This window comes from Pleurodeles waltl, chromosome 12 (assembly GCF_031143425.1).
Source record: "Pleurodeles waltl isolate 20211129_DDA chromosome 12, aPleWal1.hap1.20221129, whole genome shotgun sequence".
Taxonomy (NCBI): domain Eukaryota; kingdom Metazoa; phylum Chordata; class Amphibia; order Caudata; family Salamandridae; genus Pleurodeles; species Pleurodeles waltl.
In genome coordinates, this window is record NC_090451.1 from 401060845 (window position 1) to 401132933 (window position 72089).

The following is a 72089-nucleotide window of genomic DNA, read 5'->3' on the forward strand; positions in this document are numbered from 1 at the left end:
TCCTACAAACACATTAGATCTGAAGATTACTTAGGCACCTGTGGTGTGTGTGTTCCCTACATATTGCCCCTAGTGAATTCTGCAGATAGAACCCACATCTGTGCCATCATGTCGATAAGTGTATCCTATGTGTGGCTCACAGCGCTGACAATGGTGCTGTGACATAGTGGTTGTCAACAGGCATACTATGTACATGCCTAGCTGCCCTCTAACCCATAATGGAAGATAGCTATGAATGTGTGGTAAGCCATAACTATTCCCATTACACACAATTTGATACCATCACACGTTGGCCCACGGAACTACATGCAGCCGATCCTCATTGCATAACATTCCAACATACATGATGTCTCTGTCCATCCTCCTATGATATCAGATCATTGGTCAGGACCAAATACTCCTGTCATTGCATTCCACACCTCTGACTGACTCACAGCATTCTCTGGATTGGCCCACAGGCATACAATGTGACACTTACTGGATGCTTTGGGGTCTTTGTAATGCGCCACCTCTCCACTGGTGTAGGGAGCTGGTCCAATGGAAAACATTGCTTAGTTTAAAAAGCAAGTTGCAGTACATAGGCAACATTGTACGGTGTAAACCTGTTAGGCTGAATGAGATAGTCGTCCTAGTGGTAGATCACAGTAATTTACCATCTTCTTTGATCACTCTATCACACATACTCTCAGACAAGGTAGGCCTATGCACATCCAAACCATCACTGTCCTTGACATTCCTGTGATTCTTCTCACTGTACCATATATACATGACATTGTCATGCAGCTGTCTGATAGCACAACACCTCCATTACCATATGAAACTACTTGATGTTTTTTCCATCTGAGGGACATGCAATGGTTGTTGCAGTGCCTGGCCCATTGCAATACCCATGGCATTTCAGCCTGCATCCGATGTTGTAAACATCTACATCATTGTCACTGCTAACTGACAAACTACTACCCTGGGGTTGTGTGGATTCCAGGGTCTTGAGGAAAGGCATCTTACATCCTTCAGTAAAGTAAGTAATCTTCAAGGCACACATATTATTGAAATAGCTATGGGAGTGTACACATGTGATGTTGAGGTACCTACCTGCACATTGACTGGATTAAATCATGGATGTAGTGCCAATAGAGTGGAGCCTGCCATTGCTGCCATAGTATACCTTCATCAGTCTATTGTGGAATAAGTACATGGGCACAATAATACGCCTCAACATGGACACACTTGCTCAGTGGTCAGAGGATGCATCTGATGGTGCAGTTTAGTGAGTGGTATGCCAGTGATGGAGCTGATGCAGGGCAGCCCCCATCTGTCAGTGACAAGCGGCAGGCATGTGGATCTGACTCAGCACATGTGTCTGGTATATGACATTGCATAGGCTGTCTGAGATACACAACAAACTGGAACAAGGTACTGTCAGTAGTCTAGACCATTGCATGGTCAGGTACCCTTACATGGCCATGGCTATTTACACATAGGTCTACAGTGGTGCATTACCAATTGCATCTGTACTGTCCTCAAGGCCCTCAGCGGACCCCTTAGTCACTGACATGTTTATGCATAGTCGGAAATATGTCACACCATGTTGCATGTGTCGTCCAACATCATCTATTAGGGTGAAGATCAATGATGCACTCAGCAGGACATGCAACAGATCATTAAAACTACTACCATTGCTGCCATAGTATACCTTTATCAGTCTATTGAAGAATAATTACATTGGCACATGAATACGCCTCAACATGGATACACTTGCTTAGTGATTAGAGGATGCATCTGATGGTGCAGGTTAGTGAGTGGTATGTCAGTGATGGAGCTGATGCAGGGCTGCCCCATACTGTCAGTGACAAGTGGAAGGCCTGTACAACTGACTCAGGAAATGTGCCTGGTTTATGACATCGTATAGGTTGTCTGTAATACACAATTAACTGGAACATGAAACTGCCAGACGTTTAGACCATTGCATGTTCAGGCACCCTTATATGGCCATGGCTATTTACACAAAGGGCCCGATAGGACTACTGTAGTACATTACCAATTGCGTCTGTACTGTCCTCGTGGCACTCAGTGGACCCCTTTCTCACTTCCATGTGTATGCGTCATCAGAAATATGTCACACCATGTTGCATGTGTTGTCCAACATCATCAATTAATGTGAAGGTCAATGATGCACTCAGAAGGAAATGCAACTGATCATCAAAACGACTGCTAAGTAAATGGGGGTCTTTCTCATACACGTGTATGCCCACATTACACAGCTTTTCACAGCAGCCATTTTGAGTGCTGGAAAATGATCACTAGAAAATGTTCTACTGACTCAGCGGATGTAAAATTGGGATCACTACAATGTTTTGGGGCACGCTTTCATGCATGTTGCATGGCGCAGGCCTAATTTGTAGTTGCTCATTACAATATACATTCATCACAACACTTGGAGATGCTTGTGCATGGTAAATTTTACATCTGTCCTGCATTTGCTTCCTTGTTGTACAATTGGAATGCTTCCCTAATGTGGGGCATTGATTCTTCATACAGCTGGCATATGACATGTTCACATGCATTGCATGCAATACTCACACTTAACAGTAACTCACAAATTTAGGTTGTATGGCAATGGATGACTTACCATCTGTTGCTCCAATCTCTACTCCCAGATGGTCGAGCAGATCCTGCTCCCTCAACACCAGATCTGCCCAGCGGTGCTTGATTTGGTGGTCGTTCCTTCCAGTTTTGAGAATGCAGGTCAGATGATGGAGCACCTTGCCTCCGTGGGGCAGTCTTGGATCACCTGGTCACCCAGTTGCAGAATCATCGGGAGGTAGCGTGCCACTAGCCAGATGAACCCCCCTAGCTCATTATCAGACATCTGGCTCCTCTTCTGTTTCTCAGACATTACCTGGGGTGAATGCAGTTCACACAAAAAGAAAAATGAATTGAAACTTAACCCCTACTCCTACCCCAACTACCCAAACTACCCCAACTACTTAACTATCCCAGACAAATTCCCAACAATACAGAGACAATTACAGTACACTCAACAGACAAAAGACAAGAATTGACACAATAATAATACAACTTTTACACAGGACACAGTACAATGTACACAACACATACTGCAAACACTTAACAAATTCACCAGCAACAAAAACACAGCCTCACACAGTCACAGGGAAACAGACTGCAAAGTGAAAGTGAAAGTACACTCACTGTAGAATGTTTGCAGGCAGGGTGTCCTGGGCGTGTGTGTCACATTATTCAGTCAAGCATAATTTTTTTTGACGCATTAGGATTTTGCACCATATTTTCACACCATTAGCGTGCAAAAATGCCTGTGGACGTGTGATAGACGCACAGGGGATTTGCATCTATTAGCCTAGGGGAATTGTATGGCAAATGTGTAAGCGTGAACCTTTTTCATGCATGACGGTATGCCATGTTTTTTTACATTGTGACCCTTGAGTGCATCCTGAGTGACTTGAGATGTTACATGGGGTGTACAACTTTGGTGGATATGTATAATGGCAACTTGAGGGTGAATGTCCAGTACTGTCATTACGGTGACAATGGAATGTTGGACCTATGGGTTCGTTTGTGAGTGTGCTGCATGTGATTACTGAATACCTAATGCACATGTGCATGTGTGGCTACACTGTGTCCACAGACATGTTGGCACGTGTGCTATGTGTGTATACAAATGTATACGTAAGCTAAATTTGGTGTGGACTACATTGTTATGTCAGAAATATAGGTGTACACATACCTAAGACACCTAACATGTTTGGTGGCCCATGTTCCACACATGGTAATGAATGTGACAACCATGTAAACTTCCACACACACTTGGACTGCATTAACATCACAACCACCAGTCAATTTGCCTGTGAATGTGTGTTCACTCTGTGCTGTGTAGTTGGATTTCCCTTCATGTTGCTCTGCTACATGTGTGCCATTTGTTTCCCCAAGCACCATAAGTGCAGGAGATGTCATGTACACATGTGTAATATAATATTGATATCTGCAGTTTGTGTGCATGGACATATGTTTTATGATTTCTGTCACATGTGACGACAGTGGTGTGTTCATGGAATGTGAAATCTCACATTACATTCTTTCTGCATGGACACATTTGACAAATGCATTTGTTGTCACATCAGTGCCACCCATGTTTCTGTATGTTGGAACACATGTGTAGCACATTTCTGTCAGCCACTGATCTATTGACACCTTTGGCCTACTTTTGTGCTTAGTTGCCTTCTGGTCTCAATCCATACACTTGTCCCTTGCTGAGGCAATACAGTGGTCCATGTGTGCTGACATATGTGGCATATGTTTGAATGCCATCAACTAGGCATCCATATTTGTCCCCAAGAGGTTAGTAATGATTGTTTTAAACAATGGCATACCACTGTGTCACAATGTTGCAGTCTGGCATAGCTGGCAGCCTAATCATAATCACAACAGTGTGAGTTCCTATAGCAACATAAAAGCATGGTTGCATGTGAGGAGGTTAGTCAATGGAACACCAGTCTGATCACACCCCTGCGCACATGCATCAGGTCCCTGACAATGTGATTTGTACATGTATCTAGAGCATTGGTGTCTGCGTACATTGAGCACGGACCTAGTCTCTTCATGTTTGCCATTCTCCTTCACTTTGCACACCCCCAGCAGACACAGGCACATTTGTAGTCACACAGTCCTGGATCTCCCATTTACCACTGCAGTTCTTGATGTCAGCTTTCCCCTCTCGTGTACATCACTCTAATCTTGGTAGGAGTACATGTGACATGTTTTGATGTCCATGACATGTCCTTTGACCATCTTTTTGGTCTAATATCTCAGTTGTGCCTTCCACATTTAAAACATGCCAAGCTATAGATGGTGGTATCTGTCGCAGCCTCGTGTCATGCTGGCATGCAATGGACAAATACCATGGTATGCAAATGGACAACATAACGGGGTGATGTACTGACCTGGCCACCTCTCTATACAAATATGTAATATTGACATCTACACATTGATGTGTTATACAGTCAGTGTTGGTCTATGAGTGTCCCTTCTCCATGTATTCCTGCACTACTGGTGAGCATGTTTTGTCACCTACATTGCTCCCATTCTTTAGTCTGTTAGCACTTTGTGCATATCTCATACTGCAACATTGCCTATTAATACATGGACATGATGCTACATGTGACTTGTGTTCACAGAAGATGTAGACATTTTCTTTTCCTGCCAACTTGATAGGTACAGTTATATTGTGTGTATTTGTGAGTTTTCATGTGTTCCACACACACATGACATCACTCCTGCCTCGCCACTTCTGTTGTCGCCATTTGACATCCCATGTTATATGTATAAGTATGTGTGGGTGTCTGGAAGCAGTCCATCCAGTACGTCCATTGTACATGTGTTAGCAGTTCTTCCAGCATGACACAGACTAGGTAACTCTTACCATGACTGACTGATATTGAGGTGTCACATCATCTCAGTGCTGGTGAGTTCATTAGCCAATTAGAACATATATGGGTAGGTCTACTCCCACTCTGTTTGGAGTTGTGTCTCAGACATTTCAACAATGCTGGACAGAGTAGTACATTCCACACCTGATTGTGATGTTGGACGCCACAACGTGTATGGGAATAATTTAACATTTTGCGATCTTACACTTGTCCTGTCATGTGAGTGACAATGGATGGTGTGTATTCCTTTGTGCTGTGTGATGTAGTTGTACACAGCATACTAATTACACATGCTGTCACATAAAGTATTGTTGATCCTGGCAAAAACCATAGCTACCTAGGACATACACCCTTACATCAGTATGCACAGGTTTGCCTAGATTTGGGCTAGCCATGTGTCAGGACAGGAGATTTCCGATAAAAGTTAGCACCTTATGTATATTGTGGTAATTTGCTACTCTGACTACATTCAACCTGGTTGAATATGTGGTAGTGCATTGTCTCAAAATATCCATGGATGGTCACACTGGATCATGTGTTTGGATTTTGATTCTGCACCCATAGCTGCTTATGTAGTCAAGGTAAGCCATTGAAAACTCCACAACCAACGGGTGTGTGCCAGTACGTGAGGTACAGTCCACCATATGCCCAGGTCATGCACATTGGCAGTCCTGGGACACATTTCCATGGTTACACTGTGCAGACTCAGCATGGGACATTAGTTACAATCCCTAGCTTTCAACTGAGGGACCACAGTTCACAATGATGTACCACCCTTGTCACACATGTACCATGCAGTCAATGCTACTGTCAGCATGAGTTGTGACAGTGTACTGTTCCTACATGACTTGTTATCCATTTGGTGACAGCTCCAAACTTATGTGTACCCCCCCTTGCATTAATCCTGTCATTGTGGTGGATTGTCTAGGTATTGGCACCTTTCCCACTTGACAGGACAATATGGCCCTCATTACAACCCTGGCGGTTGGTGTTAAAGCAGCGGTAATACCGCCAACAGGCCGGCGGTAGAAAAAATGGGATTTGGACCAGGGCGATTACCGCCATCCAAATCTGCCACATTAACACACCGACCGCCAGGGTGGTAATGGCCGCTGGGCTGGAGACTTGGGTCTCCAGCCTGGGGGCCGCCACAATCACACCCTCGGGATTATGACCCGGCCTACCGCCATTGTTTTCATGCCAATAATACCACCACAAAAACCATGGTGGTAGGCACTATCAGTGCCAGGGAATTCCTTCCCTGGCACTAATAGGGGTCTCCCGCCCCCCTTCCCCTACCCAGAGTCCTCTCCCACCCTACCCCTCCCTCTCCTGCCCCCCGCACATATGCACACCCACACGCGCACCCATATACACACATGCACACACATTCATACCCATCACCACCCATGCATGCACACATACATACCCACACACCGCAACACACACCATCATACCTTGTCACACACATGCATTCAGAACACACAAAAGTGGTGTTTTTTTTTGCTGTGACTGTGTGAATTTCCTTTCTAGTTTGTGGCACAAGACTGCATAACCCCCCACCCCTCTTTTCTATGTAAAAAGGCTACATATATCTTACAGAGTGTGTTTAGGAGACTGCTTAATCTGTTTCTGAGATTTAAATTGTGTTTAGAAACTGTCTGCTTCCCCTGTATTTTGCCTTCAAAAAGCCACATTTCAGGGTGTGCGACAAGCAGTATTTCAGTGTTTGTTTTAAACAATCTGTCCCTTAACTGGAAAGTAGACTCTGCTTGCTTGGAAGTGTGGATTCAGCCTGTCTGTGTCCAAGGAGATTCTGAATAGAGCAGCAGCTGCCTCCTCCTTTCCCACAGGGACTGGACTTCAGTTAACTTGCCCCTTATATAAATTCCTATTGGTTGTTGCATATGTTGTTGTGATAGGTTGTTGGGGGGCTGGTCCTTCTATTGGTTTAGGGACTAGGGCTGGGGTTGTGATTGGTAGATAGGGCTGGGATTCTGATTGGTTGCTGGTTCTAGGGCTGGGGTTGTGATTGGTGGATAGGGCTGAGATTCTGATTGGTTGGTGGTTCTAGGGCTGGGGTTGTGATTGGTGGATAGGGCAGAGATTCTGATTGGTTGGTGGTTCTTGGTTCTGGGATTGTGATTGGTAGATAGGGCTGAGATTCTGATTGGTTGCTGGTTCTAGGGCTGGGGTTGTGATTGGTGGATAGGGCTGCGATTCTGATTGGTTGCTGGTTCTAGGACTGGGGTTGTGATTGGTTGTCAGGATTAGGGGTATGAATGGTGATTAGGGCTGGTACTCCAATTGGTTGTTAAAATCAGGGTTACAAATCTGATTGGTAAGGGTTAGGACTAGGTTTCTATTGGCCAGTAGGGCTATTTAAGCCGAGGACTCAGGGCGTCTTAGCCCGGGCGGAGAGGCTAAGGGCGGAGAGGACAAGGACAGTTGCCTGTTTGGGCCTGTTTAGGACTGGTAGGGACTAGGGCCTAGGGCCAGAAATGCTGCCCAATTCTCTACTGATCAGAAAGGACTTCATTCCCTACACATCCATCAACATGCAAACACATTATCTGCAAAGACATCCAACTCATGCATCACAAACTGACCGCAGACAGATTGCAATGTCCCATCATCCAACACAATACCCATTATACACCACATATACACATATCCTCCACAACTAAAACAGTCAATCACCTGCCTTCTCACAGCAAACATTACTCTTTCCACTTCCACTAACACAACCTGCCATCACCCACACAACACAAAACCACACTATACAATACTTTCAGGCTTCCAGATACACACTTCCTGTTAATACAAACCAACAGCACTATCCTCTATTTGCTCCACACAGACCACCTTTCATCATAACAATGCCCAAACCCAGCTTTCCAACACACCATCTACAAACACCCTTCCCCTCTCTTTACCAATTACACACAACCATACAATCCCCACACTCCACTCCACCACATATATTACCTTTTCCAGTCATCACAACTAACACAAACTCCCCTGACACACATCCATCCCCTCTTACACACCTCATACATTCATCTCCAAAACACATCAACACCCCCTGTGATACTCTAATTCCACTCACCAGCACTAACTCACATACACATCCCTCCCCGAAAACAACTACATCAATATCCCATCCCACTATTCCACAAAAACAATACAGACTACACACATCAGCATATCAAATCAACACAAACTTTCATTATACTTATCATCACACCCACTCCCACCCTCACACACGTTCCGCTATATCTTTACCCCTACATTCTCACTCTTCACAAACACCTACCACAAGCACCCCAACCCAGCACTTTCTTTCACTCGCCTCTCCTCCATTGCACAATTTAGAGCCTTACATCATGATCCACATGTTCCTCCACCACCCATACTCCATCCACACTAAACAGACGCAAACAAAATAAACAACATGCCACTCTTAACAACCTCGCATCCCCTTGTTTATTAAATAATAAGGCTACCCTATAAAAAACAGTGCACTCTTCATGTCTCTCTCAGGCACCAAGTCCACCACCCACACTCACAGACCCAAGAAAATGCCTCCTTAACCTACTGGAAGAGGAACACTATATTGAAAAACAAGACTATTGTGAGCCTCACACAGTTATCACAACTAACAACGCACTTGCTTCAAGCTCAAATTATACTGCTTACCCTTCTCCTAAACAAAACAACACTGCCACTAACACACTTTTTCTATGCTACCAGCTCATAAATGCTCGATCACTCGCCACATCTACGACCTGCTCACTGACACACAACCTAACTTACTATTCATAACAGAAACATGGTTGGGAGATGACATGGCCCCAGTGTTGCACGAAGCCCTTCCTCCGGGCTATCAAACTATCCCACAAAACTGTATAGGTAAGAGAGGAGGTGGACTAGCTATTATATTCAAACATGCAATAAATCTCAGTAAAACAGACATTTCCATACAAGGTTGTGAAGCCCTCCTCACCAGATGCCACCCTACTCCAACTTCCTCCTGTAACTTTCTCCTCCTTTACAGACCTTCACCTAACAACTCAACATTCTCTTATGCTTTTCTAGATACAGTCTCAAACCTTATTACACTATACTCCAAACTATGCATTGTTGGGGACCTAAACATTTGGTTTGACAAACCCAATATGGCCCATCCAAAAGCTATCACCACTGGCCTAGTTGCATTGAACCTACATCAGATTGTACACAATCCCACACACATCGCTGGACACATCCTAGATGTCATTTTTTCTAAGCCTGGACTAGTTACCTTTCATAGCATCACGCCAATCACATGGTCAGACCACCATCTGATAACTTTCCGACATAAAACTCTAAAAATCAACACACCCCACAACTACTTAAATACATGCACCTATCGACCTTGGAGCAAACTCAATTTTGATGACTTAGAAACACAACTAACAGCCAACAAAGATCTCAATACAATTAATTCTGTTCCAAAACTTTATGAGTGGCTACAGGAAGCTTTTGATAACCCAATACCACTCAGAAAAACGAAACACAACAAAATAGAACCAACACTTTGGAGAAACACAGAACTTAAAAAGATAAAGCAACAAATCAGAAAGTTGCAGCGGACCTGGCTCAAAACAAACAACAGTCAAGACAAACTTCAGCTACACAAACTTAACAGAATATACAAATCAGCAATCAAAAAAGCTAAAAAAAGGTACTACTCAGACAGAATTCAAAATGCTAAAAACACAAACAAGGAATTGTATAAAATTCTCAATGAATTTTGAAAACCTACATGCATGGAAGGGAGTCATCCCACTGCTCAAGATTTCACAAACAAACTTGCAACTCATTACACAACCAACGCAGACACATTGGACTCCTATTTAAAATAGAAGAAAACCATCAGCACCAACCCCTTCCCTAAAATATCCTCTAAGAATAAACCAACGCAGCCTCTACAGTCCTTCAAACAAATATCACAAGGTGAATTTATGGATTTGGTCAACGCAAGCAGGCCTTCCGGTTGCCCTTCTGACCCTTGTCCACCACAAATCTTAAAGAACATTCTTTTATCTACTTCTGCTGCCACACCTGTAAGAAGAATCATCAACAACTTTTTAACCACAGGAACTTTTCCTGTAGACCTGAAAAAGGCATACATATGACCGTTATTAAAGAAAACAAACCTAGACCCGCAGGACTCCAACAACTACAGACCAATCACAAATGGACCTTTCCTGGGCAAACTGATAGAAAGAGCAGCATTCGCCCAGATGTCACAATTCATTGAAGACAATTCTATACTTTCAGACTTCCAAACTGGATTCCACCCAAGAAGAGGCACTGAATCGTCACTCATAGCAATCTGGGACGATCTTAAAAACACAGTCGACCGCAATGGAGTTGCTGCACTACTTCTCTTGGACCTCTCGGCTGCCTTTGATATGGTTGACCATGACACCCTAATTCAAAGACTCCACAAAGCCGGCATAGAAGGGACTGCTCTAGACTGGATTACATCCTATCTTCAAAAAAGATCTAATTTCTCGTCCAAACCCTACCTCACAAAAGCAGGGGCCCCCCAACGATCAATCATCTCACCTTTGCTTTTTAACATCTACATGATATCATTACCAGAACTGATCAATGATTTTCATCTCACATGCCACAACTATGCAGATGACACACAAATACTACTTAAATTAGAATGCACCAAAAACATTGAAAACTCAGAAATCTTCAGTTGCCTCAGAGCCATTGATCAGTGGATGACCTGGAGCCATCTCAAACTAAATGCCTCCAAAACAGAAATACTCACATGTGGTGGCTGGAAAAGTTATGACCCACTGTTCGCATGGCCTGACGATCTTGGACCACCTCCTCAATTATCCAAGCAAGTTAAAAACCTTGGAATCACCATGGATTCCAAGTTAACTATGAATGCCCAAGTGGACAAGTTAGCACGAACAAGCTTCATCACCTTGAAGACTCTATGACGCATCTTCCCCCACCTCGGATTTCCACACAAGGTGCAAGCTACTATCTCACTTGTAATATCCAAACTGGATTATGCCAATGGCCTCTACCATGGATCATCTCTATCTATTATGAAAAAACTACGATGTAATCAGAACTCCGCAGCCAGGCTACTATTAAATCTAAAGCCACAAGCCCACATCTCCCCTGCCTCGAGAGCACTACACTGGTTGCCTGTTGCCAGAAGATGCAGTTTCAAGCTGCTTTGTATCACCCACAAAGCTATACATGGAACAGGACCGCTTTTTATCAGAAACAAAATAACCAAACACATTCAACAAAGAAACCTCCACTCAAGATAGGCCTTAGAACACCACCATACAAGAAAAAGATTATAGGTGGTACACCCGTCTCCGTTCAAGCAGCCAAACTATGGAATTCATTACCTCAACTATAAGATCCACAGAAAACGTTCTTGTCTTCAGAAAACTACTAAAGAGTTGGCTCTTTCCTTCATAACCACCATATTCAAACAACTATGGACTCCATATGCCTATGTTGATAAATATTTTTTCTGATTATGTGTATATTCTAGTTATATATAGTTTTTTAGAAAATCTGTATCGCTACTATGTCATAACAATATCAAACAAAGCGAAGCGTGGCTGTGTGTAAATGGTGTGCACTACCAAGGGCTTTTGTTTAATAGAATACAGAAGTCATGACGACAAAGTCTCTTTGTAGAGAAAATGAGTGCTCAAGTGGTTACACACCCAGCCACAGGGTGTGGAAAGCTGTTGCCCATGTGGGTCCAGACCAGTCCATGTATAAGATAAGAAAACCACGGCACATCACATGAACATAATATGTAACAGTATATTATTTAATGATGTTGCAGGAAGGACACAATATCCCGATTCAATGCAAAGAATTCATGAGATTGCTTGTAGATAGATTCCAAAATGATGAGAAAACAGCCAACATGTGTTTCGTCATTCTTGACTTTCTCAAGGCTGTGGGAAATGTAATATAACATTCATGAATCTGGTTGATGTTAATGGGATACATTTTGGTGTAAGACGTGAAAAGAAAAAAAGAGAGATGTGAGAGTCTGTTAGAAATATAGAGAAGGAAAGAGAGAAACCCCGTGTGATGAGTATTTAACGATTAGAAAAATAAAGCAAAAATGATGTGTCACCTTAATAATAGAGTGAGTAGAGAATTATATAGCGGTGAAAAAGGAGAGAAACTCCTATGACACCGTCGAGAAGATAATGAGCCAAATATCACAATCAAAAGTTAAATTGGCTAAAAATAGAACCATAAAACCATAAACCCGCGTGTGGTTAAAAAGATATGACAGTGTATGTCCTAGCAGAAATTGTATGGACATACCTCATTTACGTTTGGAAAGGCCAATGTTGCATGAAAGAAATTCCATATTTCAGGCTGGTTCAACAAATACGATCAGAGACTCAATTAGATGATAGGGATTGCAGGACCATGATAAGTCTAAAGAAGAAAGGAGGGAAGCATCTATTTAGATGTCCGTTTGGAGAGAGAATTTAAAAAATCTTCAGTTGAATGTTGAAGAACGAGAAGTGGTCGAGATTTTAGGGTTAGTTGTAAATAGTGGTGTTAATAATCAAAGGCTGCCGAAATTGTAAGACTGAACTAATTTATGGAGAAATCGTAGATAAAAGTAGAGTACTGTTAAAGATGGGAGCGAAAAACATCAGTACTAGTGAAAATGGAATTTGAGTCAAAAAATATATAAACGCCGTAGTATTAACCGACACGGCTGAGCTATGGTTTGGTCGTAGTGTGTGTAAATTATTGTTTTAGCGATTATCATAGCCATATGAGTGGAGCATACATCTGAAGTTGCGTAAACTGAAAGCCAAATGGTGGCACGCGTTGTCCATTCGCAGAGACACGAGCCACATAGTGGAAAAAGTGAGCAGCGTGAAGCCCTTACATGCTTTACGATTAACAATGTTACGCGTGAAGAAACAACTAGCTAAACTAACACGCTGGAAGCCACTGGAACGCTCGTATTATGTGAGCACAGATAGACACCAACAAAACTTGGTGTAACAGGGGAAAGACACGAGCCAAATAGTAGAAAGGGTGAACAGCGTGGCGCCCTTCCGTGCTTTCCCGATTTAAAAATGTTACGCTTGCAGAAAAACTAACTAGAATAACCTGCTGGAAGCCACTTGAACGCTCGTATTATGTGAGCACACATAGACACCAACAACACTTGGTGTATCAGGGGAAAAGGAATTTTGGCAAAGCGCTCTTACCTGTCGCCGGTCCATACGTAGTTAAGTTCAAGTGCTGTGTCTACGGTGAACGTGGGCAACGCGTTGTTTAAGAAAGGGTCGAATGATGGAAATAAAAAGCGGACTAATGAAGCTGCAACAAAAAATGGTGACCGCCATCTTGGAATTGTGCTAGGACAGACAGTACCAATAATGGTGTAACAGGGACAGTAAAGTTGTGTAAGATATGAAAAGTGGATAGATGAGGAAGTGAGGGACCACGCTTCTATTTGTGTTGTTTAGGTGCCAGTGTTAGTACACATATACCAATAATTGTGCAGGTGCTTGTGGATTGTAATATTCCATTGCAAAGATACATATCTGTATTGCGATATTGCCAGTATTTTTAAAACATGTCTGAGTAGATCCACGGGTACATTATACATTTATGCATGGTATAGTTAATTGTGTGCAGGTTATGCAGAAACATTTAGAAAAAACAACAATTGACAGAGATGTATATTGAAGTGGAATGGGTAGTGAGCTAGTTCTGTTAATAATGGCATGTTGAGTTGATGATAGATAAAATCCACAGGTAAAAAGCATAAATGTGACAATCCATGGAAATTGTTGATGTATCGTTACAATGGTACATATCTGTGTTACAATGTAGCCAATATTTTGAAAAAACTTATCTGAGCAGATACATGGAACAATGTCACGTTAATAGATGGTATCATGACAATTATGACAAATTAAATTAATAATCCATAGAATGCACAAGTAGATTGCATACATGTGACAGTGCATAGGGAGTACATTCATATATTATACACAAATTACAGAAAAACATGTAAATCCTTGTCCGAGTTTAACCCTTCTTCCACTGTGCGGAGTCTAATTATCCACCTACTTTCCAGTTGTCTCAGCTAGAGAGTTTTATTACCACCCCTGTTAACTTTCCCAAGAGTGGCAATGCCATGTGTTCTTATTTTTAGTCTTTCTTGAGATGGATGTTCTAAGTTGTAGTGGACTGCAAAGGGGTAATCGTTGTTGTTGTTTTTAATAGCCCGTATGTGTTCCTGCAGTCTTTCTTTCAATGGTCTGATGGTGCTGCCTACATAGATTTTATTGCATAGGCATATGATGCAGTAGACAACAAATTTAGTGTTACAGTTTATAAACTGTTTTATCGTATGTGTCATTTTGGTATTGTAACAGAACTTTTTTGTTTTGTCTAAAGTGTATTCACATACACTACATTGGCCACATTTGTAAAAACCCGGTGGCGGGGACGGCAACCAGCTCTCATTGGTTTGCTTAGGTAAGAAGCTGTGACATAGCCTGTCTCTTAAAGTACGTCCTCTACGATGAATTATGCACGGTTTATCCTTGAGATTTTTCTTCAGAGTTTCATCGGAGAGTAGGATCTGCCAATTATTTCTAAAAATCTTGAAGACCTCTGTGCTGGCACAGGTGTATGTTGTGACGAAGGCCGGAGTTTGTTTCTTGTCGACTTGTTTGTGCGTTTTTTTAGAAAAAAGAGAGGGTCTATTAGTTTTAAGAATTCTGTCTCGAGTGTTGTTTAACAATTCTTGGGAATACCCTCTATTTAGGAAACAGCGTTCCAGGAGGTTCAACTGCTTATAGAATTCAGAGTCATCAAGGCAATTACGTCTGATTCTCACCGATTCTCCAAACGGAATTGCTTTAATCTGAGAATAAGGGTGTGCACTGGTAGCGGGTAGAACTGCATTGGAAGCTGTAGCCTTTCTAAAAAGTTTGGTTAGAATTTGATTGTCTTGGATGTATAGTGTCAAATCTAAGAAGTCAACACTCACTGTACTGGAGGAACTGGTAAAATGCAAATTGTATCGATTAGTGTTCAGATATTGAATGAACAATTCCAAAGACATGTGGTCACCTGACCAAAAAAGAAGTACGTCGTCGATATAACGACCCCAGTATAAGATATACTGTGTAAATTCTGGCGGGCCCTTATTCCACAAATGAAAATACTCATAGTGTCCCATATAGAGGTTGGCAAAGGAAGGTGAGAACTTTGCACCCATGGCCACCCCTTGTATCTGTCTATACCAGGTGCCCTCGTGAAGGAAAAAGTTATTGTCCATGACTAAGTTGATTAAGTCCATCAACATGTTGGAATGTTCATATAGAGTTGCTTGTCTTTTATCCAGGAAGTGTCGAATGGCGGTCAAGCCCTCTGTTTTGGGTATACAAGTATATAGTGAGGAGACATCTAGGGTCACTAAAAAATGACCTGCTGTCCAATCAAAGTCTGTAATGAGACTGAGGAGATGAGTAGTGTCTTTTATGTAGGAGGGTAGGTTACACACAAATGGTTGTAAAAATAAATCAATAAATTCAGAAAGTTTTTCTGTAGGTGAATTGATGCCAGAAATAATAGGTCTACCTGGTGGAAAGGATGCTGGCTTATGAACTTTGGGTAGGATGTAGATACATGGGAAAACAGGCGTAGGATTGTATAGATATTTGTACTCAAGATCAGTTAGGAGACCTCTGTGTTTCCAAAAATTTAATTTGATCTCTATGTCGCTGATGACTTTATCTATAGGGTTGTTGAGGGCTTTGCAATAGGCTGTCTGATCCTCAAGTTGTCTATCTATTTCCTTAGTGTAGTCAGTTCGATTCATTATGACAATATTACCACCCTTATCTGCCTCTTTAATTATTATGTCATCCATGCAATTAAAGGAAAGTAGAGCTTTGCGTTCTACTAGGCCAAGGTTATGGGGCCAAGCTTTTTTGCCCACTATATACTGATTTTCCAATTCGTATAGATCTCTAGTCACTAGTCTATGGAAAACATCAATTGAATTGTCTGAGGAGAGGACAGGTGTAAATCTGATGGTATTCTATTCGTGCTAATGTCTGAGTTTGACATGTCAAATTTACGTGAAAAAGTGAAAATCCTGCCAGACATTAGCACGAATAGAATACCATCAGTAGCCCATAATGTCCCAAAAAACATTGCTACTAGCGACACAGATCTCTCTAGCGTTTCTAGCATCACAAGCAGTGAGGCTAACAGTTCTTTAGATGAACAAAGAGGCATCACACACAATAAATCCTCTTTTTTATTAGAAATGGAAAGATTCCGCAGAGGGCAAAAATACAACAGATCAACACAAGCTACATATACAAAAGGACCAGAAGAGGCAAGAGAAAGAAGGGCAGATTCGGCCAACAACAAGTCAGGCATGACAACGAGATCAGTCACACGGAACACAAAGAACTGAACAAACACACAATACATGAGGACGAGCTTTGTATCATCAACTTATCGGATAGAGTACTTGACGACCCTCAGGGTAGGGTCCTCCAAAAGGGGTTAGGATTTGTACCCACTACGTTTCCCAACTTCACGGAAATGCATATCGACCTTTTTAAATTTGTACGAAAATGCAAACTTTTGAAATTTTTTGACCAAAAACCTCCTCCTAACTTCAATTGCAGGGATGACCCTGGGACGTGTAATTTTTCCGTGGGTGATATAAGGGACGTACAAACCTTACTCTCTCTAGAGGAAAATGCCAATAGCAGCCAAACCCCTACTTGTTCTGACATCTTAACGCACTTAGGCATTTCCGGTACTATTGCATGTAATAGCGGTCTGAAACCAGGGTCTAGATTTACACCTGTCCTCTCCTCAGACAATTCAATTGATGTTTTCCATAGACTAGTGACTAGAGATCTATACGAATTGGAAAATCAGTATATAGTGGGCAAAAAAGCTTGGCCCCATAACCTTAGCCTAGTAGAACGCAAAGCTCTACTTTCCTTTAATTGCATGGATGACATAATAATTAAAGAGGCAGATAAGGGTGGTAATATTGTCATAATGAATCGAACTGACTACACTAAGGAAATAGATAGACAACTTGAGGATCAGACAGCCTATTGCAAAGTCCTCAACAACCCTATAGATAAAGTCATCAGCGACATAGAGATCAAATTAAATTTTTGGAAACACAGAGGTCTCCTAACTGATCTTGAGTACAAATATCTATACAATCCTACGCCTGTTTTCCCATGTATCTACATCCTACCCAAAGTTCATAAGCCAGCATCCTTTCCACCAGGTAGACCTATTATTTCTGGCATCAATTCACCTACGGAAAAACTTTCTGAATTTATTGATTTATTTTTACAACCATTTGTGTGTAACCTACCCTCCTACGTAAAAGACACTACTCATCTCCTCAGTCTCATTACAGACTTTGATTGGACAGCAGGTCATTTTTTAGTGACCCTAGATGTCTCCTCACTATATACTTGTATACCCAAAACAGAGGGCTTGACCGCCATTCGACACTTCCTGGATAAAAGACAAGCAACTCTATATGAACATTCCAACATGTTGATGGACTTAATCAACTTAGTCATGGACAATAACTTTTTCCTTCACGAGGGCACCTGGTATAGACAGATACAAGGGGTGGCCATGGGTGCAAAGTTCTCACCTTCCTTTGCCAACCTCTATATGGGACACTATGAGTATTTTCATTTGTGGAATAAGGGCCCGCCAGAATTTACACAGTATATCTTATACTGGGGTCGTTATATCGACGACGTACTTCTTTTTTGGTCAGGTGACCACATGTCTTTGGAATTGTTCATTCAATATCTGAACACTAATCGATACAATTTGCATTTTACCAGTTCCTCCAGTACAGTGAGTGTTGACTTCTTAGATTTGACACTATACATCCAAGACAATCAAATTCTAACCAAACTTTTTAGAAAGGCCACAGCTTCCAATGCAGTTCTACACGCTACCAGTGCACACCCTTATTCTCAGATTAAAGCAATTCCGTTTGGAGAATCGGTGAGAATCAGACGTAATTGCCTTGATGACTCTGAATTCTATAAGCAGTTGAACCTCCTGGAACGCCGTTTCCTAAATAGAGGGTATTCCCAAGAATTGTTAAACAACACTCGAGAGAGAATTCTTAAAACTAATAGACCCTCTCTTTTTTCTAAAATAACGCACAAACAAGTCGACAAGAAAAAAACTACGGCCTTCGTCACAACATACACCTGTGCCAGCACAGAGGTCTTCAAGATTTTTAGAAATAATTGGCAGATCCTACTCTCCGATGAAACTCTGAAGAAAAATCTCAAGAATAAACCGTGCATAATTCATCGTAGAGGACGTACTTTAAGAGACAGGCTATGTCACAACTTCTTCCCTAAGCAAACCAATGAGAGCTGGTTGCCGTCCCCGCCACCGGGTTTTTACAAATGTGGCCAATGTAGTGTATGTGAATACACTTTAGACAAAACAAAAAAGTTCTGTTACAATACCAAAATGACACATACGATAAAACAGTTTATAAACTGTAACACTAAATTTGTTGTCTACTGCATCATATGCCTATGCAATAAAATCTATGTAGGCAGCACCATCAGACCATTGAAAGAAAGACTGCAGGAACACATACGGGCTATTAAAAAAAAAAAAAACTATTACCCCTTTGCAGTCCACTACAACTTAGAACATCCATCTCAAGAAAGACTAAAAATAAGAACACATGGCATTGCCACTCTTGGGAAGGTTAACAGGGGTGGTAATAAAACTCTCCAGCTGAGACAACTGGAAAGTAGGTGGATAATTAGACTCCGCACAGTGGAAGAAGGGTTAAACTCGGACAAGGATTTACATGTTTTTCTGTAATTTGTGTATAATATATGAATGTACTCCCTATGCACTGTCACATGTATGCAATCTACTTGTGCATTCTATGGATTATTAATTTAATTTGTCATAATTGTCATGATACCATCTATTAACGTGACATTGTTCCATGTATCTGCTCAGATATGTTTTTTCAAAATATTGGCTACATTGTAACACAGATATGTACCATTGTAACGATACATCAACAATTTCCATGGATTGTCACATTTATGCTTTTTACCTGTGGATTTTATCTATCATCAACTCAACATGCCATTATTAACAGAACTAGCTCACTACCCATTCCACTTCAATATACATCTCCGTCAATTGTTGTTTTTTCTAAATGTTTCTGCATAACCTGCACACAATTAACTATACCATGCATAAATGTATAATGTACCCGTGGATCTACTCAGACATGTTTTAAAAATACTGGCAATATCGCAATACAGATATGTATCTTTGCAATGGAATATTACAATCCACAAACACCTGCACAATTATTGGTATCTGTGTACTAACACTGGCACCTAAACAACACAAATAGAAGCGTGGTCCCTCACTTCCTCATCTATCCACTTTTCATATCTTACACAACTTTACTGTCCCTGTTACACCATTATTGGTACTGTCTGTCCTAGCACAATTCCATGATGGCGGTCACCATTTTTTGTTGCAGCTTCATTAGTCCGCTTTTTATTTCCATCATTCGACCCTTTCTTAAACAACGCGTTGCCCACGTTCACCGTAGACACAGCACTTGAACTTAACTACGTACGGACCGGCAACAGGTAAGAGCGCTCTGCCAAAATTCCTTTTCCCCTGATACACCAAGTGTTGTTGGTGTCTATGTGTGCTCACATAATACGAGCGTTCAAGTGGCTTCCAGCAGGTTATTCTAGTTAGTTTTTCTGCACGCGTAACATTTTTAAATCGGGAAAGCACGGAAGGGCGCCACGCTGTTCACCCTTTCTACTATTTGGCTCGTGTCTTTCCCCTGTTACACCAAGTTTTGTTGGTGTCTATCTGTGCTCACATAATACGAGCGTTCCAGTGGCTTCCAGCGTGTTAGTTTAGCTAGTTGTTTCTTCAAACGTAACATTGTTAATCGTAAAGCATGTAAGGGCTTCACGCTGCTCACTTTTTCCACTATGTGGCTCGTGTCTCTGCGAATGGACAACGCGTGCCACCATTTGGCTTTCAGTTTACGCAACTTCAGATGTATGCTCCACTCATATGGCTATGATAATCGCTAAAACAATAATTTACACACACTACGACCAAACCATAGCTCAGCCGTGTCGGTTAATACTACGGCGTTTATATATTTTTTGACTCAAATTCCATTTTCACTAGTACTGATGTTTTTCGCTTCCATCTTTAACAGTACTCTACTTTTATCTACGATTTCTCCATAAATTAGTTCAGTCTTACAATTTCGGCAGCCTTTGATTATTAACACCACTATTTACAACTAACCCTAAAATCTCGACCACTTCTCGTTCTTCAACATTCAACTGAAGATTTTTTTAATTCTCTCTCCAAACGGACATCTAAATAGATGCTTCCCTCCTTTCTTCTTTAGACTTATCATGGTCCCGCAATTCCTATCATCTAATTGAGTCTCTGATCGTATTTGCTGAACCAGCCTGAAATATGGAATTTCTTTCATGCAACATTGACCTTTCCAAACGTAAATGAGGTATGGCCATACAATTTCTGCTAGGACATACACTGTCATATCTTTTTAACCACACGCGGGTTTATGGTTTTATGGTTCTATTTTTAGCCAATTTAACTTTTGATTGTGATATTTGGCTCATTATCTTCTCGACGGTGTCATAGGAGTTTCTCACCTTTTTCACCGCTATATAATTCTCTACTCACTCTATTATTAAGGTGACACATCATTTTTGCTTTATTTTTCTAATCGTTAAATAGTCATCACACGGGGTTTCTCTCTTTCCTTCTCTATATTTCTAACAGACTCTCACATCTCTCTTTTTTTCTTTTCACGTCTTACACCAAAATGTATCCCATTAACATCAACCAGATTCATGAATGTTATATTACATTTCCCACAGCCTTGAGAAAGTCAAGAATGACGAAACACGTGTCGGCTGTTTTCTCATCATTTTGGAATCTATCTACAAGCAATCTCATGAATTCTTTGCATTGAATTGGGATATTGTGTCCTTCCTGCAACATCATTAAATAATATACTGTTTCATATTATGTTCATGTGATGTGCCGTGGTTTTCTTATCTTATACTATGTCATAACAATAAAGGACACACACACTCTTTAAACCTGTTTAAGTATATTTACTCATGGTTTAAATATGTAAATGTTTGTACATATATGTGCATATGTGTGTGTATTCATGTGTGTATATATATATATATATATATGTGTGTGTGTGTATGTTATCCTATGCTTAACATGTTCATAGGTCATTGCATAACTCCTAGATAAGTTGTTATACTAGATACGTATGTCTCCCTGCTCTCATCTTATATCACACTTATCTATCACTTATCTATGTGTGTGTGTGTGTGTATATATATATATATATATATATATATATATATATCTATATATGTTATTGTATGCTTAACATGTTCATAGGTCATTGCATAACTCCTAGATAAGTTGTTATACTGGATACTTATGAATCCCTGCTCTCATTTTATATCAAACTTATCTACCCATCACCATATGTCATGCTCTATCAATCTATCCTCCATTCCCACTCTGACCCATCCCAAATCCATTCTACTACTTTCATCTCAATAATTCTGCCTATGCTCTTCCCTCCGCTTTAACATCTAACTTACCAAACCTCACCTTACTACCATGATCTCCTAAACAACCCTAGTAAATTCTCCCTCATTTTTCTCACCCTGCTACTATGATCTCCCTAACCCCTTCCACACACTCTTCCCTCTTTAATACTCCTTTACTCATCCCAAGCCTAAATCCTATTACCATAAACTCCCAATTAACACTTCTGGATTCTTTCCTCCTCCACCCCTCCGTTACTCCAGTCAATCTAACGAACAAAATTTCAAATCCGCGGCTCAAATTAACTCATAATAATACTAAAACTGTACTCATATTTCCCTTTACTAATCCATCACTAATTCTTGTTGGGTTCCGGAGTAGCGTGCTACTCGCCGAAAAGTGCTTTGACGCCTCATCAGGGGTAGTAAGCGCTATATAAGTACTATAACAATACAATACAATACAATACACAACACTCACAATCAGTCATTCAGGCATGCATTCAACGTGACTCGCACCCGCATTCCAAAACATGCACACAACACCACCCACATACACACAACACCCACCACCCCCTCCGCCTGGTCAGAGAACCCGACTTACCTGCTTGCAGGGGGTCCTCCGGCTGGAGATGCTCCGCGGCGCTGGTGTCAGAAGCAGCGTCCGCCACAAAACACCGCCAGGCCGTATCATTGGTCATGATATGGTCGACAGTGTTTTGCTGGCATGGCGGTGCTGCTGTCAGCAGTGCTGCCTTACTGCTGTCTGCCGTCATGACCGTCGGCGGTGTTACTGCCGGCGATCATGATACCAGTAGACGGCTGGTAGCCATGGCGGCGGTATGTTGGCGGCCGTTGCCGTGGCGGCAGGCGGTCAATACCACCAATGTTGAAATGAGGGCCTATATGTAGTGGTGCATCTAACTAGCCCTTCGGGATTCCACTCCCTGCAATTTGCGTGTCACTGACATTTGATATGGTGGCAGTAGATCCACTCATGTCACAAACGTTGTTGCAACCATACTGGACACCTTTGTGTTACCTTCCTGCTCACTGTGTTTAGCGTCACATTCTAATGAAGTATGTAGTCAAGAATGAGTAGACCAAGGAGATCCATGTGCTAAGTGATTTATTAGTGCTATTTACAAGGTGATGTGTAAAGTATTGTTCTCATGTGTAGATGTTCTCCACAGAACTGCAGTGCAGTGTTAATTTGTTCCCCCTCCACATGATCTGCTCCATGATCGTAATCATCCTCGCTGATAACATCATACTGTTCATCCCAGTAGATATTTGTCTGGATACAAATGTTGTGCAGGATTGCACATGCCAAGATGATCTTAGACACAAGTGGTGGAGCATATCAAAAGCTTCCTCCTGTAAGGGACAGACACTTGAACCTGGATTTCGGCAGGCCAAATGTCCTCTCAACCACATTCGGGTCTTCCTGTGTCCCTTGTTGTAGACACGCTGTTCCACCGTTGTGGGATTAGCAAAAGGGGTGATTACCCACGGCTGGATGCCATACCTGTGGTCAGCTGCAAAGGATAGAGAGGAGATGTGTTGTTAGGTGTTAATAGTGGTTTGGTCCCTCCCACTGCATGTGTACATGTTCATTGGAGTTGTGACATAAACTTGCTTGTGGTATACTGTATGTTCCTGGTCTTGTGAAATGGTTTCTTTGAACTGTGTTGATGAACATGACAAACTTGGGTAGTGGCTCAATGGCCTCAGAAGTTATCATGTTGTTCCCAGTAGTGATGGTCATGATTTAGGCCCTTGCGTTGTGTAGTCCATATTTGGAGCAGTGTACTAGTCTTACATGGCACAAACCACTTCCGAGCAGCATATGTGTAAGATGTTGACACAGCATTGTTGCCCTAAAAAGCAAGATTGTGCTGACTTTTTTGATATGTTGCACGATGCATGCAGTGTGACACTTAGGGCCATTATTTTGAGCATTTAGTGCCACCAGAGTGGCACTTTTATAGAAGCGTTGGTGGCACTATGCCCTGCATTTCAAGGTGGCGTTATACCATTTTGTGTTGCTTGATGCCACCTTGCGGCTACGGCCCCTTCACACACAACCCTTTGTGAGCCTGCAACACCTATAGCATTTTCTAGCTGACTCTGATTTGGGAGTATTTGTTAACCCGAGGCAGCACCACAACCTCGCCCCATCCCACCCTAGGGGTGGCGTTAGCAAGGCACAACAAGAAGGAATACTTTGATTCCTCCTTGTGTTTTACCTAACTCAATATGTGCAGCATGCTTAGTAGGAGCAAAATGCCAGACATGTAAGTTAATGTGCTGGAAGGTGTCCCTTCCAACACATGTACAATCACAGTCCTCAACGCAGATGTCCTTGCACAATGGTGAAAGGATGCCTGGGTTGGTGAGGGTAGGTAATTTTTGCATAGGCACTGGCTGACAACACAGGGGTGTGCTGTATACTATTAATTTATGCGCATCCCTGCATTGTGTTAATGAGGGTCAGCTGCGCGGCCTATTTTGGCACAGTGTTGCACTCTCTCATTTCCCTTAAATTAATGTGCCCTAGAGGCCCTTTGTGGCAGATGATGGTTGTGCCAGCCATGAAGTTTACGTGAGTGTGTGTCCCAGATTGTGAGGATGAAGTTATTTGTTGCAGAAGTTTTGCATGCCTTCTATTACATGATTTCTGACAGACACTTTCAACACATGCTCAGTGCTGGTTTTGGGAGGAGGCACAGCTATCTTTCACATGTTTCTCTTAATACTGTGCAAATAGAGTCAGTTATCTCCACTATTCACCTAACACATCCGACTATGTCATCTATGAATGTGTGTGATTTTTTCACAGAAGCAAGACCATGGTGGAGCCTTTCTGGTAGTTGGAACAGACATGGGCCCTCATTACAATCGTGACAGTTGTTGTTAAAGCGGCAGTAATACCCCCAACAGGCCGGCAGGAAAAAAATGGGATCACAACCACGGTGGAAACCACCAACACATACAGCCACTTTAACACTCCGACGGCCACGGCTGTAGCATCAAACACCATGGTGGTAACCGCCAACAGACAGGCGGGAGACAATGTACCGTTCACCCCATCACAACCCGCCAATCCGCCAGCTTTTCCGGGGCAGTACCAATGCCCTCAAATGCAAAGCGGAAACAGTGTTTGGAAGGGAAACCACTCACCTCTCGACACTCAATGAAGAACCAGGACGCCATAAAGCCCGAGTTACAGGTCCTGCCCATGCTGGTCTACCTCCTTATCTACCAGAAATACCAAAGACGTCGGTGACGACCACAGTGAATACTGTACCTAGTACACCAGTTGAGGGGGGAGGGAAAAGAGAGTGACACTCACACACAACATGCAACACCCCCACCCCATCCCCACAACCAGACACACAAACACATGCAGCAACATTACATTTACACCCCGCAACCCCCTGGAAGAACGCAAGGACAAAAAGAACAGAGTCAAATCAGTGATATATTAGAAATAGGCAGATATACAAAACAATTATAAAAACTGTATTTACAAAAATATACAATATGTACAGAAGGCCGTACATTGTCCTTTCCAAATGTCTGTGGGCCACTGGGCCAAAAATCATGGGCCAAGCCCACACTTGACTCCTGCCTTAATACGGAGAGAACACTGCTGGGGCATAAGGTCGAAAACACACAGGCACCTCAGGGGGAGGAGGAAGGGGGGCACCTCAGCCGGAAGATGGTACTATGCCACTGCTACTGTAGGGGGCTCCATGCCCACAGTGATGTCCTGTGGAGTGCAAAGCCACAGTCTCTCTAGTGGGTGCTTTAACCACTGCTTGACCCTGGGGAGTGCAAAGCCACAGTCTCTCAAGTGGGTGGTTTGCCCACTGCTTCGTCCTGGGGAGTGCAAAGCCACAGTCTCTCAAGTGGATGCCTTCTTCCACTGGTTCTGGAGGGGGCCTTGTGCCCAGTGTGCTTCATCCTGTCAAGGAGGGGCTGAGTGGATGCATATTTCCACTGGTTCTGGAGGGGGCTTTGTGCCCAGTGTGCTTCATCCTGCCAAGGAGGGGCTAAATGGATGCATATCTCCACTGGTTCTGGAGGGGGCTTTGTGCCCAGTGTGCTTCATCCTGCCAAGGAGGGGCTGAGTGGATGCATATCTCCACTGGTTCTGGAGGGGGTTTTGTGCCCAGTGGTGCAGCAATTGGGGTGTGGCAGTTCACATGCCCTCACATGGGTGTCTGAGGCACGAGATATGTAGGCAGCAGGTTGCATAATAAGTCATCGAGGCAGGGCTAGACTCCATTCTGCGCCTCCTAAGGCTGCAAACTGATGGTATGGCCGGTGCTAGTGGGGGTGCTGCCAGTGGTGGTTGTAGGCTCCAGCCCATCTCCTGCAGCCTCTGACGGCTGCCCACTGTGGCTGCTGGTGCTTGTCGTGGTCCTACTGTCAGCAGTGCAAGTGGCAGTGCTTGCGGAGGTGCTTGCGGCAGGGATGCTGGCGGTGCTTGCCGTGGTGCAGGTGCAGCCAGAGGTGGAGGTAGGCTCCAGCCCTTCTCCTGCAGCCTCGGACGGCTTCCCACTGGGGATGCTGCTGCTGACAGCGGTGCAGGTGGTGGTGCTTGTGGCGGTGCTTGCAGCGGTGCCAGCGGCTGGGCTGCTGGTGGTGCTGCCCGTGGTGCAGGTGGCAGGGCTGGTGGTTCTGCTGGTGGGCACCAGGCCTTCAACTGCAGCCTCTGACAGCTGAAGTGCCTTGCCTTGGGTTTTCTGCCCCTTCCTCACCTTGGCAGATGCTGTTGTGACCTTGGCTCTGGCAGCTGGAGTTTTGGAGGAGGCCTTGCTGGGTGGGTCGTGCTCCTTGCCCTTGCTGCATGCTGGCCCCTTCTTCATCTTGGCAGGTGGTGGAATGGTTTGGTCCTTTGCAGGGGTTGGTGGCACGCTGGCTGGCCTAACGGGTGGCCCCTTTGAGCCTCTGGGAGTTACAGGTACCACAGCGGACGCCGACTTGGTGGCTGAAGTACTGGCCTGGGTTCTGGACACCCTGGCCAGCGGGGAAGGATGGGGGAGAGGGGTAGGGAACAGGTCAATGTTTGCCAGAAAAATATTTTTAGACAAACTGGGGTGGGAAGAGGGAGAGGGTTTGGGAGTGGAGGAAGAGGGAGTGGTTGTAGGAGGTGTCTGTCTGCTGAGTTTGGGTGAAGGTGAATGTGCTGGATGCTGTTGTGAGGTCGATGGCTGTTGGGTGGGTGGGTGCCTGCGTTTGTGTACTTTGGGAGGAGGGTCACAGACACACTGGGAGAGGACAAAGGGGACGTGTGCATGGATGTGGAGGAGGTGACTGCCAGTGAGGGGTGTGTAGTGATGGGCGTACTGGTGATGGAGGTAGTGGATGAGGATGTACTGAATGCAGGTGTGAGTGGAGATGCTACTGGGAGGGAGGTGGACGAGCAGGAGGAGGGGGACACGGTGGAAGCAGTGGATGTTGGTGTGTCTGCATGGGTATGGTGCTTGTGTGAGTGCCTGTGGGATGATGTGTGGAGCTTGTGTTTGCCTGAGCCACTTCTGGGTGTTGATTTGGGTGAATGCTGGTCTGAAGGTGTGCTTGGGATAGGCTGGGGTTGAGGGGATTGGGACTGGGTAGAGGAAGTTGGAGGGAGGAGGCTAGACACAGTGACAATGGCTGCCATCAGTGCTGAGGCCAGAGCCTGAAATGCTCTCTGTTGGGACGCCACACCAGAGTGAATGCCCTCCAGGTATGCATTTGTTTGTTGCAAATTGCATCTCGACACCCTGGATGCCACTCAGAATGGTTGACTGGCCAACAGTGAGGGATCTCAGGAGGTCAATAGCCTCCTCACTGAGGACAGCAGGGATGAGTGGGGCAGTGCCTGAGGTGCCTGGGGCGAAGGAGATGCCCAACCACCTGGGTGAGCGAGCACGGTAAACATGCTGAGGGGCTGCTCGGAGGGCGGTACTGGTGGGGGGGTGGCGGTTGTACCTGTTGTTGGGGTGGCCACAGAGGTGTCTGCCACCGCCAGGGAGCTTCCATCAGAGGAGGAGTTGCCTGTCTGTGGTCTCCCCTCCGGTCCCTGTCGTGTTGCTCCCTTCGCCCTCGGTCCCACTGGTGTCCTCACCATTGGTGGATTCGGCCTCCTGGCCCATGTGGGATGCAGATACCTCCGTTGCCGGTGCCTCTGCTCCTCCGCCAGATGATGCTAATGCACATAAGGACAGGGTGACAAAACAAAAAGGGGGGGGAGAGACAGAGGATATACTTGGTCAATGCCAGCAACACCATTACCGTTGGCGTACACAACACACAGGGAGCAGCCCTATGCACTAGGTCATGACCAACCAGTTACTAAGATAGACACCAGCCCATGGGGTACATTGTCGCTTCCAGACACAGGTCGCTGCAGCACTTGCAGTGTAGATCCTCTCCTGTTGAAGGTCAGGTAGCAAGTGAGTGAACTGATAGAAAATGGCAGTGACGTCCGCGGCAGTGCGTACCATCACCGCAGGCCGTACATCGCCATTGGCTCCTGGAACTCATAGGGCCCAATGATAACCAATGCAAAGTTGTGCGGCAGTCATAGACCGCCTACCGCGATGGCGCACAACGCCTGTGCAATTACCTCATTTCCTCTTGTCCCTCCTCACAGGTCAGGCATCCGCCATTTCAGGGGGAAACAGGGCATGGTACCTAACTGCATCACAGTAGACATTGGCACAGCAACTGATTGTAGGATTCACATTTTGTTTCTGTAAAGTAAAGAAATCAACATTAGTGCAATAGATGTGGGAATATCACCCTCTGCTCATTGTTCTCTTCCATAGACTTCAACCGCTGAGGCTGAATATGAGATGGCGCAATCCTCCGGTGTACAGACCCCTGGTGGACCTTGCGACAATGGAGGACAGACACATTATCATTACATACAGACTTGATCGTGCCACATTCTTAGAACTGTGTGCCCAATTAGAGCCAAACCTGATGTCAGCTATCTGCCAACCCACAGGTTTCTAGTGCAGGTCCTGTCAGTGCTCTATTTCCTGGCAAGTGGTTCCTTCCAAACAACAGTGACCATGGCATCAGGGATGTCTCAGCCAATGTTCTCCAACGTGTTGACCAGAGTGTTGTAAGCTCTGCTGAAACACATGTGCAGCAACATCGTGTTTCCCCAGGTGGAAGATTTGGCCACAGTTAAAGCTGACTTTTATGCCTTGGGTTATATCCTACACATCACTGGTGCCATTGATGGTACACATGTGGCATTTGTCCCCCCCCCCACGGGAGAAAGGAACACGTTTTCAGGAATAGAAACAGCTATCACTCCATGAATGTGCAGATGGTGTGTTTGGCAGACCAGTACATCTCCCATGTGAATGCCTAATATCCTGGCTCTGTGCATGATGCCTTTATCTTGAGGAATAGCATCATCCCATATGTGATGGGCCAACTCCATAGGCACTAGGTGTGGCCAATAGGTGAGCCTAAGGTCCCCACACACTATGTGTAGTTGTCTGGGTGTGGGGTTGTCCCTAAGGGTTAGTGTGTGTCTAACAGTTGTCCCTCGATATTTGCAGGTGACTCTGGTTACCCCAACCTCTCATGGCTACTGACCCCAGTGAGGAATGCCAGGACAAGGGCAGAGGAACGTTACAATGAGGCACATGGGGGTACAAGGAGGATTATTGAAAGGACCTTCGGCCTCCTCAAGGCCAGGTTCCGGTGCCTCCATCTGACAGGCGGATCCCTGTACTACTCATCCAAGAAGGTGTGCCAAATCATCGTTGCATGTTGCATGTTGCACAAACTCGCCTTGAGACTCCAGGTGCCTTTTCTGCAGGAGGATGTGCCTGGAGATGGTCTTGTGGCAGCAGTGGAGCCGGTGGACAGTAAGGAAAAGGTGGCAGAGGAAGAAGATGTTGACAACAGAAGCAACATAATTCAGCAGTACTTCCAGTGACACACAGGTAAGACATTGTACGTTCACTTTACATTTCAGTTATCTGTTGGACATTGTACAAGGCAGCCTCTTACCCTATGTCTATGGCCACTGACTGTAGCCTTTGGCATCTCTATTTTCAGATCTCTGTGCCCCACTCTGGCTCCTGCTATGTGTACTGCTGCCCACCAAAGGTCATTCCAAAGTATATTTCACTGTACATTTGAGTTGCAATGCTTTGATAAAGTTGTACAAATACATTTGTGAATCATTTGACAGGCTCCAGATTAGTATTTGTTCCAAGGGTGTTTATTTAGGTGCTCATAAGCAGAGGGGGATGTGCAATGGGCTGGGCTGATGGTGGAGGAAAGTCCAGGGTAGAGTCCAGTCTCTTGGTATCACAGGTGTATTGTCCAATGGGGCATAGGAAGCGGAGTAATGGCAGTTTAAGGTAGACAGAGTGACAGAGTGGGACAGAAGGGTGACAATCAGGAGAGTCTTATTTCCTGGCGGGGGTCTTGGCAATGTTCTCTTGCTTCTGCCTGGATCGCAGGGACCATTTGCTGGGTGGTTCTCCTTCTGCAGGGGGTGGGGTGCTGGTGGCCTCTTGTTCCTGTGGCGGGGCCTCCTGTCCACTAGCGCCGGCGGAGGTGGACGGCTGTTCATCGGTTTGGCTAGTGTCAGGTGCCCGTTGTTGTGCCACTGCCTCCCTCATGGTCTTGGCCATGTCAGCCAGCACCCCTGCAATGGTGACCAGGATGGTGTAGATGTTTGTTAGGTCATCCCTGATCCCCAGGTACTGTCCCTCCTGCAGCCACTGGGTCTCCTGCAGCTTGGCCAGTATCTGGCCCATGGTCTACTGGGAATGGTGCTATGTTCCCAGGATGTTGGAGAGTGCCTCGTGGAGAGTAAGTTCCCTGGGCCTGTCCTCCCCCGTCGCACAGCAGTCCTCCCAGCTTCCTTGTTGTCCTGTGCCTACGTCCCCTGAACCGTGTGCCCACTGCCACTGACCTCAGGTCCCTGATCGTCCTGTGTTTGTGGGGTTGCTTGGGGTCCCTGTATAGGTGGACACAATGCTGATTGACGTGTTCTGGGGACAGTGGCATGGGCCCGCTGGGTGTGTGCTGTGCTGGTGTTTCCTGAGGGGGCAGGCTCTGTGTTTGGGGTGAGACTGTGGCAGGGGAACTGACTGTCCAGAGGTCCCTGATGGGCCAGGTTGGTCATCTTGATCCAGGCGTGCAGAGCTGCTGTCGTCACTGTTGGCCTCTTCAGAGGGGGACTGGATGTAGCTGGCATCTCCTCTCCAGTGACATTGAGTAGGGGTCCTGTGGGGATGCAAATGCAGTGTTACTGTATCTGCGTGTGCCATCTTGTGCATGGGTGTGTTTCCCTGTATGGCTGTAATTTCCCTGTCAGCTTGGCCATGTCTCTCTACTGGGCATGCTGTGGTGATGGGTGTTCATGCAGATCTGTGATCGGGTCCATGCTTTGGTGTTGCATGCAGGGCTTGGTATTGGGATGGGTGGGTTGTGATGGTGGGGTATATGTGAGGTGTTGGAGTGGTAGGTGTGAGGGTAGGGGTGGGAGTTTGTGATGGCATGCAGGTTGGGGGGTGAAGTAGTAAAGATTTGACTTACCAGAGATCAGTCCTCCTGCTACTCCTGCGAGGCCCTCAGGATGCATTATTGCCAAGACTTGCTCCTCCCATGTTGTTACTTGTGGGGGAGGAGGTGGGGGTCCACCGCCAGTCCTCTGTACAGCTACCTGGTGTCTTGCAACCACGGAACGCACCTTCCCCATAGGTCATTCCAACTCTTCCTGGTGTCATCCCTGGTTCTTGGGTGCTGTCCCATGGCGTTGACCCTGTCTACGATTCTCTGCCATAGCTCCATCTTCCTAGCAATGGACGTCTGCTGCACCTGTGATCCAAATAGCTGTGGCTCTACCCGGATGATTTCCTCCACCATGACCCTTAGCTCCTCCTCTGAAAACCTGGGGTGTCTTTGGGGTGTCATGGTTGTGGTGTGAGTGTATGTTTGAGGATGTGTGGGGTGATGTGTGGAGTAATGTGTTGGGGTGTATCCTGTGATGTGTGTGGGTGGTGTATGGTTGATGGTGTTCTGTGCCTCTGATTGAGTGGGTGCTCCTGGCTTGTGTCTCTCTGTGTTGGCAATTTTTTTTTTCATTGAAAGGGTTGTGGGTAATGTGGGTGTGTTTTGTAGTGTTGTGGGTGTGGTGTGAGAATGTGTGTCAGGTGTGTGCAGTTTGAATCGTCCAATATGGTGGTGTTTTGTAAATGTGTGTGAATTTTGAGCGCGGCGGTGTGTACTGCCAATGGTTTACTGCGATTGAAAGACCGCCGTGGTGATCCGAGGGTCGTGATACTGTGGCCGTATTCCTGTTGGCGTAACGGTGTGGGTTTGGCTATCACCAGTTTATCACTGATGTTTGGGCTGGCGGACTTGTGTGGGTGTCTGTATTGTAGCAGAATTCTCAATGTGGGTCATAATACCCGTAGCAGAATACCGCCGCGCGCATAGTTTGTTGATGGCCATCAGCGGTAGGTGGCATTTACCGCCAGGGTTTTAATGAGGGCCATGATGTTCTTAGTGGGCACTAGGGGCGCATGTGAGGTGACACTCGAGTATGTGCTGCCCCATTTCTCCTGATTCAACCCCCTGGTCTTCAGTGGCAAATATTTTTGTAGACATATGTGTGGAACACAATGCAGCATACACATGAATGCGTGCACTACAGGTATGTCAGGTATGTGTAGCTGATGTATACTTGGGTGGCATTGAATTTAGGTTCTGCCATAAGCTCACACACCATGGGACTGTGCCTGTGTGTGACTTCTTCAACATGACATGTTTATGAAGAGCCCACGGTGGTCCACGAGAGCCTGCACATTGATTGAATGTGTGTGATTGCGATTCCTGTAGAGGTGTTCCATAGCTGCAGGTGGCACCAGATGGACCTGGGTACAGTCCATTTTACCCAGCACATGTGGAAACCCAGCTACCTGATAGAAACCTTGATTGGCCTCATGCTGCAGCTGCTGGGTGTTTGAGAAGCAGATGTTTTGGGGGCGTCTGGCATAGGATTGCATCCAGGACCTTTGGTAGGCCGACGGAGAAGGATGACTGGTAGATACCAGCCACTAGAGCACCCATTGTCTGGAATGATCCAGACACCATTATGTGGAGGACAGCGAGGAGTTTTGTAATGGGAGGGATGTTATGGGGAGTTTGCAGCCTTGCCATGATGTATGGGACTATCAGGTGCAGCAGGCATACAACGGGCTCCCAGTTCAGTTTGTACATCAAGACCACATCTTTCTTTTTGTCCACATCCTGTTCCTTCCTTCTGTGCTGCCTCTGTGGCTGTTGTGGTATCTGCAGTGGTGGTGGTTGAATCTGCTGTCTTTGCAGACGTCTTCGGCATGTGCCAAGCTGCAGCAGTAGCACTTCCATGTTGTCCTGGCAGTTTCCAAAGCTCCTTCTGGGTTTTTCCTATGAGTGGTGGTGTGTGAGCCTCTTTTTAACTCCTGGGTTTGACAAGGTGTTAATTGTTGGCGCTAATCGGACTTTGCTAAATTTTTTGAGTCCGCTTCCTTCGTTAGTGCTGTTTTTGCATCAGAGAATAAATAAGGCTCTAGGGGGTTAGCATTGTGTTTAGGACAGGAATGCCTACCTTGCATCTCATTAATGCAAGGTGGTTTTGCGCATTCCAAACATGGCGCTAACGCCAATATTTAACGCTAGACATGTCTAGCATCAAAATATAAATATGGAGTTAAGTTTGCACCATTTTACCGTGAAAATTAATGACGTTAAAACAGCACAACCATAGTATAAATATGCCCCCTGTAGTTTGTTAATGATGCAAAAAACAACATTTTCGCTAAAGGTGGTACACTCTGAGAACCGAATGGTTCAGGTGGATTTTCTATGTTAAGAAACACCCCGCTAATTTTCAGTAATCTTTTTCAAGAACAATGCCTTTTTTTTAAACTATATATACAAACAACAGGAAGGCAACGTCTTACGAGAACCTCTTTACTATCTTTTCCACGTGATTGTCGAGACTTTTCTAAAATAATACACTTCTCTACTTTAAAATCAACAACAGATTTGGTTTACTCTTGAGTTACAGTTCCGAACCCAAAGTTAGAATTTTTTTTTTTTTTTACCATGCCTCCTCACACAAAATATACCTTATTGGAAGATTAAGATTTTTCAAACTAAGCTCTCCATACACCAATTCACATGCAGGTTGTGTACTGTGCTTGCTTAATTCCAGTAGAAAACTAAACTAGATGCTGGTCACAATTACAACATCTTTTTAATATATTCCTTGTTCTACTTCTGAATATTAATACACGTTAATTATTAATGTTGCCTTTGGCATTGCAAGATATACAAGTTTTAATTAGTGTACTGTACTCCTCTACAATTAAAAAATAATTGATGTCCACACTTATTGGCGGTTCCTGTGATCTCCTTTGCTGTTGTTGTCAACAAAATCCTAAAAAACAAGTTCGACAATGTTTTCCTGTCCACTTAATTTACACAGCAGACATAACAGACAAATCTTTTATGATAAAACAGAATAGTAGTCAGCTTAAATGATATGCAAGTACATTAAAAGACCAGTTAAAGTCATAACTTGAATGCTGCTAGAAAAAAATGTAGTCATTAAAGTGGTTTAAACAATCAGCACATTTGTCTGTGCAAAATAAAAATTGCTAGGTTACCTTGCTTCTCTATCGAGTGGCCATCATAGATTTGCGAGGTAGCGTTTAATTCAGTTGCCTTGTAATGGCATATCTATTGTTTCAAGTCAATCTTATAAATTCATTTGCCTAACTGTGCTACAGATGATAGCATCCTACCAGCCATCAAATGGTGGAAATGCACACTCCTCTGAGAACAACTTGCTGTTAGAACGTGGACATCAATAATGCCTTCTACCAAGACAAGGAGTTCTCTAGTAATTAGACACTTCAGCCCCTGTATCTATTAAGTAAACAGTCCATCTAGGCCTACTGTGTTTCACCTATACCTTCTATATGTGCTAGCAGTCCATCCTAGCCTCTTTTGTTTCTCTTCAGCTCGGTGCTACATTTTTAGCATGTTATTTTATTTCATGCTATGTCTGCACACTTTCCCAGGGGCTCCCTTACTCCAAACTGAATGCAGCGCCTCCACTTTGGCTACTGAAATAAAATGTATGTCTATTCTGTGCAAAAGGAGATGGAACATAACAGCCAGTGCCCTGAAGTGGCAATAATAGACAACTGTGCACACCATTTGTTTGGGTGTAAAAGTATTTTCTATATTTTCATTTTTATTAGGCAACTGAAAATACTCCGGTCAAGGTGTCTGGTTGGAGCAAATCCATGTACATTTTTCTTTTTCTCTTTCCCGATCAATTACAAACCATGTGTGGGCTACAGTTCATCTTCAACTTCACATTTATTTATCTTCCCGAAATTCTTTTGGTGTATATGCAGTTCCAGCATCATGTCACCCATGTTGAATGACCATTCACCAGAATTTGGTGGGAAAACTACTTGACTTCAAAGCTACATTATCTGTCTTACTGTGGTAACTATATTCTATGAACGTGTAAAACCAGATGGTTCTGCTTGAAACTCTGCTTGGACTGCTTTTCGGCGCTGCTAGAATACCTTTCCTGTAAATTGGAATTTCATAAATGGGGTCATGTAAGGGTCTTCGGCATCACTGAACTCTCTGAGATTACTGATTACACCCTTACGCCAGAACATCACCTGCCTCTCTTTCACTCCCCTTACCTTTTTCCATTGGTAGCCTACTCTGGATTTTTGCGGGGTGGTAGTTCACTGCTTTACGGAGTGAGTCAAAACCTGAAAACCTCAACAACTCTCGAGTTCTCACACTATCACTCCCAGCTCGCCATTTGTGACCTTTTCATGAACATCTGAAATAAACGCCTTGTCACTTCACTGCTGCGCAAACTGTGGACTCCTGGCTGTTTGCTTGAGTTCTTCAATTACTCAGAGTCTCCCTCTTTGACGACAGTGTTTGTAGGAAAGAAAGCAGTTTGTTACACTAAAACTTGTTTGTGATATAAGGAAGCAGGGGCCTTTTAAAGAATGAACCTAAGAAAGAGACATGCAAACTCTCAAGTTCTGAGTTACCCCACAGTGTATCTATGTGAACACTCCTATCAGATCACCTGCATCCAACAGTGTCTCCTGACCTCTGACCCTTCTGTAATCAACAGCTGGATCCTCTCTCTTCTCACTCTAGTCCTCAGCTTCTCATATTCTCTTGCACCCAGGCATCAGCTCCAACATTCCAGGCACTTAAGACACTTCAGCTCTTGAAGGTAATAACTATTCTATCAAACAGCACACATACAAACACTTTTAACACAGACAGATGAACAGTGGGCATTTAGGACGCTATGTAAGTCCTAATAATCAAACAATGAAACATCATTATGAATTCTACCCTGGCTAAATAACTTTGAATAATTGAATAAAGTATTTGCATCACTCCTTCTGAAACAGTAATTCCTTTGTAGACACTTGATTTGCCATCCTTGTAGGCTGTACATTTTACTTGGCTAGAGGATAGGCCAGTACAAAATTGTCAATATTGCTCTGAAAACGTACACATTTTACAAAATGAACAGTTCTCAAAATTCCGAAAAATAATCAGTCTTCAAGTTTCCCAAACTTTTGCAATAGAAGGAGATCATTTTAATTAAAATGTGTCTCTGCAGAACAGAAAACGTCTTGCAGGACTCATATTCTCCTAAATCTATTCTCTGCATTAGTCTTACAGGACTCATATTCTCCTGAAACTATTCCCTGAATTAGTATCTTGTGTATCCTCTGAATTTTAGGTATACCCCTAGATTCATTTTTTAAGAGAGTTACCACAAAATGTTACAATGCACAATTTGTTATCATTTATACAGACCGCAAAATGTAATGTCAAAGAGTCACTCAGGACTTTTTGAAGTATCTTTAGATTTGGATTTTGAATGGGATACTGATAACACTAACGTATCCTAGGGTGCAAGGGAATTGCAACAGTTGAACACTTCTAAAATGTTGGACAACATCCTGTCTTCTGTTTGCCTTCAGTCTGAAAGTACATGTCCTGCAGTGGAATGACATAATCATCTGTTTTACTAACCATCAGTCTGAACTAAAGACCTGGGGCTGCCACATTAGTTAACACAGAATTATTTGTAGAACTACCATGCTTCGCAGCAGTACCTACTGTATCCCTTTCTATGTTGTATTGAAAATATTTGCTCTTTTTGCCTTTTGTTTTTGGAATTAGTAAGGTGTCATTTAAACACAAAGGGCCTGTGAATTATGATACAAGCATATAATTGAATTTTGTACGTTTGCGCCGCTTTTGCGTCTGAAAATTACACAAATGGGGCGCTAAAAAAGTATAAATCAGGCCCAAAATCTCCCATAGGTTACCTTTTCATGCTAGAAACGAAGTGTCTTTAAAGCTATATAATCAAAATCCAGGTCAGCACAGGACAGGTCAAACACCAAGAAAGTACAATTTGAGTAGCTTGTCATAGGTATTCCAAAGGATGATGCAAGGTATTTGTACCTGCATTATGCTTTTTTGAGGGGCCCACTATTGATCTCTTCTGTGACAGAAAATAGGAAGAATGTAAATTTCTACTCAAGCTATCAACAGAAACATATGTACCTCTAGAACAGTGACCATAATAACCCTAGTTGAAGTGCATTATTGCAGTTGTAAATTTGGATGGACTTCTTGCTCTGCAAATGCATGAAATTGTTGCTGTCCTAAATATCAACAATGACAATTTATATTGATATTTTTATATATGAAATATGGATGGCCATCATATTGACGGCATAAATAAAGTATATTAAAATATTTACTTTTATATAATACTTAAAAGTACATTTCTAACCAAGAAGAATGAAAGTATGTGTGGAATTATTAGATATATTTTAAAAAGTAATTCAACACTTTATATTTTGGAAACGTTAATGTAATTGTTTTAAAACTTATTTTTATGTTGACAACACTTAATACGGTAGTGCACGAGTTATATTACATTTTGGGCGGTGGGCAACTTATAACTATGTCATAGCTATAACTTTAGAATTTCTAATGTTTGTGTAGATTAAGTTAATTTTGTATACAAATACATAATTATGTTTTTTTTAACTATAACGTGTGTTCAACCTTTGTTGTTTTCATTGAATTTGCATTTTTTCGAAAAATTTGTTTTTTAATCATATAGGGGGTCATTCTGACCCTGGCGGTCCAAGACCGCCAGGGCCACGAATGACGGAAGCACCGCCAATAGGCTGGCGGTGCTTCAATCCCCATTCCGACCGCAGCGGTAAAGCCGCGGTCGGATTGCCGGGGCCGGCGGTCATCCGCCGTTTTTGCCCCGGCTGGGAGAATCCGCCAGGGCAGCGCTGCAAGCAGCGCTGCCCTGGGGATTCTGACCCCCGTACCGCCAGCTTGTTTCTGGCGGTTTTCACCGCCAGGAAGAGGCTGGCGGTAAGGGGTGTCCAGGGGCCCCCTAACAGGGCCCCATGAAGCTTTTCACTGTCTGCCTAGCAGACAGTGAAAAGCGCGATGGGTGCAACTGCACCCGTCGCACCACCGCAACACCGCCGGCTCCATTCGGCGCCGGCTCCTGTGTTGCGGCCCCCATTCCCGCTGGGCCGGCCGGCGCTAACTTGGTTAGCGCCCGCCGGCCCAGCGGGAATGTCAGAATGGGGGAAGCGGTATTTTGGCCGCATGGCGGCCAAATGGCGGTTCCCGCCTGGCGGACGGCTACCGCCACCCGCCAGGGTTGGAATCAGGCCCATAATGTTGTTTTTTTGCTACAAATTCTTTGAAAGGTGTATATTGTTTACATTTCAATTGTAGTGTGGTACTTTCTTTACAATTTATCACGGAGTAGTGTAGAGTGGAGTAGGATGGTGTATTGTATTTTGGAGTGGCGTAGCTTGGGTTAGAGAAAAGTGAAGTACAGTGGCGTACAGTGGAGTGGAGTACAGTGGTTTTGAGTTGTGTAGAGTAGTGTAGAGTAGAATAGAGTAGAGCAGAGAGATTCATAGAAGAGTGCAGTGGCATGGAGTGCAGTGTAGAAGAGTAGAGTGGTGCAGAGTGGAAGACAGTGGCATACAGTGCAAAAGAGTAGAGTGCAGTAGTATAGAGTGGTGCATAGTCGAATAGAGTGGAATGTAGCGCACTCAGGTAGGGTGCAGGGGGGTAAAGTGCAGTACAGTAAAGTGGAGTAGAATGGCACAGAGTTGAGTGGAGTACAGTGGCTTCACGTGGCACAGAGTAGAGTGCAGCAGGATAGAGTGGCAGAGAGCAGAGTGGCATAGAGTAGCATGATTTAGGATGATGTGTCGTCCAGTGAAGTGGGGTAGAGTGAAATAGTGTGGAATGGAGAGCATACAGTGCAGTAACATAGAGTACAGAGGTGTACAGTACAGTGGTGCAAAGTGCAGTGGCATAGAGTAGAATGGTGGAAAGCTCAATAGAGTGCATTGTCTTACAGTAGAGTGCAATAGAATACAATGCAGTGGTGTGAAGTGGTGTGGTGTAGAGTATAGTGGTGTAGAGTACAGTGGAGTAGAGTGGTGTATAGTACACTGAGTTAGAGTGCAGTGGAGTACAGTGGAGTAGAGTAGATTTGAGTTGAGTGGCATAGAGTAAACTGGATTAGAGTGGTTTGGAGTTGCATAGAGTAGAGTGTCAGAGAGTATAATGGCATAGAGTAGGATGGGGTAGAGTGGAGTAGCATTGAGTGAAGTGGGATAGACTGAAGTAGGGTAGAGTAGAGTGGCATAGAGCACAGTTGTGTAGAGCAGAGCACCATACAGTACAGTGGCATAGACCACAGTGGCATGGAGTGCAATGGCATAGAGTAGAGTGGTACAAAGTAGGGATGGGTGGAGCTCACAAAGTTCCACTATGCAGAATTCCACAAAGTGGTTAAAAAACTCTACAAGCTCCACGGAGTTCTGGCAAGTGGGCTGAATTGCTCAACGTGTCCATTTGTACTATGTTTTTCACATTCAGGAGCATGATGCATGTTCCCACACTGAAAATATCATGCAAGCAGCACCACACAGTTCCCATGGGCACAGACAGTTTGTTTTCTCTGTCTCTCTGTGCATGGTGCTGGGCCTAACTTTAATTCACCATTAACCTTTTCAATCCCACCATTTTGTAAATTACCCACCCCTCATTTTCCTTTATTTCTTCAGTGTGTGTCTTTGTGTGTGTGTATTTTATGCTTCTGTCATTTGTTTTGTAACTTTGCAACTTTTTTTAATACTTTACTTTTTTTTGCTTTTCCCTTTACTTCTCTATTTTTTCTTTCTTCCTTCCATTTCTTCCCGTTTCTTTTTTCCACCCAGAGGGAGTGGTGGTGCTGGTGCAGCTGCTAGCCGCTTACCTTGTGGATGTCTGAGCCACGGAAGGGTGCAGCCCGCCCCTTTTTTACAGAGGTGGAGATGGCATCACTTTTTTTTTGTGCAGCGCCACCTCCCCTCCATGCTGGAAGCAGGCCTGGAAAAGGTTATGCCCTACGGGAGCATTGACTGCTGTGGAGGAGAGTGTATCAGTGTCTGCGTTGGCACAGTGGGGTCCAATGCACCCAGCAGCAGTTGACGCACTGTTGGACGGACATACTAGACCGCAAGCAGGACCTGTATAACCTGCTGGGTGGCATCGAGGTGGTGGGGCTCAGTGAGTAAATAGTATTTTTTTTGTTGTGTGTGTTCCACAATGCAATTTTGTTTCTAATACCAGTGCTGACTCTTAGAAGTAAGCTAAGCCTACGCTACAATGAATATTATGTGATCCAGTTTGAGCTAGCCAGGTGCTCAGTGAGCGCTTCCCAATTGTACTTGTCAGCACAAGTTTGGGCTGAATATTTAAAAAGCCATGCAGACTGAGATTCCTTCTGTCACCGAGAATAAGATAGTGATATTTGAGTAAGTAATAACTGTGAGTTAGCATTCCCTTCTCTGTGCCTTTATTTATGTAGCTTATACAGTTCCTCCCAATCGCAGTCTCCCAGTGATGCGTAGTATCAAAGTGTAGATTTCAGGAAATGTGGAGTAGGGTTTAGGTGTAAGAAATTAATAGGTCAGCTTAAGTTGAGTCAATACCACTTGATCTGATTTTGAAAAGTACAATGTTACTGTTTTTGACTTTGTCTGTCAAAATATTTTTGGGAGATTAACTGTACCACTAATCTACACATTTTTCTTCTTTATTTCTAACCTCACCACCCAAGGGGAAGAAGAGGGCAACATCTGAGGCGTGCCCAGGAGATGAGGATGCCAGTGTTACCACCAGTGAGGCAGCTGGTGGATCTGCTGGGGCCAGTAAGTCTTCCTGATTTATTATTACTATTTCCCTAACTTCCACCTGTCCTAATTTATAGTAATTTTTCTTTTATTTTTACTGTGCTTGTCTACCTTTTTTGCACTTATTTTCCTTCTAAGCTTTGTTAAATTCTTATCATTCCTGTATTTTTCTATTTTTCATGTTTCTGTACCTGACCTCCTCCTCTCTGTACTAGTATGTAGCTTTCATCCACATTGTTACTAAGCTTAGCTTTCTCTTCTCCTCTTATATATATTGTGACGCGGCACTGTAATACTAAGATGACAGATTTTTAGGAGAGGTACTCTACGGACAAGATTGCATGCCCAAGTCAGCGTTTCTATGCATGTTTGTAAAGGTTTTCTGTCCCTTGCTCATGCCCATTGCATTTGCCAACCAAGACCTCACCATAGGTCCTCCTGGAGTGACCAAAATATTCCATCCCTTCATTGTGCTTCAGTAACTTAGCTCTGCCCCTCCATTACGGAATATTTGCGGTTGATTTGACTACCTGGCTTTTCTAACATGGTTAACCGACAAAATTACTGGAGTAAATGATGGAGGAAGATAGACTTGTACAAAGCATTTGCAGTTAATTTGAGTACCTGGCTTTTATAACACAGTTAACTGACAAAATTTGTAGAGTGAATGAGAGAAGAAGAAAGAATTGTAGTGATTTAGTGCGGTTGTATTTTGTTGAATTAATTCTTTAAAAATAACAAGGGGAGGCGTATCTGGCATCTAAAATGTGTAACGTTTTGTCCAGCTGCACTGACCACCTGAGCAGGGACTAGCTGCATCACCAGTGTATTGGACACAGCAATGGTTTGTGGTGGAGAACCAGCAGCAGCAGGGACAGGCGTTAGTAAGTCATATTGGTCTTGCTTATTGACAATTACTAATATACTCACTGCAAGGTTGTTGCTTATTAACCCCCTGCTTTAGCAGCTACAGCGGGATTGAGTTCTTAATGGCTTCTATCTGCAATTCAGCAAACGCTCATAATGAATGTGCGCTACAAATGATAATTTGATGGAAAAGCAAAAGAAGGCTGGACAGCTAAAAGGAAGAATGGGTGAAATGGTATATGAGTAAAACGATGTGTGGGTGGGTGAAAGGATATATAGTTGAGTGATAAAAGATGCATGAATCTGTGAAACAATGAATGAAAAGGTATATGGGTGAAAGGATGCCTCAGTGGGTGAAGGGTGAATGGGTAAAAGGATGATCGTTTGGGTTAAAGGATGGGTGGATAGTAACGAACAATGTGTGGAGAAATGAATGGATGGATGAAAGGATGTTTGAAAGGGTGAATACTGGATAGGTGAGTGTACAGATGGACTAGTGAATATATGGATGAATGGATTGAAATGGTGAAAGATTAGACAAGAGAGAATGTAAAGCTTAAATAGTTGGTATCAAAAGGTGAACAGATGAACGAACGATGAATGGATAATTGCTTGGATCAAGCTCTTCTGGAGAGGGAAATGTCTGTTCACCTACGTCACTTGGTTTGCATGGTTACCAAGGTTTTGGTTCAAAGTGGGGGTATTTAAATTTTCTGTCTACTCTTTTAACACACTGTAGTTGTTAAGGAAGGCAAATATGTATTCTCCCACCCATCATCATACCTCCCTCCGCATTAGTCACCCATGAAACTATGACATAAGTGCAGCATGGTTCAATTTAGCAGTACAATACTGTTGTCTGTGCAATGCGCATTTGCTTCAGTTAATACAGCACTTCCAAAGTTGTCAATGCATTGCAAGCTCAAAACAAGGAGTGCTTCCCTTCCTTCCCAGTGCCCAGTGTGTCACCTCAAAGTATTTCAGTCCCTTATTCTTTCCAAAGTTCTGTCCCAGCCACCCAAAAAAAATTGAAACATCCCTTTTTGGTATGCACCACATTTATGTGCGTGATTAATATTTCATGGCTTCCATAATGGATTCATGCCAGTTCACATTTTGCCATTCATCAACTACTGTGAGGCATGTGTGGGTAAAAAAAAAGTCCGGTGATTCATATTCAGCCACATCAAATTCCATTGGCCTGAGGGGACCAGCAATGTACTGCTACTGTGCCACTCTACTTTTTAAAAGAAACTTTTGCACAGAGCACTGTTTATAATTTGTCATTTGTCATTTTTCTTTCTTGCTATAGCTACTCCTGGTAGACATCCCCCTAATCACCAGGACATATCAGTCCAGTTGTGGAATCAGAGGCTGGAGGCTATCTGCACTGCACATCAGCAGCTGGTGGCTCTTCAGGAGGAGCATGATGAGGCCCAGGCAGCTGCCAGCATGCCCACAGGTCCGAGCTCCTCCAAACGTCCACCGGCATCTCCAGTCTCCCAGTGGTACCTATTAGCACTACCACCAGCTGGCATCAGACCATCAGTGCCCACCACAGCTGCCACCTCTCACTCGGAATGCATTTTCCAATGCTGCATCCTTCAACACTTCACACGCCTAGGCTGCTGGGTAATACACATAGAGGCAACCCTCAATGATTTCTGGACCCACGTGGAAAACACCCTCTTTCAACCCTTTTTTTACAGTTTCTTGTTTTGGTGGGAGGGACGTTTGTTGTGGGTGAAGACGGTGGGAACGGGAGTTGGCTCCAGTTTTTTCACTTTGGACTTTCGTTGGACTTTTTTTGGTGACAGGGCAATTTGTTTGGGGAGAAGGGTGGACCTGTTGTGAATGGAAAGGGTTGGTTTGATAGTTGAAGAAATACATGGGAATAATATGTATTACTTCATTTATGCCTCACATCTTTATTTTGGTGTTTTAATTTGTGCTGGTGTCTTCTAGCGTACCTTTGGTGCAGTTAGTTACACCCTTGTTCTACTGCCCTCTGTAACTATATTGACCACTAGGGTCTCATTGCCTATTTTGCCTCCCTCACTGTCTGCCACCACATCCATCATCAATCATCACTCACAATCACTCAATATATCATCACTCATTGGTGCAATAGTTAGTAACTACTTCTTCCAACCCAAGTATGGTGGTAAATACAAAATTGTATCTCCTCTTTGATACAAGCAACATATTGGAATTTGGTATTGCCACTAGCAGTCTTTTAATCAGTGGTCTTCTGGGGCTGCTAAATGATGCAAACAAAGGATAGGCAATGGCATGTGAGGGAGGAAGGCATTGTCTCCAATGTCCTGAAGGGAATGTGGAGGCTTCTTCACCACACACTCATCCAACTCCAATCCACCCATATATGTGACTAAAAATGGTGGGGCAGTATAAGTCTGACACAAACATAGCCGCATATTTATAATGCCCTAGTGCCACCTTGCACCACATCAACGCCATTAACTTTGACGGAAATGTGGCCCAACAAGGCCAAAATGCATGCGCCGTATTGCACCACTCTGTAACCCTTTGCGCTACATTATGCCTGCTCCAGGCATAATGTATGCAAAGGGGGCGTTCCCCTGTTAGGGGAGCCAGAAACATGGCACATGGAAATCTCTGAGATTTCCTTGCACCATTTTTTACTGCACTTTTAATGCCTGCTCAAGAGCAGGCATTAAAAGGGGGCTTCCATTCTTTAGAATGGGACCCTATGTACACTGCAGGAGTAGCGCCAACATTTTGGCGCTACTCCTGCAGAGTATATCAGTAGCATCAGGAAAAATCACGCTATTGCCCCCTACCCTGCACCATGGTCCCCCTTATTGTAAATACGGCACACACACATGGTAGTGGTACGGGGTGCTAATGGGCAAAGGGAAAGTGGCAGTGCACTCAGTGCAGAACCACTTTTCATGAATCTGCCCCATAATGTTTCACTAGCTATTTGTTTTTTGCAAAGGAAGAAATTCAACAAGAAATAATTTAAAAGTTCTAGGATGGCCATGGCATACTCAGTCTGGAAAGTAGAGTTTTTCTTCAAACCCAGGTGATTCACCCAGAAGTTGGTCAGCTAATACACTTGATTCTGACCAATCACCCTCCTCCTGTGCTGTTTCAGAAGCAGTGTAATCAGGTGGTATGAAATGTTGGTTCATTTTGATCTTGGTCAATCTCTCTACATTTTGACTTGAGAGACTGGTCCTTCTCGCTGTAACAGCTCAGTGAACACACGCTGAGCAGACACACTGCTTACAGGACAATCCAGATACTTTATTGGCAGCCTGCTGAGCTCTGGCCATTGACATAGCTTCCCATACCAATACGCCAATGAGTTTTGATTCTCATGCACCTCTTTGGTCATCCACATGTCAGAACCAACGACCATCCTCTATATGGCCATTTGTGTTGACACTTGCTTGATCTCTTTCGCCTTTGCCTCTGCAGAGGACTTAAGACCTGCCACTTGAAACCAATCCAATGCAGAGGTTGGGTCTGATTCTTCTCTTGCCATTGTTGCCAGTGGTCTTTTTGGTGGTGTTGGCTGCTGGGAGACAAGACTGCCCTCTCTGGAAGTTGAAGGCATCACCACAGAACTGTGAATTCGGGCTCTAGGTTCCAGCCATTCTACTTCTAGGTCTCCGGCTTGCTCAACAATCCACCTCTTGTATTTTGAAACATCCCCTTCAGAAACAGGAACGAAAGTGGAAAGAATTGTTTTGTAGTGTGAATCAAGTAGGGTGACATAGATGTACTCTTGTGCAAGATAATATCATTTTTCAGACTTGTATTACAAGCCAAGCAATAGCTTAAGCTTTCAACTAAGGCATGTGCTTCTGTGTTTTCGTTCACAACTCTGAGTGTGAACTTTTCAGACACCTTCTTTAGCTGCTCTTGTAGCAGATGCAACAATGGAATAGCTTGGCTATCGTACTCTCCTCTTTGCTTACTTCCCATGTTAAAACCTCAAAAGGGAGCAACATCTGTTCCAGGCATTTGACTAGTCCTCATTTGTCTGCATCCATGGTCATAACTTTCCCAGTTGCATCTCCTCCTCTTTAAATTACATAGTCATTGATCTGTCTGCACTATTCAAACAGACGTTGCAACATATAATGGGTCAGGTTCCAACTTGTTAACACCTCATGTATCAGGTCTTTAACTACTACTGTGTTAGCATGCTAAATTATCAGCAACTGCTTCAAGGCTTTAAAATAATAGCTGAAATGAGTGCAGATGTGTCTGCAGGTGGTCAGTATGTTGTTGGCTATATCTTCTTTTTTGAGAAAATCTTGGACAACCAGGTTGAATCAGTGTGCCATATGCAGGCCCTTAAACAACCATCGTCTGCAATGGCCTTGACTATATTGCTGCCATTTTCTGTGGCAACAAATCAAATTCAGAGACCTCTGGGTCACCAGGTCACAGCCATTCAGATACCTTTCTATTAAATTCACCAAAGATGTTTGCAGCTAAATGTGATTTCTCCATGACAAACATGGCTACCGTTGCATGGCACCAAACACACACTCTTAAAACGTTCTTCAGGGCCAAAACCTGTAGACAGCTTTTGCTTTACTCCCTGCAAAAAAGATCCAGTGTGCAGTGATGCACATGTAGTGAGCCACCTGACAACTGGTTCACATGCCTATGGTCAAGTGTATAATGTGGACAACATTTTGTCCAACTAATTACAGCACATTGAGATGCAGGGCTGGATCAGCAATTCTGGCAAAATAGGTTTGACTTGGAACCTTCCATTCCAGGCAGTTGGCTGCCACAAATTCTAAGATTACCAATCCTTCCACAAAACAGAGAGGTGGTCCAGCACTAACATTTTTGCCAGCTTCTCATTGTACAAACCTGCAGTTGAGTGGTTGGAGTCGTAGGGCCCCTCCTGCCTAAACATGCCCATAATAGTAGCCTGGATGTCCTTCTTTTTCAGGGGCCACTGACGCAGGTGACCTTCGAGAAGTAGGTGGTGGTAGATTCAATGTGCGTCATGGGGCAGTAACTGTATGTCGTGGTGTCGCCATTTGACTTGGAGTCTTCTTGTGCCATTGTGAGGTCACTGAGGCGGGTGATTCTGGTGCACTGCTGGTGACAGGGCTGGTTTGTGTGAAAATGTTATCCACTTCTTCCTCACCTTCCACTGTGATTTGACTAGTTGTAGGTGATGTTTCCTGGCTTGTCTCTCCTTTACCACCACAACCACTTTTAGCAATTTGTTTGGTGCTCCTACCACCGGATTGCATTGTATTTTCATGTGAGTCATCTTGCCTCCAGCACCATAATGTGAACAAGACTCACCTTGACGACCACGTGCATGGCAAATGGAGCATATTGCAATGTTCTCCTGTTTGCTAAGCGTAAGTAAAACTGGGAAGGAGTACTTTCTTAGTGAGCCACTGACTGAAGAAGAACTTGAGGTAGATGGGTGTCATTGGCTCTCTTCAGTGCATACTTCTATGAGGTAGGGGTTGTTTCAGGTCTCATCTTGCGCCTTATAGTTATGGGAACTGGTGGTGCTACATGTGCCACAGTCCTCAGAGCAGGTTGAATAGTAATGTCAGACACCTCTGTGACAGCTTCAACAATGACTGGCTCATAGTTGTCATCCTGCTCATCATCCCCTTGTATGATTTTAAGTCTTTCAGGAACTTTTCTTTTCTCTTGCCTCTCCCTGCATCTCCCGGACTTTGCTGGGGTCCTGTTCATGTCCCTATCATCTTCATCAGAGGTGGTGCTTGAGGATGATGGTGGAGTAACACCCTTCCTTTTCCTTGTTGGATATCTGGGAGCCACTGATTCTAAAAGAGGAGGTTCTTGTTCGGACGGAAGCTTGAAGTCCTGCTCTGCTCCAACTTGAGGAAAGTCTGCTATTGCTGCCTAGGGCAGCTGTTCTCATTGCTCCATTTCCTGGAATGATTGGGTACTACTTTGCAAAAGGGACAATTCCAATTCAATGCCACTGCTAGTCAGCGTCACCATGATTGCAGTGGCTGCCTCTCTGACAGACATGGTCTTGGGCTTGGGTCGGGGTGGTGCTGTTGGTGCAGGTGTGCTGCTACCTGTTTCCTCTCAGGAGGCCGGTGTGACAGGCACATGTTACCCAAAAAAGTTTGCAGTCAGCACGCCAATTGGTGGAAAGCTGCTTCTTCTCACTGACCTTTTTCTTCGGAGCAACTTTCTTTGGGACCATTTTAAAGCTCTCAGTTGGCAGTGGCACTTAGCTGCACAAGCAGAAGAGATTGGAGGACTGAAATCACTGCACAGGCCTTCTCTTTGGAAGTACTGCAGGGGATGTCTCTTCTTCTCTTGTGCACCTACAAGCAACCAAGCAAGAAAAACATTTAATTAGTGAAATATGGCATTGTTGCAGCGTGAAATAGTACAGACAAATGCAACATTAGAGTGGCTGGTTATGTATGTAATAAATAACAATCTATCCACACATTGTAAGGTCAAACCACACTACAACCATGCCATAAAATGTCATTACAAATCAGGCAACACAACATACATATACAGCTCCTAGCTTTATCTCCATCCATTTTAAAGAAGACACCTGTGATAGTCAGAGAGGTGAATGACCTATGGCACCAAGGGAGTTTAGAGGAAATGGAATAATCAATAAAAAATGAATGAGGCTGCTGGTTTATGTGCAGTGCACCCCAGCCATTGTGTCCAGGAGGAAATGGAATTATAGACCTAAAGAAACTGAATGATGTAATGCAGCTGTGCGCCTAGGGTGGATGGATAGATTGATGGATGATGGATGGATAGATGGATGGATGGATGGATGGATGGATGGATCAAGGTAAAATACAGAAGTAAATTAATAAATTATAAGAATAAAAAGACAAATCTAAAATAAAAATGTTAAAATAAATAAATAAATATAAGAAATTTAAATGATAAAAAAATTAAAATAATAAAAAAAAATACAAAATATAAACATTCAGAATTAAAATTTAAAAGAACAAATAAAAAAAATAAAAAACATTAAAATATTGAAATTAAAAAGATAAATTAAACAAATGACCAATAATTACTGATATTTGTATGGGAGGACAAGAAGAAATAAATCTATTGTTAGGAACGGACAGGAGGTGCAAAGTATGATATGCACAAAACACATATTATTAATAATATAAGCAATGTTTATAAAAGTAATATTCTTAGTAAAAATCTACTACAAAGATCCTCAAGAATATTATTAAATTGGTATCACACATCCATTTATACCAACTTTCTGGCAAAGGCACACTGGCTGGATGCACAAAATGGCTGTCAGCCACATGATCAAACAAAAATAGGGAGGAAGGAGGCATGGAGAACAAAGAACACATGAAAGCCTGTGGCAAAAACACACTGGCTGGATGCACAAAATGGCTGTCAGCCCCATAGTCAAACAAAAACAGCAAGCAATGAGGCATGGAAAACAAAGAACACATACAAGCTTATAACAAAAATACACTGACTGGATGCATAAAATGGGTGCCAGCCACATGGTCAAACAACAACAACGAGCAAAGAGGCATGGAGAAAAAAGAACACATGCAAGCCTATGGCAAAAACACACTGGCTGCATGCGCAAAATGGCTGCCAGCCACATATTCAAACAGTAAGCAAGGAGGAATGGGGAACAAGGAACACATTCATGCCTATGGCAAAAAAACACAGGCTGAATGCACAAAATAGCTGCCAGGCAGCCACATGGACAAACAACAACAGCGAGCAAGGAGGATTAGGGAATAAAGCACACATGCAGGCCTATGGCAAAACCACACTGGCTAGATGCAGAAAATGGCTGCCAGCCTCATGGCCAATCAACAACAGCAAGCAAGGAGGCATTGGGAACAAAGAAAAAATGCAAGTCTATGGCAAAAACACCCTGGCTGGATGCAAAACATGACTGCCAGCCACGTGGTCAAACAACAACAGCAAGGAAGGAAGCATGGGGAACAGAGAACACATAGAACCCTACGGCAAAATACACTCCCTGCATTAACAAAATGGCTGCCCACTGCATGTTCATACAACAACAGTGAGTAGGGAGCCATGGGAAACAAGGGACACATTCAGTCCTATGACAAATATACACTGGCTGCATCCACAAAATGTTTGCCAGGCAGCCACATGGACAAACCACAACAGTGAGCAAAGAGGCATGGGGAACAAAGAACACGTGCAAGCCTATGGCAAAAACACACTGGCTAGGTGCACAAAATGGCTGCTAGCCACATGGTCAAACAGCAACAGTGACTGAGGAGGCATGAAGAACAAAGAGCACATGCAAGCCAATTATAAAATCACACTGACTGGATGCACAAAATGGCTGTTAGCCACAGGGCCAAACAACAAGAAAGAGCAAGGAAGCATGGGGAACAAGGAGCACATTCAGATTTATGGACTAAAATGGCCCCTGGCCACATGGAATCAATCAATCAATCAATACATTTGTAGAGTGCACTACCCACCTGTAAGGGTCTCAAGGCACTGAGGGGAGGCAGGATGCTGCTACTGTTCGAATAGCCAGGTTTTGAGGAACTTCCTGAAAGTCAGCAGGTCTTTGGTCTGTCGTGGGACCAAAGGAAGGGTGTTCCAGGTCTTGGCAGCGAGGTGGGAGAATGATCTGCCTCCGGTGGTCGCTCTTCGGATGCAGGGGATGGTGGCGAGAGTGAGGTCGGCTGAGCGGAGTTAGTGGGACGGGGTGTAGAAGGTGAGTTGTCTGTTGAGGTAGGCTGGACTGGTGTTGTGGAGCGCCTTGTGTGCGTGGGTGAGGAACTTGAAGGTTATCCTTTTGTTGATGGGGAGCCAGTGTAGGTCTTTCAGGTGGAAAGTGATGTGGCTGTGGCGGGGGGTGTTGAGGATCAGGCGTGCGGAGGCATTTTGTATGCGTTGCAGTTGTTTCAGGAGTTTGGCCGGGACTCCAGCATAGAGGGCATTTCCGGAGTCAAGCTGACGAGGGCCTGGGTGACTTGTATCTGTGGGGATCCATCTGTAGATCTTGTGGAGCATGCAAAGGGTGTTGAAGCAGGATGAGGAGACGGCGTTGACTTGCTTGGTCATGGAGAGTGTTGAGTCAAGGATGATGCCCAGGTTGCGTGCGTGGTTGGTGGGGGTTGGGGCTGCTCCCAGAGCGGTCGGCCACCAGCAGTCGTCCCCGGCTGAGGGGTTGGCGACAAGGATGAGGACCTCCAACATATCTGAGTTCAACTTCAAATTGCTGTTCCTCATCCATTCGGCGACGGCTTCATTCCTTCGTGGAGGTTGGATTTGGTGGTGAAGGGATACTTGGTGAGGGAGAGGATCAGTTGGGTGTCTTTGGCGTAGGAGATGATGTTGAGGTTGTGTATCCAGGCGACGTGGGCGAGCGGGGCCATGTAGATGTTGAATAGTGTAGGGCTGAGGGACGATCCTTGGGGGATGCCACAGATGATCTTGGAGGCTTTGGATCAGAAAGGGGGAGGCAGACGCTCTGGGTTCTGCCGGAGAGGAAGAAGGTGGTCCACTCCAAAGCTTTGTCCTGGATCCCTGCGTTGGGGTGGTGTGTGCGTAGGGTGCAGTGGCAGATGGTGTCGAAGGCGGCAGAGAGGTCCAGGAGGATGAGGGCTGCGGTTTCGCCATTGTCAAGCAGGGCCCTGATGTCATCGGTGGCGGCGATGAGGGCAGTTTTGGTACTGTGGTTTCTGCGGAACCCTGACTGGGATGGGTCCAGGATGTTATTTTCTTCGAGGTAGTGGGTCAGTTGTCTGTTGACGATCTTCTCAATGACCTTGGCTGGGAATGGAAGCAGGGAGATGGGACCGAAATTCTTGAGGTCTCTCGAGTCCGCCTTGGGTTTCTTGAGTAGGAGATTGATCTCAGCTTGCTTCCGGCTCTCTGGGTTGGTCACGGTCTCGGAGATGATGTTGATGACTTTGCGGAGGTAGGGTGCGATGGTGGCGCTTGCTTTGTTAAAGATGTGGTGCAGGCATGGGTCTGTCGGTGATCCAGAGTGGATAGTGCTCATGGTTTTGATTGTGCCGTCTACGTTCACGTTTGCCCAGGCGAGCAGGGGGTCGTAGTTGAAGGTGTGTGGAGAGTCTGAGGAGTCGGTGTTTGACGGGGTTGTCTGGCTGTTGAAGCTGTCATGGACGTCTGTGATCTTGTGGTGGAAGAAGGTGGCAAGGCAGTGGTGGGATGTCATTTGTGCTGGAGCTGGGGTTGGAGAGTTCCCTCACGATGTTGAAGAGCGCCTTGCTGTTGTGTGCGTTGTTGTCAAGACGGTCTTTGAAGGAGGTTTTCTTGGCAGATCTGATGAGTGGATGGTGTTTGCGGATGGCGTTCTTGAAGGCAGCATGGTTTTCCGATGTCTGCTCGTGGAGCCATTTTCTCTCCAGTTTCTGGCAGGTTTGCTTGGAGGCTCGAAGGTCCGAGGTGAACCAGCTGGCTCTCTTATTGGTGCCTCTGTTGGAGGGTTTATTGAGTGGGACGAGAGTGTTGGCACAGTCCTCGATCCAGTGCCAGAGGTTGCAGGCTGCGAGGGTGGGATTGGTGGTTTTTGGGCGAGGCTGGTGTTCAGCTGGTCTTGGCTGACTTTGCTCCAGTTGCGGCGGGGGATCTGTTGGGGGCGGTGGTGCGCAGTGGGTTTCAGGAAGGTGTAGTGGATGCAGTGGTGGTCGGTCCAAGGGAGTTCGGTGGTGTGGCTGAAGTTGACGTGGGGGCTAGCAGAGAAGACGAGGTCCAGCGTGTGGCCGACGGAGTGTGTTGGTGTAGTGACGAGTTGTCTGCGTCCAACGGTGGAGAGGTTGTCGATGAGGGTGGTGGAGTTGGAGTTGTTGTTGTTCTCCAGGTGAAAGTTCAGGTCGCCGAGGAGGATGTAGTCAGCGGAGGTTAGGGCGTGCCTGCTGACGAGGTCTGCAATGGAGTCGTAGAACTGAGGTCGTGGTCCAGGGGGGTCTGTAGATGAGAGTTCCTCTGAGGGTGGTGTTGGGGTTGGTGTGGATCTGGAAGTGCAGGTGCTCAGCAGTGCTGAGGGTGTCATCGGTACAGGTCGTGACCCTGACGGTGTTCTTGTGGACAATGGCAATTCTGCCTCTGACTCCGTTGGTGCGATCCCTGCGGGTGATCTTGTAGCCATCCGGAATGGCTATGGCGATATCTGGGGCTGAGGAGGCGTTCATCCAGGTCTCCGTCAGGAAGGAGATGTCTGGGGTGGAGGTGTCGAGCAGGTCCCAGAGTTCGATGGCGTGTTTGCGTGCGGAGCGGATGTTTAGTAGGATGCTTCGGAGGTAGTTGCGGTCTGACTCGGCGGATAGTTTGGTGATTTGGAGGCTGGTGAAGCTGCAGTTCCGGCAGGTGTAGGGTCCCTGGGTGTGCTTAGTGGAGGCCAGGAAGCAGGCGTGTGATCATCCGGTGTTGAGTGCGAGGAGCGTGCTGGTGGTGCAGTGGTGTTGGTTGCCGTGGCTGTCATGGGGACCAGGGGTCCTGGCGCTGGGTGTGGTCCTGATGTGGATGGGCACAGACAGGCTTGCCTTAGGCGTGCCAGCGGCGCGGCCGTGCAGCGGCTGCCATATAAGGAGAGGTGGGAGGGAGGGGCAGCTGGGAGGTGGGAGGTGGGAGCGGGGCGGCAAATGGGCGAGTGGGGGGCGGGGCCGCAGGGACGCAGTGGTGGGAAACAGAAAATCCAAGCAGAGGGAGGGGGCAGGGCCGCAGGGACGCAGCAGTGGGGAGAAACGCAAAAAAAAAACTGGAGCAGCGGCAGACCGGCACCAGGTGCAGGGGTGTGACCTGCTTGAGTGCAGGGTCAAGGGTTGCGCCCTTCACCGTGCAGCGGCTGCCATATAAGGGGAGGTGGGAGGGAGGGGCAGCTGGGAGTGGAAGCGGTCAGCGAATGGGCGAATGGGCGAGCGGGGGCGGGGCCGCAGGGACGCAGCGGCGGGAAACAGAAAATCCAAGCAGAGGGAGGGGGCGGGCCGCAGGGACGCAGCAGCAGGGAAGATGGAGGTTTAGGGCAGAGACAGGGGTGTGTGGCCACAGGGATGCAGCGGCGAGGAATGGAGAACAAAGATAAATGGTTTTAGATGATAAACACACAAACAGGAGCCAGAAAAATGAGGCATGGTGGTAAAAATGAAAATCACACTAACATTGATTCAGCAATGCAAAACATGAACATTAACTGAGCTGTAACAAACTTACAACAACATATATCCTTCTATGTCATCAAGCATTTCTCCACATGGACACTTTGCAGAAAAATGAAATGCAAACAATAGCCAACATTTTTAATTTAATCCAATGACATCCATGCCATAAATAAAGTTTTAAAGCCTTATTCCACAGAAACATTTCTTTAATGCACTGATGACTAGTACTGGGCATAGTGGCTAGAAGGCCAATTAGAAGTCTAGGCCACATAATAAAGTAAACGAATATTGCAAATGTAACAAACATAGAGGAAAGGTACTGAGTTGTGCAACAGTTGCCCCTTTCAAAAGATGAAAAATCAATGAAATACAAAAAAGAATTATAGGCCTGTACTTAAAGGCAATTCCATCCACCACAATGAAAAATAAAAATCAAATTAAAATACAAAGAAATACTGGTTCATGCGGAAGCAAACACACAGCACCATTAGACAATGGTTTTTGAACTTACTAGTGTTAAATTACAAAAACAAATTCTTTAGATCCAAAGGTATATATCCAGGAGACAAAATTGTGACCCTTCCACCTCAAAATTCAACTGAAAAGTGACCAGTATATGGACAAAGCACTGGGAGGAGCCGGCTGGACAGGAACAAGAAGTTGGAGCCTCTGGGGCACGTCTTCCTGTTGGTAAAAAAAAGTTTCAAAAATAGCCTTCCTGCACTAAAAGACAACTTCAACGATCAGTTGGAGACAAAAAATCCACTTGAAAACCTATTGTTCAGTTGATTTAGCTGCTAGTTGAGGTGAGTTCACATATCTAAGTGGCACTACTGTATATTGGCACTGTCATAACCAGAAGCTGCGCAGATGGACCCAAAATCTTGTGCATGGTCACTAGCCGCCTGAGAACATTGTGGCACTCAAGAGTCAGAAACAAATCTCATGCTTGCAAATTAAAACAAACACTACTGCTTCACCCTGGAAGGCAGAACTGGGGAGCTCTGCACTACTACACATAGCGTGAAGTGCCTGAATTCTGACAACTCCACCAGTGGAGTTGAGTTTTTTGGCCAGGTCTAGTACAAAGTAGAATAGAGTGGTGGAGAGTGCAGTGAAGTGGGGTAGAGTAAACTGGCATAGAGTGCAGTGGCATAGAGTAGAGTGGAGTACAGTGGAGTGGCATAGAGTGAAGTGGCATAGAGTAGAGTGGTACAGAGTAGGCTAGAGTGGTTTAAATTGCAGTGGTGTACATTAGACAGAAATGGTGTAGAGTGCAGCAGTGTAGAGTGGAGTGATTTAGAATATAGTGGTGCAGGGTAGATTAGAGTGACATAGAGTATAGTATTATAGAGTAGAGTGGCATTGTGTGGAGTGGGGTAGAGTGGTGTACAGAGTCACTGTGTGGAGTTAAGTGGAGTGGCAGTAGAGTGAAATAAAGTAGAGTGTTGCAGATTAGAGTAGAGTGGTGTATACCTAGAGTGGAGTACAGTATAATGGAGCACCGTGTCACAAAGTGGAGCGGAGTAGAGTGGTGCGGAGTGTCGTATAGTAGAGCAGCATAGAGTATAGTGGAGTAGAGTAGATTGGTATACTGTGACGTGGGGTAGGGTAAAGTGGGGTAGAGTTGAATGGCATACCGTAGAGTGGTTTATAGTAGAGTGATAATGTGTGAAGTGGAGTGTGGTAAAGTGGCATACAGTAGCAGGATGTGGAATGGAGTTGAGTGGCATAGAGTAGAGTGTCATAAATTTGAGTGGTGCAGACTAGGGTAGAGAGGTATAGAGTACAGTGGCATACAGTGAGGTGGCCTAGAGTGCAGTGGTGCAGAGTATAGTAGAGAGGTGTAGATTACAGTGGTGCACAGTAGAGTGCAGTGAAGTAGAGTGCAGTGACATAGATTATAGTGGTTCAGAGCAGAGTGGAATAGAGTGCAGTGCTGTAGAATGGTGCACAGTAAAGTGAAGTGGTGCACGGTGCAGTGATGTAGATTGCAGTGGAAAACAGTAGAGCAGTGCAGAGTAGAGTACAACTGGAAAGCAGTGCAATGGCATATATTAGAGTGGTGCCAAATAGAGTACAGTGGTGTATAGTTGAGTGGCATATAGTAGAGTAGTGTAGAGTGGGTTGGGGTGACATAGAGTAGAGTGACAGAGTGGAGTACACTAGAGTGGCTTGGAGTGGCACAGAGTAGAGTGGTGCAGAGTATAGCAAAGTGGTATAAACAAAGAGTGAAGAACAGTAGAGTGGAGTACAGTGGCATAGAGTAGAGTGAAGAAGAGTGACTTGGTGTGGAGTAGATTAGTACAGTGGAGTAGAGTGACTTGGTGTGGAGTGAAGTAGAGTAACAGAGTAGAATGGCATAGAGTAGAGTGGAGTACAGTAGAGCAACATAGAGTAGAGTGACATTGTGTGGAGTAGAATGTGATAGAGTGGCATAGTGTGGCAGTTTGTTGGTTGTAGTGGAGTGGCATAGAGTGCAGTAGCATAGAGCGACGCAGACTAGCAGACTAGAATAGAGTGGATAGAGTGCTGGGAATACAGTGCAGTGACCTAGAGTACCATGGTGCAGAATAGAGTAGAGTGGCACAGAGTGTAGTGGTACAGAGTAGAGTGCAATGGCATAGAGTGCAGTGCAGAGGGTGCAGTGGTGCAACTATATACTTTCCATACTGGCTTTGAGTATTGAATAAAACTATATTAGAATAGAGTTGTTCCTACCTCAAGATGTACAATGTGGTACTGCAGTACAGCTATTAGTAAGATGCTTCTGATGCTAAGGATGCCAAAGTTAAATGACCCCTTATGCATTCAGGTTTGTATTTTTGTACTATGCAAGTGTATAGCCACACAATGACTACAGATGGTGTGCTCTGAGTAAAGACTGGTGTGTGTATCCAGCCCCGCCCATATTTTTCTTAAAGGAACATTTAAATTTCACAACATCACGCTTGTACAAGAAAGGGGAAGCAGTATATGACAGCAGGGATGCCTGCAAGGTCCCAACCCCTCTGGCCTCGATGCAAATATTCTACGTGTTGAAGGCGAACAATGGGATACAGTGCCATGTTACAATGATACTGGCAGAATACAGGTGTAGCACTTGTTTTCTCCTAGCCTTTGGGGTTACTGTTAGACTTTTCATCCTTGGCGTGGTCTCCCTTAACTTTTTGCCTCTGTTCCCCAGGTTGTTGATGTGTGCTGCACTCTGATTTTGACGTTTATGTCACTCTGGGCACTTTACCACTGCTAACCAGTGCTATAATGCAAATGCTCCTTTACAAAATGTGTATGTAATTGGCTTATCCATGATTGGCATATTTGATTTATTAGTAAGTCCCTAGTACAGTGCACTAGAGGTGCCCAGGGCCTGTAAATCAAATGCTACTAGTGGCCCTGCAGCACTGGTTGTGCCACCCAAATAAGTAGCTCTGTAATCATGTCTCAGACCTGCCACTGCAGTGTCTTTGTGTACAGTTTTAACTGTAAATTTGACTTGGCAAGTGTGCCCACTTGCCAGGCCTAAACCTTCCCTTTTCTTACATGTCAGACACCCCTAAGGAAGGCCCTAGGTAGCCCCAAGGGCAGGGTGCAGTGTATGGTTAAGGTAGGGCATATACTAATGTGTTTTACATGTCCTGACAGTGAAATATTGCTAAATTAATTTTTCACTGTAGCAAGTCCTGTCCCTCTTATAGGTTAACATGGTGGATTCCTTTAAATCTGATTAAAGTGTAGATTCCCTTTGTGGGCAGATGGACATGTGGAGTTTGGGGTCTCTGAGCTCACAATTTAAAAATACATATTTTAGTAAAGATTATTTTGTAATTGTGTGTTTGAAAATTCCACTTTTAGAAAGTGAGCATTTTCTTGCTTATACCATTTCTGTGACTCTGCCTGTTTGTGGATTCCCTGTGTGGGTCAGTTTGACAGTTCGGCTGGTTGCACCTCACACTAGACAGTGACACAAAGGGAGCTGGGGTGTAGTCTGCATTTCCTGATGAGCCATCTGTGCTAGGAGGGAAGGGAGGAGTGATAACTCACACCTGAAAGGGCTGTGCCTGCCCTCACACAATGCAGTCTCCAACCCCCTGGTAAGTGTCTGGGGCATGGCCTGGGCAAGGTGGGATTTCACATTTAAAAGAGACTTTACTTTGAAGTAGGCCTACTTCAAAGAAGAAATTGGGTATGAGAAGTGCACCCAAAACCACAGACTTTAGAAACACTTCTGGAAACAAGAGGAACCTCTGCCTGGAGAAGAGCTGAAGAGCTGAGGAAGAAGAGCTGTCCTGCCTGTGACTGTGCTTTGTGGAGCTATCCTGCAGTTGCTGATTCTGCCAGAGTAAGAGGGTGAAGACTGGACTTTGTGTGCCTTCCATCTTGAGAAACAATTTCCAAGGGCTTGATTTAGAGCTTGCCTCCTGTTGTTTGAAGTCTCGGTAACAGCAAAGACTTCTCTCTGCCAGCACCTGGAGTCGCTGGAGAGACTCCTACTCTGCCCTGTGGTGCCCATCCAGTTCCTGGGATCCTGAAATGAGAAGCTGGCAGCCTAAAGACATGGAAAGCCACGCACAGAGAGCCGTGCAGGGAAAAGATCGACGCAACTCCGATCTGCGTCTGAAGAAGTGACGCGCTGCCAGCTCCGCAGCTGAGAATCGACGCTCACAGGAAACACAACCGAAGAATCGATGCACGGAGGAGGAGAAATGACTCGCAGCATCGCTGACGGAGTATGGGAGATCACCACCTGTGCCGCAGGGTTTTCGGATCTTCGTGCGGCTGGATTTCCGACTCAAGTACTGCTGAGTGTGGAAAAACAACGCAAGGCGTGTCCGGACCCGAGAGCGCTGACCGGATCGACACATCGCTCTCCTGCGGAGAGAAGAAACGACATGCCTCGACCTGGTGAAAGGAGAAACAACGAAAAGTCCCGCTCGTGAGTGGAATCAACACATCGCAAGCCCTTTTTGACGCACACTTGCCACTGTGGGGTTATTTTTGACGCACTCAAGGTACTTTTTCACGCTGAGAGCGTTAGTGTGTGTTTGAAACTACTTAAAGACTCTTTTTGCATTTTATTAATAACTTGACTTGTGTATTGTGGATTTTTGTCATTTTGGTCTTGTTTTGTTTAGATAAATATTTCCTATTTTTCTAAACCTGTGTTGTGTCATTTTGTAGGGTTTCCATTAAGTTACTGTGTGTGTTGGAACAAATACTTTACACCTAGCACTCTGAAGTTAAGCCTACTGCTCTGCCAAGCTACCAAGAGGATAAGCAGGGGTTAGCTGAGGGTGATTCTCTTTTACCCTGCCTAGAGTGAGTGTCCTGGCTTCAACAGGGGGTAACCTGACTGTCAACCAAAGACCCCATTTCTAACAGTTACCATTTGTTTGGTGAAATAGTTTGTGTGAATATTCCCCTGTTACTGAGTGTCATTTTTATTTATTATTTGAGTGCTGATTTCCATTTAAGATGATACTAGTATATACGATTAGAAGGGCTATACAATAACAAGGAAATGAAAAAGGGACATTAGGTACAGGAATAGTAACAAAATATTAGTTGAATACTATAAGTAGATTTGCAATGTCATTTCCGAATATATGTTCTGTGTTACACTTACGCTATAACAGGCGGACTTGATGCATTGGTTATGCACTTCAGTATGCAATGATGGTTGGCTATTAACATTGATGGTAATTTGTTTTCTAAATTAATTACTGCATATTATTTCTCAAGTATAATTAAAGAAGTTTGTGTTGCAAGTGTGAAGCAGTGACAAGAGGAAGATAACATTTAGTTTCTGTTTACAAATTTATGTCATGTTTCAAAGTACCTTTCTTCTTTCAAAGGGATGACATGTAGACAGAGGAGGGAGTATTTCCCCCCACCTACCTAGACTGGGGTTTTCTTTCCTGATTTAAGATTTTAGATGCATATTACCCCTATTACCACTTTAGGTTCTAGCACCAATAGCACAATATTAGCCTCACCTAGTTAAGTTACAGGTTTCTAATGTAGTACATGTATGGTTTGCAATGATAACGATTGTGCCTTGATTACTGTCCTGCCTACATTAGTTGAAAGGAATGGTGCTATTAATGGTGATGTTGTATGTTACAAGCATTATGATTATCCAGCCTTTCTTATGAGTAACAGCTGACAGGTGGTACGATAGACTGTAGGTTTAGGTGTGCGCAAAGAGGAAGCAGTGAGTGGATTGATTGCAAAGAAGAGGGGTGAATTGATTGCTTTAATTCACTTACAACATAAAATAGTGAGCTATGTCCATCAAAGTATGACTTTCACCATTGGATCAGCATTTTCCTTTATAGGTTTTTGTTTCCAGTTTCTGCAACAATTACATGAACTAGAGACATTGGCGGTCATTACAACATTGGCGGTAAAAGCAGCTTACCGCCGTGCAGAAGACCGCCAACACACCGCAGCGACCGCGGAAATCCGCCACAGCTATTATGACCCACATTTCGGAATCCACCAAAAGTCAGACACCCACATAAGTCCGCCACACCAAAGGTCAGTGATAAACTGGCGAAAACAAAACCTCCACTGTCACGCCAACAGAAATACGCCCACACTATCACGACACACGAATCCACGCGGCGGTCTTTCAACTGCGGTATTCCATTGGCGGTACACACCGCCACGCTCAAAATACACACACTCTTACAAAACACAACAACATTGGACAATTTAAAACACACACACCTGATGCACATACACACACCACTCCCACACACGCAATACAATATAAAACACACACCCACATCACCCACAAACCCCCACGACAAAAAATTCCGAAAGAAGGCCAGAGAGAGACACCACCAGCAAGAACAACAGCATCCACAGGCACACAACACCATCACCCACACAACTTCCACGCACCTCATACAACACACCACTATATATCACCAGACTTATCACCACACACTCCACCCCACACACCACCTACACCACCCCATGACACGGCAAAGACACCCCAGGTTCTCGGAGGAGGAGCTCAGGGTCATGGTGGAGGAAATCGTCCGGGTAGAGCCACAGCTATTCGGATCACAGGTGCAGCACACCTCAATTGCAAGGAAGATGGAGCTATGGCGAAGAATAGTGGACAGGGTCAACACAGTGGGACAGCACCCAAGAAATCGGGAGGACATCAGGAGGAGGTGGAACGACCTACGGGGGAAGGTGCATTCCGTGGTCTCAAGACACCACCTGGTGGTTCAGCGGACTGGCGGCGGACCCTCACCTACTTCACCACAACTACCAACATGGGAGGAGCAGGTCTTGGCGATTCTGCATCCTGAGGGCCTCGCAGGAGTAGGTGGAGGAATGGACTCTGGTAAGTCAAACCTTCACTATTACATCCCCCACCCTACCTGCATGCTATCACATACCCCCACCCTCACCCCCAGCACCCCAACTCCTCACATATGTCCCAACATCACAAACCACCCATCCCAACACCAAGGCCTGCATGCAACAACAAAGCATGGACACCCATCACCAAAGCAAGCCCACTGCACATACCCATACACCCCCCTAAACCATCATCACACAAGCTCCCACACAGGAATGCTAGCACTGGGGTACACAGTCACCCACCCATTGCACACCATTACACACACAGATTTAATAAACATCCTTTTATACCCCTGCAGGACCCCTACCCAATGTCACAGGACAGGAGGGTCCACACATGTCCACACCACCAACAGAAGAGGCCCACAGTGATGACAGCACCTCTGTCCAACTGGATCTAGATGACCAGCCCGGACCATCGGGGACCTCTGGACAGTCGGTTCCCCTCACACAGGCACAGGCCACCAGAAACCTTCCCCCCTCTGGAAACACCAGCACAGCACCCACCCAGCGGGCCAATACCTCCGTCCCCAGGACACGTCAATCAGCAGTGTGTCCACCACTAAAGGGAACCCAGGATACCCACCACCCCAACAACAGGACCTGGGGGCAGTGGTAGTGGGCACACGGTCCAGGGGACGGAGGCCCAGGAACACAGGGGAACTGGGAGGGCTGCTGTGCGACAGGGGGCGACAGGCCAAGGGAACCCACTCTCCATGAGGCCCTCTCCTCCATCATGGGAGCCTACCACCACTCCCAGGACACAATGGCAATGGTACTGGCCAAGTTTCAGGAGACCCAGCGCATGCAGGAGGAACAGTATATGGGCTTCAGGGAGGAACTCAGAACCATCAGCTCCACCCTGTGCACCATCGTAGGGGTGCTGAAGGAACTACTCAATATCAGGAGGGACACTGTGGCACTACAAGGGGCCCCTGACACTAGCATGGACGAGGAACTGCCCACCACCTCCGCCGGCGCTAGTGGACAGGATGCCCCGCCACAGGACCACCACACCAGCACCCTACCCCTTGCAGAGGGAGAACCACCCCGCAAACGGTCCCTGAGATCCAGGACAAAACAGAGCACGATGCCAAGACCCCCGCCAAGAAATGAGATGACCCTGATTGTCATCCTATTGTCCCACTTTGTCACCCTTTCATAATTAAACTGCCCCAGCTCCACTCCCTATGCCCATATGGGCAATGCACCTGTGAGACTAATAGACTGGACTCTGCCATGGACACTCCTCCTCCATCACCTCTCACCATTTCACTACCCCCTCCAATATTGCGCATTTAAATAAACACACCTAAAGCAAAAAAACGATCTGGAGTCTGTCTATGATTTTGAAATAGCGTATTAGCAATTACAGTGCTAAAATGTTTTGAAAATAGTAATGTCAACATACCTATGTCACACAGCTCTAGTCCATGAGGAATCTAAGCAGATGTCACACAGTGGGACCCACATCTGTGAAATTGTAAGGGAAAGTGACAACTCAGTGACCATACACTGGGTGAAAACGACAGACAGGAGAGAGGTAGTAGTGTTATAGTACATGTAGTAGGCAGGTTTGTATTCCTACCTGTGTCTCACTGGAAATATTGCAGGATCACTGAGTCCCTGTTGTGCATGTCTTCTTCCTCTGCTTCCTCCTCATCACTGTCCACAGGCTCCACAGCTGCCACAACACCGCCATCTGGACCATCCTCCTGCAGAAAAGGCACCTGTCGTCGCAGAGCCAAGTTGTGAAGCATACAGCAGGCCACGATGATCTGGCACACCTTCTTTGGTGAGTAGAATAGGGATCCACCTGTCATATGGAGGCACCTGAACCTGGCCTTCAGGTGGTCGATCGTCCGCTCGATCACCCGCCTAGTTCGCCCATGGGCCTCATTGTAGCGTTTCTCTGCCCTTGTCCTGGGATCCCTCACTGGGGTCAGTAGCCATGACAGGTTGGGGTAACCAGAGTCACCTGAAAATGGCGAGGGACAACGGTTAGACACACACTAACCTGTAGGGATAACCCCAGACAACCATTCCCAATGACTTGCTTCCAGGTGCTCACCTAATAGCCACACACGGTGCCTCTGGAGTTGACCCATCACATAAGGGATGCTGCTAATCTGCAGGATGTAGGCGTCATGCACTGAGCCAGGGAACATGGCATTCACATGGGAGATGTACTGGTCTGCCAAACATACCATCTGTACATTCATAGAATGATAACTCTTCCGGTTTCTGTACACTTGTTCACTCCTGTGGGGGGGGACCAAAGCCACATGGGTCTCATCAATGGCACCTATGATGTTGGGGATATGTCCCAGGGCATAGAAATCACCTTTCACTGAAGGCAAATCCTCCCCCTGAGGGAAAACGTTGTAGCTCCGCATGTGTTTCAGAAGGGCAGACAACACTCTGGACAATACGTTGGAAAACATAGGCTGGGACATCCCTGATGCCATGGCCACAGTTGTTTGAAATGAGCCACTTGCAAGGAAATGGAGCACTGACAGCACCTGCACTTGAGGGGGGATTCATGTGGGATGGCGGATTGCTGACATCAGGTCTGGCTCCAACTGGGTACACAGTTCCTGGATTGTGGCACGGTCAAGCCTGCAGGTGATAATCAAATGTCGCTCCTCCATTGTCGACAGGTCCACCAACGGTCGGTACACCGGAGGATGCCGCAATCTCCTCACATGTCCCAGCTGACGGTGCCTATGAAGGACAACAGGGAACACAGAGTCAACCAACTCAGAGGTACGTACATACAGTGTACACAGAACACCATCCATACACAAAAGGTGGCCTGTATGTGTGTTGAGTCTAGGCCTAGGTATGTGTACCGCAGTTGAAAATGAAGCCATGTGGGCCCCTGAAATGGCGGCTGCCTGACCTCTAAAGTGGGATAATGGGATGTGAGGTAACTGCGCTGGCGTTGTACACCATCGCGGTAAGCGGTCGAAGACCGTGGCGCAATGCTGCAATGGTTAACATTGGACCCTATGGGTTCCAGGAGCCAATGACGAAGTACGCCGGCGGTGACTGTACGCACCGCCGTGGACGTGACCGCCATTTTCAATCTGTTCAATCACTCGATACCTGATCTTCGACAGGAGAGGACCTACACTGCAAGTGCTGCTGTGACCTCAGTCTGGAAGAGACAATGGCTCGTGCGTCTGGGGAAAGGGCCCCTGCCTTCACATCGGAGGAGTTGGAGAAACTCATGGACGGGGTCCTCCCCCAGTACACGCTACTCTACGGTCCTCCAGACAAACAGGTAAGTACACAGGGAGCATGTTGTATGGGCTATGCCTGTTTGGAGAGGGCTGGATGTAAGAAGGAAGGGGGCAGAGTGCTGCGTGCATGAAAGACGGTGAATGCATGTGCCACATGGCAAGAGTAGGGATGGGGGCTAAACACTTTGACGGTGCAGTTGGTAATGACTTCTCTTTTTCCCCTGTACATTCCATGTAGGTCAGTGCCCACCAGAAAAAAGATATTTGGCGTGCCATCGCCAAGGACGTCCGGACCCTGGGGGTCTACCACAGACGGAGCACCCACTGCCAGAAAAGATGGGAGGACATTAGCCGCTGGAGCAAGAAGACGGCGGAGGCTCAGCTGGGGATGGCCTCCCAACGTGGGAGGGGTGCCCGTCGCATCATGACCCCCCTGATGTCCAGGATCCTGGCGGTAGCCTACCCGGAGTTGGATGGGCGCTTGAGGGCATCACAGCAGACACAAGGGGATGATTACACTCTCATTCTGCTGACTTTGCGCGCAGTGGAGGTGCCTGGGTGGGGGAGGTGGGCTGTGGGTTTCCCTAGGCCAGGGCGAGTTCCGTAGGGAAGGCCCCTCTGTAAGGCAGGCCACGTGACACCCCACCCCACCTCTGTAGAGTGCCAAGTACAGCTATTCATGCCACTGTGTCATCTATGTGTGCAGATGTCGTCCATAGCCATGTAGGCCATTTCCCAGGAATTGACCAGTGGAGCCCAAGAGCGCGGCGTAGTGCAGGGGGCTTCTGTGTCTGTCGTGTCCGCCAACAGTAGCGGTAATCCATGCACTCAACATGTCTTTCTTCTGTACCCCCCCCTTTTTGTGGTCTCCCTGTTCTTGTGTGTATTAGCATCATCAGGCAGAGGAGCAGTGGCACCGGAGCACGAAGGAGCTGCATCCCACATGGCCATTGAGGGTGACACTACGGAGTCTGAATTCACCAGTGGGACGGAGGGCGAGGGGAGCTCCACAGCGGGGACAGGAGCTGAGACCAGCGACACGGACTCATCCTCTAATGGGAGCTCCCTTGTGGTGGCGGCAACATCTGTGCCCCCTGCATCTACAGGTACAGCCGCCACCACCAGGAGGGTGGGCATCACCTTCGCCCAGGCACCTCAGGCCCTGCCCCAGTCACCCCTGCTGCCCTCAGTGAGGAGGCCACTGACCTCCTCAGGTCCCTCACTGTTGGGCAGTCTACCATTTTGAATGCCATCCAGGGTGTAGAAAGGCAGTTGCAACAAACAAATGCATTCCTGGAGGGCAATCATTCTGGTCAGGCGGCCCTTCACCAAGCTTTTCAGACTCTGGCCTCAGCACTGATGGCAGCCATTGTCCCCGTCTCTAGCCTCCCCCCTCCAACTTCCTCTACCCCAACCCAATCCCCTGTACCTCTGCCTATCCCAAGCACACCATCAGACCAGCCTGCACACACCTCAACAGACAAGGGAAGCTCAGGCAAACATAAGCACCACACATCCCACAGGCACTCACGCAAGCAACACACACATGCAGACACACCAACATCCACTGCCTCCACTGTGTCCCCCTCCTCGTCATCTCCCTCCTCCCTCCCAGTCTCATCTACACTCACACCTGCATGCACTACCTCTACAGCCACTACGTCCCTCATCAGCACACCCACCAGCACACCCCACACACGTGCAGTCACCATCCCCACTACCATTCACACGTCCCCTGTGTCCTCTCCCAGTGTGTCTGTGATGCCCCCTCCCAAGATACACAAACGCAGGCACACACCCACCCAACAGCCATACACATCACAACAGCCTCCAGCGCATGCACCTTCACCCAAAGTCACCAAACGTACACCTCCTACTACCACCACCTCTTCCTCCACTCCGAAACCCCCTCCAGCTACCCGTCCCAGTGTGTCCAAAAATCTTTTCCTGTCCACCCTGGACCTTTTTCCCACACCTCCCCCACCCCGTCCATCTCATAGGTCCCAAAGTAGCACCTCAGCCACAAAATCTCCGGGACCAGTGGTGCCTGTAGTCACCGGTATGTGGAGTGCACCGGCCACCAGGACAGCCAGTGTGGCACGGAGCCACAGCACAGACAGTCCCCCACCTGTGAAGCATCAGAAGTTGGCCAGTGCCAGGCGGGAGAGGGGGAAGACTCCAGCCACCCAAGCCGCTTCCAGGGATCCCGTTGAGAGTGTGGAGTCAGCTGTGACACCTTCCAAGGTGGGGAAGGGCCACAAGAAACCCGGCAAGTCTGGGAAGAGCAGCACGGTGGAGAAGACCGCCATCATCCCCGTTGCCCAGGAGGCCACCACCAGCCCCAGCCCAGCTGCCCAGGAGGCCACTGCCAGCCCCAGCCCAGCTGCCCAGGAGGCCACCGCCAGCCCCAGCCCAGGTGCCTAGGAGGCCACCACCAGCCCAGCTGCCCAGGAGGCCACCGCCAGCCCCAGCCCAGCTGCCCAGGAGGCCACCACCAGCCCCAGCCCAGCTGCCCAGGACGCCACCGCCAGCCCCAGCCCAGCTGCCCAGGAGGCCACCGCCAGCACCAATCCCGCTGGGCCATGAAGGACCGCCAGCACAAGCCCCACTGGGCCATGAAGGACCGCCGGCAAAAGGCCCGCTGGGCCATGAAGGACCGCCAGCACAAGCCCTGCTGGGCCATGAAGGACCGCCAGCACAAGCCCCACTGTGCCATGAAGGACCGCCAGCACAAGCCCTGCTGGGCCATGAAGGACCGCCAGCAGCTAAGACCCTGCAATGTAGACCGCCGTCTGAAGCATCGCTGAACAGGGCACCGCCATCTGATGCACCGCTGAACAGGGCACCGCCATCTCAAGCACCGCTGAACAGGTCACCGCCATCTGAAGCACTGCTGCACAGGGCACCGCCATCTCAAGCACCGCTGCACAGGGCACCGCCATCTCCAGCACCGCTGCACAGGGCACCGCCATCTCAAGCACTGCTAGCCCATGAGCGGTAGGGGCACTGACGCAACTGGGTCCGTCACGGGGTGAGTGATGCACTCTGGGCACCAGTCCCCCTCCAGAACCAGTGGAGAGATCCATCCACTACCTCTGTCCTTAACAGGATGAAGCAATCTGGGCACCAGTGCCCCTCCAGAACCAGTGGAGAGATCCATCCACTACCTCTGTCCTTAACAGGATGAAGCACTCTGGGCACCAGTCCCCCTCCGGAACCAGTGGAGAGATCCATCCACTACCTCTGTCCTTAACAGGATGAAGCACTCTGGGCACCAGTCCCCCTCCAGAACCAGTGGAGAGATCCATCTACTACCTCTGTCCTTCACAGGATTAAGCACTCTGGGCACCAATCCCCCTCCAGAACCAGTGGAGACTGTCATCCACTACCTCTGTCCTTAACAGGATGAAGCACTCTGGGCACCAGTCCCCCTCCAGAACCAGTGGAAACTGTCATCCACTACCTCTGTCCTTAACAGGATGAAGTACTCTGAGCACCAGTCCCCCTCCAGAACCAGTGGAGACTGTCATCCACTTGAGAGACTGTGGCTTTGCACTGCCCAGGATTGAACAGTGGGCAAGCCACCCACTGTAGAGACTTGAGAGACTGTGGCTTTGCACTCTCCAGGATATGGCAGTGGGCAAGCCACCCACTGTAGAGACTTGAGAGACTGTGGCTTTGCACTCCCCAGGATTGAACAGTGGGCAAACCACCCACTGTAGAGACTTGAGAGACTGTGGCTTTGCACTCCCCAGGATATGGCAGTGGGCAAGCCACCCAGTATAGAGACTTGAGAGACTGTGGCTTTGCACTCCCCAGGATTGAAAAGTGGGCAACCCACCCACTGTAGAGACTTGAGAGACTGTGGCTTTGCACTCCCCAGGATATGGCAGTGGGCAAGCCACCCACTGTAGAGACTTGAGAGACTGTGTCTTTGCACTCCACAGGATTGAACAGTGGGCAAGCCACCCACTGTAGAGACTTGAGAGACTGTGGCTTTGCACTCCCCAGGATTGAACAGTGGGCAAGCCACCCACTGTAGAGACTTGAGAGACTGTGGCTTTGCACTCCCCAGGATTGCACAGTGGGCATGTGGCCCCCTCGTGGATTTGGCGTCGTGCACTCAAGCAGCTGAGGTGCCCCCCCTTTCCCTCCCCCTGAGGTGCCTGTTTTCTTGCTGTCTGATGCCCCTGCAGTGTTCTCTCCGTCATGGTCGGGGATCTTGGGTGGGCCTCGCCCATACCGTGTGGTCCCAGTGTTCCACGGACTTTCTTTGTGCAGTACATGGACTACTATGCCTGGTATTTATTTTGTACATTATGTATATATATATTTCTGCCTACTTGTTTTTAATATATTCCGATGGTTACACTCATTTTCTTTGGTCTTTGCATTCTTCCGGGGGGGTTTGGGCGGGTGTAACTGTGATGTATTGACATGCATTAGTGTGTGTTGTGGTGGGTGAGGGTGGGGGTGTTGCGTGTGTGTGTCCCTGTTTTTTGCCTCCCCTCCCCTGTGTCGTAGGTGCTGTACTCACTGTGGTCTTCGCCGCCAACGTTCGTGCTCCTGGTATAGGAGCAGGAAGACTATCGCTGGGAGAATTTGGAGTTCCGGTTCCATGGTGTCCTCGTTCTTAGTGGAGTGTGTAGATGTGAGCGTTTTCCCTTCGAAATTCCTGTTTCCGCCGTGTTTTTATCTGCGGTGAATCCGCCCCGGAAAAGGTGGCGGATTGGCCTGTCATAATAGTGTGGGCGGTACATTGTCTCCCACCTGTCTGTTGGCGGTGACCGCCACGCTGTTTGTTTGTACCGCTGTGGCGGTCTGAGTGTTAAAGTGGCTGTCTTTGTTGGCGGTTTCCGCCATGGTCGTAAATGCAATCTTTTTACCGCCTGCCTGTTGGCGGTCTTACTGCCGCTTTAACACCGTCCGCCAGGGTTGTAATGACCACCATTCTCTGAAAGAGAACAGTGTACTATGACTGTGGCCAGATGCTTGATTTCTTGAGTTGTGACAATGGATCAGCGTTTGTTTCCATAGTGATCACATTTCTTTTGCAATTGGCCTTCGGCAAGTGTGAAGTTGCACTATGCCTACCATTCTTCACCAGAGGCCTGTAGACTGCAGGACTGGCCTACTAAAATGGAAATTGGAAAGATTTCTGCATCTGCTGAGCTTTCCTGGATTGATGCACAACTTGCTTTATTGGTCAGGGGAAGGATCCTTGACAGAGAGGCCAAACTGAGCACCATCTGAGCTGTTAGCATCTGCTAAGTTGCTTTGACAGTAATGTTGAGTTGCCTACAGCGTCAGGTGCAGTGGGCCCTTCTTGGCTCAACAACACCACATAGACATGATTTTCAACAGGGAGATTGGGCCCGGGTCACCTGTGAAGTGTGAGGAGCTGACCTCCTAGAAGCACAGATCTCACACCAAGAAGCCAGTGGAACATGGATATCAGTGCAGCAAAAATGAGTGGAACAACTGGCAGCCCCACCATCACCACGCGGTACAGTCTACGCTTGACAAGGACTGCTTGTGCTACATGCCTCTAAGAGGCAGAGGGTGTAAGTGGGTCCTATTCTGGTTCATACACAAAGTAACCAAGTGAGTATTAAGTACTGGTTAACCTCTGATGCCACACCGAAGGGGTACTACCAACTTTGGCACAACTGATGGCCGCTCCATTGAACTGTGACCAAAGTCTGTTGGCTCTGGGGAGATGGGCCCTCTACAACTGCAACATTTAAGGATCTCCTTGTTTTTGCCAAAGGGTATAACTGTGAGGGGTAGTTGCACTGTCAACTTCACCAACTTCATCACCTGCAGTTCTGGCCAAAAGACCTCATTAAAACTTCAGTTCTAGAGTACCTGGCATTCAATCTGGAGTACCTTTTTGTCTTAAGTACTGGTGACCTCTGAGACAAAATATAAGGTATAGGAAATTGATCATTTTGAAGTTCCCTTTTGAAATTCAATACGGAAACTATGTCCAACACCTCTTCAAGGCGCACCAAGAAATGGCCATGGGTACCAGTAGTTTTCTTTCTGCTACTTCTCATGGTGTCTGTTGATTTCCCACTGATTCCTCTTACTTCACAATTGGAACATTAAATGACATTGAGACTTCTGAACTTTGAACCTTCTTCCCCATGCTTACAATACCCCTGAACATCAAGGAAAAGAACAATATTCAATAGAAAGTGAAGTATGATACAAAGTACATGTATTATGTCATTTGATGTTTGCGCACACCTGCTCCTACAGTGCCTAGTGATTACAAATTACAGAGTGGTATCGTACATCATCTTTACTAACTGTCAAATAAGATTTGTCGTTGATGACAATGCATATTAGGAAGCACAATTGTAGGGATAGTAATAGGAGGCATGTATTGCTGTTAGGTTAAGACTAGGTTAGTAAGTAGTGACCCGACTTTGCTTCCCATAATCCAGGTTGAGGAGACACATATATGTTCGTATTTAAACCTACAGCAGGTAGACAATGACTATCTAGAGTTTTGTTAATGTTCCATGTGCAACATTGCCAGCACAAAAAACAACATATAGTCAAATATCAGGTATCAACCGAAGTTTAAGCAAGAGGTACTAAGGATAATGCAAGACGGCAATAGTAATGATTCCCAAGATAGCAACAGCATGCATACCAGACACAGGGGGTCATTCCAAGTCTGGCGGACGGCAGAGGCCGCCCGCCACACTTCCCCCCTCCGAAATACCGCTCCGCGGTCGAAAGACCGCGGAGGGTATTCTAAGTTTTTCCCTGGGCTGGCGGGCGGTCGCCAAAAGACTGCCCGCCAGCCCAGGGAAAAACTCCCTTCCCACGAGGATGCCGGCTCGTAATCGAGCCGGCGGAG